This window comes from Onychomys torridus, unplaced genomic scaffold (genome assembly GCF_903995425.1).
Source record: "Onychomys torridus unplaced genomic scaffold, mOncTor1.1, whole genome shotgun sequence".
Lineage (NCBI taxonomy): Eukaryota > Metazoa > Chordata > Mammalia > Rodentia > Cricetidae > Onychomys > Onychomys torridus.
Genome location: NW_023411746.1, coordinates 192,718 through 264,806, shown reverse-complemented (window position 1 = coordinate 264,806; position 72,089 = coordinate 192,718). Strand labels below are relative to the sequence as shown.

The following is a 72,089-nucleotide window of genomic DNA, read 5'->3' as shown; positions in this document are numbered from 1 at the left end:
TATTTCAAGTATTAAACTTTTATCAGATGAGAATTTTTGTTTTTTTTTCATCTGATTTCTTGTGTTCAAAATGTATATTTTGGATATTATCTCGTTCCTGTTGAAAATATTTGTTTTATTTAATTTCTTTGGTTGATTTTTTTTTTTTTTTGGTTTTTTGAGACAGGGTTTCTCTGTGTAGCTTTGTGCCTTTTCTGGAACTCACTCTGTAGCCCCAGGTAGCCTCGAACTCACAGAGTTCTGCCTGACTCTACCTTCCAAATCCTGGGATTAAAGGCATGTGCCACCATAGCCTGACAAATGATTTTTAAAAGAAAATTTTACATATCTATGCTGAAGAAGACAAAAATATATTCTAAATACCATGGAATAAGAAAAAAGTCAAAATGATGTTAGTTGTTAATGTAGGACTCCATTTACAAAAACCCCAGACAATTAAAATATGGTCTAACCTCAGGAATGCTTCCCAATAAGTCTTTCTTTCAACAATGTAGCAGAGGTTTTTTTGGTTAATTAGTTAAAGGAAAATTTTGACAACATTAAAAGATTGTTTTGCTCTTTCTATTGTGTTTCAAGTAGTGCTTCAGTTTTAAAATTCCCTTAGATGTATTTTTATGATGTTTGCTTCATTAGTTGAAAAAGTACATGCTAAGGAAGGAAGGAAGGAAGCAAGAAACAAAAGAAGAATGTGAGTTTTGGTTAAGGTTGGTGGTTGTATGGGGCTGGTGTCTCTACATGATAATCAGAGAATCCTGGTTCCCAAACATGATCCCAGCAAACATCCTCCAATATTTTGGAATGCTGATATTGACAGAGGTGTGAGTTTATGGAGATGTTCCTTAGAACACTATAAAAATTGCTGGGCAGTGGTGACGCATGCCTTTAATCCCAGCACTTGGGAGGCAGAGGCAAGCAGATCACTGTGAGTTCGAAGCCAGCCTGGGAAAGAGAGTGAAATCCTGGAAAGGTGCAAAGCTACACAGACACAGAGAAACTCTGTCTCAAAAAGCAAATCGAAACAAACCAAAAAGAACACTACTATTTATGTTTTTGTTGCTTCAGCTGACAATAATATATACACAGGAAATATGATACCACAATAAATACCCAATATCTCTGGAAGATTTTTAAAGTTCTACCTACTTGGAATTGTTGTTCTTACTGAGAGGACAGTCATATTTCTGGAATGATGACAGTGGACCAATCCAGCCACATCTGTGAAGACAGAAACAATTTAAATTATTGGCAAAATACTTCATCCCAAAAACTGTTCTGACTTTTGAGACTCCTTGAATGACAGTTATTAAGAAATATATATGACACATGCTTGAGATTTGCATACTTGGGTTCCAACTGCATTCAGTGAAGTGAACTAAGAACAAATTTTAAAGAGAAGAAATTATGATCACCATCCACCACAGTGTGAGAGCACTGCTGAGTTCAGATCTGTGAGGTCCCTTTGCTCAGTTCTGGGAAAGGGGACTTGTTATCACAGCAATAGCATCAACACCCAAAGCTCTATTGTGGTTACACTGGTCACATGCACAGAAATCCAATATCCTCACTAGTTAATATACACTTTGTTTTATTTTGTTAAGACTTAAATGTATAATGGCAAGTATAATTTTCAAAAGATACAGTCTTATTGAATGTATACCAATCTGTATCATTCAAATCCTACAGCCTTTCTTAGCAGGTCATTTCTCGCTTTAAGGATGAACACAGACTAAAGACTAATACCAATGTTGAAGTCCCACTGATTCGATTCCTCCTTTAACAGTGATCACAGTCCTATTCCACTCAATGAACTGGACAACTAAGGCTCATATCAGGTGTCCAGTTCACTCAATCATGTCAGAATATTTTTTATCATCTTTCAGTTCCTTAATTCACTGATAGATATATCAATCAGAAATGAAAACAGGTCTCCAATAATACATAAAAGCCAGTCAGCAAGGGACTTATTTATCATATAATGACCCACAAGTGCACATTTTCTCTCAAAGAGAGTGGTAAGATGCACTCTTCAATTTCTCTGCTACCAAAGCTTTCACACTGATCACATCAGACCTGTTTTCTGTGACAACATGAGCCAGGTTATGAGAGATGCCTTCCTTCCTAGTTTGGAAGACTCCACAATATAGGGAGTTCAGATACAGGGTATTCTCTGATTTTTATAATTTCATGTGCTGGGCAATGATAAAGACCCCATATCTATACTGAATCCTAGATCTTTCCTTTCTATGGATTACAGCTCAGACTTCATGATTGTTTTCTACTACTTTATCTGTACTCTCTCCTTTTGCTTCCTACCCTTTAGAAGAAATAGCAGTGTACATTTTGATTAGGTAAGTGTATAAATGGTCAACAGCAGTAAAAATTTAAGAGTCAATGCTCACTGCTCTGATTGACACCTTCTTTAAGTTTTATAACTCTGATGTGGAGAGTAGCTCCACTTTGTCTGTTAAGACCTGAACTTAGGAACAGAAAGGGCACATGACTCTTACGTCTAAAATAAGTTTGTGTCAGCATGCATGCTGGAAGGTCTCAAACATGTCTGTTGTGTTGTAAACACAGAAACTTAATCCCTGATCACAAAGCCTCCAGACATTTTAAAACACACTGCAAAGACACATTTTCAAAAACACTTAACATGTTTTTGATATTTCATTGTATGCTTTTTTGTGTAAGAAGTAGTATTTGGGGGCACTAAAAAGATGACTCAGTCATAAAAAACACTTTGTTATTATTGTAGAGGACATGGGCTTGAAACCAGCACTCATGTGGTGGCTCACAACAGACTGTAATTCCAGTTCCTAGGGCTTCTCACAAATTCTTCTGGTCCCTAAAAGTACTGTAGTCTCAGAGTACACATATATGTGAGCAGGTAAAACATTCTTATACACAAATGTAAACTTAAAAAGTAAATAAATAAATATTTTTAAGCTGGGTTTTCCTTTTGAAAAAAGAAATGTTTTCCCCCCATAGGCAAATGCCAAGTGCAACTAAGGATTTGGAGATTTTAATAAAATGCAGTGTTCTAACTGTGGTCTACAGGGACAGCTGTCTTATCTCCGAGGTTGACTTCACAAGCACAAGATATCGCTGATGTTTATGATGCCACTGGAAATACACATTGTTTCCAATGAGGGGTAATGGCTAGAGTGGTAACTACAGGTGAATCACTGATACCATTACTCTGTGTAAAATTCAACTTCAGATACTAACGTATGCTGAAAGAGATTAAGAAGAAAATTAAATTTCTGAAATATTTACTTAAATTCTGTATGTATTTACTAATTTATATATTGATGAATCTATAATAAAATTTATAATATGTACACATAGAGATGGTTCCTGTGAGATGATAAGGCATTTGAAGAATGTGAGTATTTACAGTTTATCCAAACTAAAAAAAAAAAAAAAAAAACAACTAAGCGTGAATACAAACATAGCTGATGGATAGAATCCTGGCACCCCATGGGACATGGAACTTATTTGTCATGTCTAGTCATCTTTGCTTTACATCTATTATCCTCCTATGAGTGAGTACATACCATGTTTGTCCTTCTGAGTCTGGGTTACCTCACTCAGGATGATTTTTTCTAGATCCATCCATTTGCCTGCAAAGCTCATGATGTCATTGTTTTTCTCTGCTGAGTAGTACTCCATTGTGTATATGTACCATATTTCCTTTATCCATTCTTCAGTTGAAGGGCATCTAGGTTGTTTCCAGGTTCTGGCTATTATAAACAATGCTGATATGAACATAGCTGAGCAAATGCCCTTGTGGTATGATTGAGCATTCCTTGGGTATATGCCCAAATGTACTACTGCTGGGTCTTGGGGGAGATGGATTCCCAATTTTCTAAGGAAGCACCATATTGATTTTCAAAGTGGCTGTACAAGCTTGCATTCCCACCAGGAGTGGAGGAGAGTTCCCCTTGCTCCACATCCTCTCCAGCATAAGCTGTCTTCTGTGTTTTTGATCTTAGCCACTCTGACAGATGTAAGGTGGTATCTCAGAGTCGTTTTGATTTGGATTTCCTGGATAATTAGGGATGTTGAGCAATTCCTTAAATGTCTTTCAGCCATTTGAAATTATTCTGTTGAGAATTCTCTGTTTAGTTCTATAGCCCATTTCTTACTTGGAATGTTGGGCAATTTGATGTCTAACTTCTTGAGTTCTTTATATATTCTGGATATCAGCCCACTGTCTAATGTGGGGTTGGTGAAGACTTTTTCCTATTGTGTAGCCTGTTGCTTTGTCTTGTTGACCGTGTCCTTTGCTCTACAAAAGCTTCTCAGTTTCAATAGGTCCCATTGATTGATTGTTTCTCTCATGGTCTGTACTACAGGTGTTATATTTAGAAAGTGATCTCCAGTGCCAATGTGTTCAAGACTACTTCCTATGTTCTCTTCTATTAGGTTCAGAATAACTGGATTCATGTTGAGGTCTTTGATCCACTTGGACTTAAGCTTTTTGCACGGTGACAGATATGGATGTATTTGCAGCCTTCTACACATAGACATCCAGTTACGCCAGCACCATTTGTTGAAGGTGTTTTCATTTTTCCATTGTACATTTTTGGATTCTTTCTCAAAAATTATATATTCATAGGTGTGTGGGTTAATGTCAGGGTCTTCAATTCGATTCCATTGGTCCACATGTCAGTTTTTATGCCAGTACCAAGCTGTTTTTATTAAAATAGCTATATTGTAGAGCGTGAGGTCGAGGATTGTGATGCCTCTAGAGGTTGTTTTTTTTGTATAGGATTCTTTTGGCTATCCTGTTTTGATTTCCATATGAAGTTGAGTATTATTCCTTCCAGATCTGTGAAGAATTGTGTTGGTAATTTGATGGGGATTGTGTTGAATCTGATCTGCAGATCACCTTTTTTACTAGGTTAATCCTGCCTATCCATGAGCATGGGAGATCTTTCTATTTTCTGACATCTTCTTCTATTTCTTTTTCCAGGGACATAAAATTCTTGTCATATAGGTCCTTCACATGCTTAGTTAGAGTAATCCCAAGGTATTTTATATCATTTGTGGCTATTGTAAAGGGTGATGTATCTCTGATTCCCTTCTCAGCCTGTTTATATTTTGTATATAGGAAAGATATTGATTCTTTTTTGAGTTGATCTTGTATCTTGCTCTGCTGATGAAGGTTTTATTAGCCGTTTCAGTACCTAGGTTGAATTTTTGGGGTCACTCATGTATACTATCATGTCATCGGCAAATAGGGAAAGCTTGACTTCTTCCTTTCCAATTTGTATCCCCTTAATCTCCTTATGTTATCTTATAGCTCTGGCTAGAACTTCAAGTACTATATTGAATAAATATGGGGAGAGGGGACAGCCTTCCCTTGTTCCTGATTTTAGTGGTATTGCTTTGAGTTTCTCTCCATTTAAATTTATGGTGGCTGTTGGCTTACTGTACATTGCCTTTATTATGTTTAGGTAAGTTCCCTGTATTCTTGATCGCTCCAAGACATTTATCATGAAGGGGTGTTGGATTTTGTCAAATGCTTTTTCTGCATCTAGTGAGATGATCGTGTGGTTTTTATCTTTGAGTTTGTTTATATGGTGTATTACATTGACGGACTTTCATATGTTGAACCACCCTTGCATCCCTGGGATGAAGCCTACTTGATCTTGGTGGATAATTGTTTTGATGTGTTCTTAGAGTCTGTTTGCCAGAATTTTATTGAGTATTTTTGCATCAAAGATCATGAGGGAGATTGGTCTGTAAATCTCTTTCTTTGTTGCATCTTTGTATGGTTTAGGAAGCATGGTAATTGTAGCCTCATATAAGGAGTGTGGTAATACTCCTTCTGCTTCTAATGTGTGGAACAATTTAAAGAGTATTGGTATTAAGTCTTCTTTGATGTTCTGGTAGAATTCTGCAGTTTAAACCATCTGTCCCTGGGCTTTTTTTGGTTGGGAGACTTTTAATGACAGATTCTATTTCCTTAGGGTTTATTGGACTATGTAAATGATTTATCTGGTCTTGATTGAACTTAGGTATGTGGTACCTATCCAGAATAGTATCCATTTCTTTTATATGTTACCAGTTTTATGGAGTAGAGATTTTTGAAGGATGACCTGAGGATTCTCTGGATTTCCTCATTGTCTGTTGTTATGTCCCCCTTTTCATTTCTGATTTTGTTAATTTGGATGCTCTCTCTCTGTCTTTTGGTTAGTTTGGATAAGGGCTTGTCTATCTTGTTGATCTTCTCAAAGAAGCAACTCTTTGTTTCATTTATCCTTTGAATTGTTCTCTTTATTTCTATTTTATTGATTTCAGCACTCAATTTGATAATTTTCTGGCATGTGTTCCTCCTGGGTGATTTTGCTTCTTGTTGAGAGTTTTCAGGTGTGCTGTCAAGTCACTAGCGTGAGATTTCTCCAGCTTCTTTATATGAGCATTTAGTGCTATTAATTTCCTCTTAGCACTGCTTTCCTAGTATCCCATAAGTTTGGGTATGTGGTATATTCACTTTCCTTGATCTCTAGGAAGTCTTTAATTTCTTTCTTTATTTCTTCCTTAACCCATTGGTGATTCAGTTGAGCATTTTCCAGTTTCCATGAGATAGTAGGATTTCTGTAGTTTTTGTTGTTGTTGTTGTTGAAATCTAATTTTAAACCATGGTGGTCCTATGGAACATAGGAGGTTATTCCAATTGTTTTGTATCTGTTGAGATTACTTTGTTGCCAAGTATGTGGTCAATTTTAGAGAAGGTTCCATGGGGTACTGGGAAGGAGGTATATTCTTTTTTGTTCGGGTTGAATGTTCTATAGATATGGATTAAAGTCCGTTTGAGCCATAAGATCAGTTAAGACCATTATTTCTCTGTTAAGTTTCACTTTGGCCTATCTTTTCAGAGGTGAAAGCGGGGTGTTGAAGTCTCCCACTATTAATGTGTGGGTTTTTATATTGATTTAAGCTTTAATAATGTTTCTTTTATATATGTGGGCATAAATGTTCAGAATTAAGACTTCATCTTTGTGGATTTTTCCTGTGATGAATATGGAATGCCCTTCATCATCTCTTTTGATTGACTTTAGTTTGAAGTCTATTTTGCTGGATATTAGGATGGCTACACCAGCTTGCTTCTGAAGACCATTTGATTGCACACTCTTTTCCCAGCCTTTTATTCTTAGGAGGTGTTGACCTTTGAAGTGTGTTTCTTGTATGCAGCAGAAAGATGGTTCCTGTTTTCATATCCATTCTGTTAGTCTTTGTCCTTTCATAGGTGAATTACTTCCAATGATATTAAGGGATATTAATGACCAGTGATTGCTCCTTTATGTTACTATTTTTATTTTTTTTATTTTTTGGTGGTAGTGTGTGTGTACTTCTCTGCTGTGGTGTTATCTATTGCCTGTGTTTTCATGGGTGTATCTGCCTTCCTTAGGTTGGAATTTTCCTTCTAGTGCTTTCTGTAGGGCTGGGTTTGTGGATAAGTATTGTTTAAATCTGGTTTTGTCTTGGAAGGTCTTGTTCACTCCATCTATGATGATTGAAAGTTTTGCTGGGTATATTAGTCTAGGCTGGCATCCATGGTCTCTTAGTGTCTGTATTTTATCTCTCTAGGTCCTTCTGACTTTCAAAGTCTCCATTGAATAATTGTCTGTTATTCTGATGGGTTTTCCTTTATAAGTCACTTGGCCTTTTTCCTTTCCTGCACTTATTATTATTTCTTCATTCTGTACATTTAGTTGTTTAATTATTTTGTGGTGAGGGATCTTTATTGGGTGGTCTAGTCTGTGTGGTATTCTATAGCCTTCTTGTATCTTCATAGGCATATCTTTCTTTAAGTTGGGAATGTTTTCTTCTATGATATTGTTAAATATATTTTCTGTTCCTTCGAGTTGGTAGTCTTCTCCTTCCTCTATCCCTATTATTCATAGGTTTGGTCTTTTCATGGTTTCCCAAATTTCTTGGACATTTTGGGTCATGACCTTGTTGGTTTTAATGTTTTCTTTGACTGATGAATCTATTTCTTCTTACGAATCTTCAACACCAGAGATCCTCTCTTCCATCTTTTGCATTCTGTTCTTTATACTTGCATCTGTATTTCCTGTTTATTTACTCAGATTTTCTATTTCCAGCATTCCTTCTGCTAGTGTGTTCTCATTTTTTCTATTTCCCTCTTCAGTTCTTGGACCGATTCCCTTGTCTGTTTTGTTGCTTTTTCATGATTTTCTTTCAGGTTCTTACTGTTTTCTTCTGCTTTAATTGTCCTTTCCTCTAGCTTTTTATTGTATTCTTCCCATTTTTTGTTCGTCTGTTCCTCCACTTTATTTTTGATTTTGTCTATATAAGGCTCTTGCCTCTTCATGATTTTACTTATAAGTCTGTTTTCTTCTTCTTCTTCCATTCTGTGATGTTCAGGTCTAGCTGTTGGGGAAGGGCTAGGTTCTGGTGATGCTGTATTGCTCTTTATTTTGTTGTATGTACTTCTGCCTTGTTGTCTGCCCATCTCCTCATGGGTTCATTCTTGATCTTACCAGTGTACTTGTTCCAGACACAGCTGACAGGTTTATGGAGCCTCTCTCTGGTCCTGATAGAAATTCTGGGCCTGATGGGTACTCTGGTTCAGATGAGAGTGCTGGCTAAATAGGAGCTGGTGAGTTGGACTTGAGTCTCAGGATATCCCTGGGGTCTCCATATCTTGTCCAGATTGGAGCTCCTCTTGCCCAGATGGGAATTCCGGGACAGGATGGAAGCTCTGGTACAGATGGGAGTTTCAGGGCCTTTTATAGCCTTTTATCAAACTTAATAGCAAAAACATGACAAGAAAATGAGAAATTGGATTCTCCTCTATTGTAGGGCATGATGAAATCAGTGACTCTCTCTATGCAGTATTTCTGGTATGTTCTGAAGTCTTCTTTGCTGTTCTCATTGCCTTGTCCAGTGGTTCCATGCCTGTCTTTCTGTAGGGACAAAAGAAGGTGTTCAACACATCCTCAGTCCTCAGGTTTCCAGCAGCATTTCTCCTGAGACCAGAGCCACCCAGAACATGCTGGTCCTGGTGTCTACCTTTTTGTTTTTTTTTTTTATATACTTGTCCTCCATCTTATGAGGCTGCATTGCTCTTTTGCATAAACACAATTGGTGGCTGGTGAACATCACTCCACTCATTTCTCTGTGTTTTCCATATTGTGGACCCTTTGTTCTTATGAACCATTATTCCATTCTGTTTAGGCTTACTTTGATATGGATTAGGAATAAAAATAACAATATTATTCAAAGTACATAAATGATGATATTTTTGTGAGAAATCCACTTTTTACTTAAATATCACCCTCAGAATGTCAAGGCAGAAAGTTAAGTAGTTAGCATCTTCTCTTTCTAAGATTAACCAAAATGAGCATGAGAGTTTTGTCAGCTAGTTGAACTAGCAGCCTACATGAAACTCACAGCTACTAGATTATCACCAGCTAATAAATCCAATCAAATTGCACTTCTTGGGTCTTTCATCCTGTCAGGTCATCTTCACATGTTTCTAAGACACCTTGATTGACTTACACCCTAACTACAAGGAAGACTGAAACCATGGCTGTCCATAAGCTTGTGTTCTGAGAGACCCTGATCCATCCACAACTCCTTCTTCCTGCACGAGCAACAGAAAGCTTCTTCAGACTTATCTTCACCAATAGATTAGTTGCAGTTGTTCTACAGAAAGACCCTTTGAGTTGTTCTGAACATCCACAGAGTTTGGAAGATACCTTTCCTTCTTTGTTTGTTTTCCTTCACTAACTTGAGTAGTATTGATGTTACTTCTTAAACTTCTTTTCAGAATTCTGCTCTTGTTCCATGGGAATGTGAGTTTTTTTAGTTGAATCATTTATTTAATTACTACTGCAATCTATGTCATAAATTAAGTTGTTTTATTTTTATCAATTTATGTCCTGGTGCATACTTATCTTCTCTGGGTTTGAGTGTATGTTTATGTGCCAAAGTCTAAGGTGTTTTTTTTTTTATCACTTTGGCTCTGTGTGTAATTTGACATTGTTTTCTGATTTTCTAGATTTTATTTTACCCTTTAGGATTGTCTTAGCTTCTTGTGGTATTTTCTGGCTTTATACTAATAGTGATAATTTATTCTCTACCAGAAACTTTGATAGACATTGCATTAAATCAACAGGTTAACTTTTAAAAAAATTTCTTGTACTGAAAATAGATTTTTTTGTCACATAATATCTTTTGATTATGGATCCCCTTTCTCTACTTCACCCAGTTCTTTCTCACTGTCCCTGCCATCTGGACCTACTTATGTTCTGTCTCTCAATTACAATAAAAAATAAAAAAATAAAAACAAGCTTCTGTTGGGCAGTGGTGGTGCACACCTCTAATCCCAGCACTTGGTAGGGAGAGGTAGGCAGATCTCAGTGAGTTCCAGGCCAGGACAGTTTACAGGACATCCAGGACTGCTTAGAGAATCCCTGTCTCAAAACCAAAAAAGAAAGAAAGGACGAAAGAAAGAAAGAAAGAAAGAAAGAGAGGAAGGAAGGAAGAAAGAAAGAAAGAAAGAAAGAAAGAAAGAAAGGAAGAAAGAAAGGAAGGAAGAAAGGAGGGAAGAAAAACAAGCTTCTATAGCATAATAATAATATAAAATAAAACCAAACTAATACGCTGGTCATAGAGAAGAGGAACAAACAGAAGAAAAGCATTCAAAGAGAAGGCATAAGAATCAGAGATCCATTTGAACCTACACTCAGTTATCCCACAAAGCAAAAAACCAAAAACTATAAAATATACTCAGATACCTGGCTCAAACCCAGTCGGGTCATGTGCATTCTTTTGTGAGTTATTATGAGCTTTTATATTTGGAGGGTCCTCTATCTCCTGTGGCTCTTATACTCTTTTCCATCTCCTCTTTTGTAGGGTCCTGTGGCAGGAATCTTAAAGGTACTTGTTAATAAAACTGAAACCCGAGGCCAGTTATTGGGGTGAATGCTGGAAGATCAGAGAAGCAGAACAAGCCACAGCTATCTCACCTTGCTAGTTCCTCAGGTGATCCTGTTTCCTCAGGCTGGAAGCTTCTGAGTCCTCCTCCACATGAATCTCAGCTGAACTGTGTTGCTCCAAAGCTTAACTAATTACATGCTTTTTCTTCCTCAGTTCCTGGTCCTCACGCCTTATATACCTTTTTCTTTCTGCCCCCACTCCCTGGGATTAAAGGTGTGGGTCACCATGCTTAGCTGTTTCTAAAGTGGCCTTGAACTCAGAGATCCCAAGTGTTGGGATTAAAGGTGTGTACCACCACCGCCCAACTTCTGTTATGGCTTACTCTTCTCATTTTCTAGCCACCATTTCTGGCTCTGTTCTAGTGGGTGTCTGTTCTCTGACCCCAGATATGTTTATTTCAGGGAACACACAATATTTCAGGGAACACAATACCCACTACATTTCCCCTGTTTTTGTCTAAAATTAAAAAATGATTATAACTAATACAAGAAAAATCATATCCAATAAGTATATACAATATACACAGTCAAGATTACATTAATGATGTCTAGTCCATTAACATTTGACAGATTCAGGTGAAAAACTCCATTATATATAACAATGTCCAGTCCAGTAACATTTGATAAACTCAGACAAAAAAATTTTCTTTACTTATCCTGTTTAAAACAAGTAGTTCCATTTTAAAAGTATTTTTCTTTTCATAATAGATTCAGTAATCTACCTTTTGTCATTTTTATATCTTCTCCTTTTTCTTTTTATAGTAGATTCAGTGATCTACCCATTTATCCTATTATTTCTTCATCTTTTTTCTCAGAATAGATTCAGTGATCTACCTCATATCTATTTTCTCTTTTTCCTTTTCTTTTTTTAACAAAACCTCTGAATCTAATCTTCATGTTCAGCTTTTTTCCTGACCATTAACAATTAACAACTTGTAACCAATCATCATAAACAATGACAATATCCAAAACTCATTAAACGACCGAAAACCTCCCATCCCACTTTTTGGGGACGTGGGCGTCATCTTCTTAAAATTACTTCCATCTTTAGAGGATCCTGAAAAGAAAATTTTTGGGTTAATTGTCAAGTCCTGTATCATTTGTCCCACCGCTGCATAATGAGACAGTGCAGGGCTTGTTTCAAGTCCTTGTTCAAGTAGTCTGTCAGGCTGTATCATCTCAGCCAGTCATTTCGAAATTGTCCTGAGCAGTTTGTAGTCCAAAGTCAATCTTTCCGTGGCATTAATGCCTTTACCTTAGTCCATGTGGCATCATCATTGTGGAGTCCCATCATCCTTTTGAAGATTTCAAAGTCACTGTTAGGCATGATCATGGTTCCCTTTAGATTTTTTTTTTTGGTGCCTCCTCTGTGGTTTGGAGCAATCACAGTCTGATAAATGTCTGTCTCTGGGGACCATGAACATTCTTCCCTAGAAGAGAAAATCTTCACAGCAATTTCTTCCCAGCATTTGTCTTGCCAAACGTTTCCAAACTGACCTTTGCCGATGCTTTCTTGTAACATGCTCATCCTGGCAATTCTTCTCTGAAAAAGCAGCAGTAAATTCTTTGTTCCAGGTAGCAGCATCACCAAAGTCACCAACATGATGAGAAGCAGCCGGCAACTCAAAGCAGCAGTCACTGCCTCCATGGTCCACCGACACTGTTTGTGTCTAGGCCCCGGCCAAAGCTTCTCCTATGTCGGCCTCAACTCGGGATCCTCCTGCCTCTGCCTTCTTCAGTAAATCCTGCCAGCATGTGCCACCACAGCTGGCTGAGTGTAGCTCAGGCCTGAGCTAGGGTTCACAAGGCCACAGGCAAGAGGCTTTTTCATGAATTCATACCACAAACGTTGGGCGCCAGATGTGGCAGGAATTTTAAAGGTACTTGTTAATAAAACTGAAACCCGAGGCCAGTTATTGGGGTGAATGCTGGAAGATCAAAGAAGCAGAACAAGCCACAGCTATCTCACCTTGCTAGTTCCTCAGGTGATCCTGTTTCCTCAGGCTGGAAGCTTCTGAGTCCTCCTCCACATGAATCTCAGCTGAACTGTATTGCTCCAAAGCGTAACTAACTACGTGCTTTTTCCTCCTCAGTTCCTGGTCCTCACGCCTTATATACCTTTTTCTTTCTGCCCCCACTCCCTGGGATTAAAGGTGTGGGTCACCATGCTTAGCTGTTTCTAAAGTGGCCTTGAACTCAGAGATCCCAAGTGTTGGGATTAAAGGTGTGTACCACCACCGCCCAACTTCTGTTATGGCTTACTCTTCTCATTTTCTAGCCACCATTTCTGGCTCTGTTCTAGTGGTCCCATGAGTCTTGGCTAGAAATATCCCATTTAGGAGTGAATGATCCAGTCCCCGCCCCCCCCCCTCTCTCTCTCTCTCCTATACGTCTGGCAGTTGATCTCTGTATTTATTTCCCTTTGCTGCAGTAGAAAGCTACTCCTGATAGGTGAACAAGTCACTAAGCCATGATTATATTAGAAGGTCATTAGGAGACCCTCTTTTGCTAAGTTTCTTTGAACAAGTATTATTTGTTTTTACCCTATGGCCCCGGGCTATCTAGTTTCTGGTTTTGGTATTCCAACCAAAGCTGTATATGGGTTCCATCTCATAAAGTGGGCCTTAAATGAAATCTGATATTGCTTGGTTACTCTCCATGCTTTGTGCCACCATTGCCCTAGGATATTTGAAAGACAGAGCAGCAATGTTGACTGAAGAGTTTATAGATGGCTTGGTATTCCCCTTTCTCTTTTGGTAGCCTTCAGAGGAACTTCCTGTACCAATGAAGCTAGAACATAAGGGTGAAGTCTCTATGTAGGCAATAACTTAAAGTATCCATGTTCAAAATGATGTGGCCTTGCCCTAACTTTGTGGAGAAAAACCTATATTCTTGGCAACATCCTGGGTCGTTTAGAGATTCCTGTGGGATCCTTTAGCAAAAAACTCAAATATATATATAAACAAATAATAGTTTTGGACATTTCATTTGGTGAAAATCAATGTCCATTTGGTGCTCTTTCTCCCCCATTATTTGGAAATTTCAGTTATATCACTTTCATACACACATGTATATATATATAGTCTTTCTATGCAGTCCTGGCTATACTGGAGCCCATTATGTAGATCATACTTCCTCTCAAACTCAGACATCCTCCTGTCTCTTCCTTCTGATTGCTGAGGTAAAAAATGTATGTCACTAGATTTGTCATTTAATTTTTTTAAAGTTCATTTAGTGCATGTGTGTGATCATATGTGTAGGTCAAAACTCAACTCATTTCAGTCACTTCTCACTTTCTACTATTTAAAGAATTTGCATCATTAGTTTTGCCAGCAAAGTGCTTTAATGCACTGAGTTCTCTTCGCAGCTGCCTGTCATATGTGAGAGTAAGTCTGAGAAGACATTTGCATTTTGTTTGACATTTCAATTATACTCTTGAGATAAGGTCTCACACTGTAGCTTATTTTTCTCTTGTATGTAACTCAGACTGGCTTTAAATTGAAGACCATCATCTTCCTTCAACCTGTGAGTGCTAGGATTAAGTCATGTGTTATTATGCTTTTCTTGTTTTCCATGTCTTTCTTTAAACTAAAATAAAGAATTTTTTTTTTATTTTTAAATTATGTGTATTCTTGTTTTCCTGCATGTATGTATGTGCATTATGTTGATTCAGTGCCTAAGTAGTCCAAAAGAGGGCATCAGATCTTTGACAACTGGTTATGGAGGGGTTGTATCTTCCTGAGCACCTAGATTCTATTCCTAGCACCTACTTTAAGTTCAACAACCTCTCTTAAAGCAGGTGCTAGGAATTGAATCTAGGTGCTCAGGAAGATCAGACAGTGCTCTTAATTGCTGACCCAACTCTTTATATCCTTGCTTGAATTGCTTGATGAGTTTTGTGCAACTATGAAAGTGTTTGAAACTACCTGCTGATGGACAGAATTGGCTGAACCAGTAAGTTTCCTGTGAACCATAGTTTCCTTGTGGATTGTGACCACTTTCTAACTCTTTGAAAAACTCTATCTTTATTTGAGTTATACTAAAAATAATCACTTGTTTGTTTTTTTGAGACAGTTTTGTGTTCTTTACCTCACCCTGGCCTTGAACTTAACAATTTTTCTGCCTTTGGTTCCAGGCTGCTAGGATTACAAGCAATTACTACCAGCTTTGGTTCAATAAATAATCATATTTGGAAGACAGACAATTTGCCAAGAAAGAGAGAGAGAGATGGAGAGAGAGACAGAGAGAGAGAGAGAGAGAGAGAGAATTCAAACACCAAGTCTTTAGTTGCATCCTCACATTCAAGCTAGTTCCTACTGCTCAGTCATCCAAGATCCTTCCTCAAGTGTGTGTGTGTGTGTGTGTGTGTGTGTGTGTGTGTGTGCGCGCGCGCGCATGCGTATGCCCACGTACATGCACACATGCATATGTAGAAATCTGAGGTTGATGTCTAATGTCTTCCTAAAGCCATCTTCCCTGTATGTTTAGGACATGGTCGTTCTTTTACTGAACCAAAAGCTTGAATAGAAAAGCTGAGAGTGAGCCTCTAAGATCCTCTTTTAACTGACCACACAACATGAGGTAACAGATCTCCATTGTATGAAAATCTTTTGATGGGCTGTTGAGAATCCCTATTCAGGTTCTTCTGCTTTCCAGCAAGCCTTTTGTCAGCCATAACTCCTCCCCAGAGTATAAGTGAATTTTTCATGGCATCTATAGAAATTGTTACTTAATGTTTTTTGGGAGATACACTCTGCAGGAAGATTGAGTCAACCTGGAACCTCAACCTTGACTCTTAGTCCCTGTTCTCTAGAATACAAACCTTGTGTAGTCCCTTCCCAAGATTTTCTCAGCTCCTGACAACACAGGAGAAAAGAGGCACTTTTATACTCCCATTCTTCCCTCTTTGTGATGCTTACAACTCAGTTAAAAAATTACTTCCTTATTGATGTCAACAAGATTTTCTTAGTGCTGGTGTTGACACCCTCATCAGACAAACCATGATCCTGTCATGTGTCAGGAAGATGAGCTCTGAGAATATTCAATCTACATCATGGCAATCACTTTCAACTTCCTACTATATGAAGGTTGTAGGACCCAAATCAGCCACAGAGTCCCCAAGCAGCAGCCAGCATCACAGATGCATCCTACATACATAACTGTGTTGCTTCATTTCAGACACAACAATTTGCAAAGGACAGGACAGTCTCCAGTTGTCTGGGTGAGAACAGACTCTGAGCTGGCCTCTTACTCCCTGTAGGTAGTAACTGTCCATAACACTTTAATTGGTGTTTACTATTTTCTTTGGAGACAAGCAATCTCAATATTGTTTAACCCATGCCTTTTAACAGTGGTGAGACCTGAGGAAGCTGTAGAGCATCTGCATACAAGAAATCACCTGATTGTACTTTGATCATTAGACTCACTCAACAGGGATGTTGTGGTGTTTAACATCAGGTATTAACTATGGAACATTGTGAAAAGTGCTGACACGTATTAATGGAAATATAGAGTTTGGATTTCATCACAATGTCATGGTTAATTATCTGTAACTCAAACAACATTCATTGAGACTTAGGTAACATCTCTAGACAAAGAACATTTTATCATTACTTATTAACAGAAACTAGTAGCCACTGTGCAGCTCAGTAGTTGAAATGCTATGAAGAAAATAGTCCTGTGTGTCCACTGAGATTTCTCTGTGTCTTATTTGGAATGACCAATGTCCATGATAAGATGATGTCATCAAGACACTTGGTCATACAAATTCTCTCTCTGGACTGGTACTTCAGAAACTTAGCTGCAGAATCTCTATGACTCAGGGAAACAGAAATATATCTGAGAGGAATTTCAGTAAGTGTACAGTAGTGATGGTATAGTAGAAGTCAGAGGCCTTAAACCACACCAACAATTCATTACAATGGACATTTGCAAGTAAAGCAGAGTGGACAAAAGGGTATACCATGTGACACAGCACAGCTCCTAATACCACTAAGATGAATGAAGAGGTGTTGGAAAGGTTGAAAAAATGAAGGTAACATGTGGCTTTTTGTTGGTTTTGTTTTTAAATAATTTTTAAAATTTCTTATAGGGAGACACTATGTGAGTAAGGGGTGGATATGGAGGGACTGGAAAATGAATGATATTGGGTTGTATGATGTCAAGTTCCCAAAGAATTAACAAAAATATGTTTAAAATGTTTAACTATAAATTAAGGGGTGATGACCAGCTATACATTTTGACATGATCATTTTTCATGAATATATACTATTTGTCATATAGCTAGACTGCTTGACTCATTCTTGGCTGAAAGACATTTAGTTTTTAGATTATTTCAAATGTTTTTCTGATTATATAAGTATACTAAAAATACTACAGTGATATATGTACACATTGGATTCCTCCTTATGTTAATATTTAGAAGTAGATTATTGAATATAATAAATCTACATTTCATATTCTGTTAAAATATATCTACTTAGTATCCCAAACTTTACAGGGAATTCTGGAGAATTAACCCTTTCTTTGCTGCTTTATGCTTGGTGAATTCACCAGAATTAGAGTCAAGTTCATAGATATATTGTGAAATGCCCAACCTACCCTTACTTCATAATTCTTCTTTGTTAAGAAATTCTTTAGAAAATGACAGCTTGACAGATTTGAGGTTTTTGTTTTGTTTGTGCTCTCCACTTGTTATCCTGTCAATGATGCACTGGGCTTCTACCCGTTAGCTATTCCATCTGGCTTTTCAATGGTTTCTAGCAATCTGCATTCAGATCCTCTTGTTTGTGCAGCAAACAGTTTATCCATTGATCAGTACCCCCTGACACAGAATAGGATAATTAAATATAGTAACCCAGCAGGAATTTCTAAGAACCTGTATGTCATACCTACTTCATCTTGATTTGCCATGCTAGAACAACACATTTTTCTCATAAATTTCCAGATGTATCACTATAGCCACACGCAATTAATCTTGAGTGCAAATCTGAGGACATCACTGATACTTGATGAGATCATGAATCTATTTCACTCACCTTCAGCAAAAATCTCATTAAATTACCCAGCCAACATTTTTCTATTTTTAGCAATTTTACTAGGGACTCAAGTGATTTCAGTCAATACCTACATTATATTGGTTGTAGTGCAGTTAATGTTATTCATTAAAACATTTCCCTCTCTTCTTGTAGTACCTATGATCATTTTACAAAAAAAAGCACCTGGATTATTTGTTTGAGATACTTTTCCAAATATATTCTGCTATTTCATGGGATCCTTGGAACCTTCTCTGTGGTGTGACAATTTACTAGCAAGTCTACACATTTAAACATCTCCTCCAAATGCATGTTCCAACTGCCAGCTATTCTCCTGTGTTGGCCCTCTCCCATGATCATTCTCTAGATCTATTAATGTTGTTACCATTTCTACATTTTTACTTGATAATCTTCATCAGGGAATTTTTTTTTCTCATTCTATATTTTATTATTTTGAAAGGCTGTCTACACCATGAAGGCAGGAGGAAGGAGAAGTGAAGATATTTCTTTATGTATTTTACAGTCTCCAAGTGTGATTCTATAATGAAGCCTCTCTTCTTTATTCATTTACCTTTCCATAATTCTTACTGACTCTGTGAGTGTGAATCTGGATTCATTTCAATGCCATTCAGAAAATAGCCTGCCCCTGAATTGGTTTTCACTTCCGAATACTTTCCTCTGACAGCTTTGTCCTCAAATCAGACCAGTCATAAGTTAGCCCCTTCCATAAGTTCTGAGCCACCACTATCCCAGTGCATCATGTGAGCAGGACAAGGGTCAGGTTTTGTGGATGGGTTGGTGTCACAGTCCCAACTCTCTAATCCTAGCCTGGTTAGAGAATATGGTTGGTTCAGGATACATATCTTCCATTACAAGGAATGCTTGCTATTCACCCACATAGATTCCTATAATTTTATACTGCACTGTTTTAATATAGGCTCTCAATGGCCACCTCTTTTAGTCAACTCTTCATATACTCCCCCCTGGGGATATGTTTGACATTTTGCTTGTGCTTGAGCAGGATCAATAGCATGTAGCCACTGGCTCACACCAACAATCCCAAATCTATGGCATCATTCGATACCAGTAGGATTGCAATTATAAAATTAATTGCTAAATGATCTTATTACTCAAAAACCCAGAACCAGATATTGGAGTGATTACTGAATGAATAGAGAAGAAGAAAAAGCCACTGCCAACCTTGCCTGAACAACTCCTCAGCCAATCCAATTTCCATGAATCCTCAAACTGAAAGCCTCTGAGTACTCACCTAGATGTGAGGGATCACAGCTGAATTGATACTTAAAAGCCTCTAGTTCCCGATCCCAGCCTCAAGAGCATGAGTTCCTGTTTCCTCACATCTTATCCACCATTCTGTGTCCTGCCAAATTATTTCCTGTGATTAAAGTTGTGTGTCCTTCCCAAGCAAAGAAATATCTCAATTGTTGGGATTAAATTTGTGTACCACCAAGCCTGGCTCCCTTCTCAGTGTGGCCTTGAATTCATAGATATACAGACAGATCTCTGCCTAGTGAATGCTAGAATTAAAGGCATGTGCTACCACTGCCTAACATCTATGTGTACTATTGTGGCTGTTCTGTTCTCTGACCCCCAGACAAGTTTTTTGTGTGCACAATATATCAACCATATTGCAATAAGTGTACAGGTTAGTCTTCTAGGATTCAGAATAACTCAGTATCCAAAATCTTTTATCCCAGTAACATTTCTTCCATGTCATATGTCATTTGTGTGTACAGGAATGAATACATATACCAACAGCTATAGGGCCCTGCACAGGCCCAAGGAAGGGCCAATGATACTGGGGACTCTGACCTTGAGCTGTGCTCACTTGGACTTAGTTGTTAAGGCTGATGGTGAGGCCCTGAAAGCCCCTCAGCAGGCATGTGGAACTCTGGGATATGCCTCTGGCAACTCTATGAAAATACAAGTAAAGTTAATATGAAACATAATCTAGATAATAACTCTAACACCAGCAATTGTCTGTGAGATTCCTCTTCAGAGAACTATAATGATGACCAAGGTTAGGTGTTTGATAATCAGGTCTGTGGGCTTCACCCTGATTTCAGAGAAGTTAGCAATGTTATAACAAGAAATTAAGGCTGAGTTACCCAACATTCTCATCACATTCTGGGAAAGGAAGAAGATCCCAAAAGCCATGTCTCTAGTGGCCATTTTGTAAAGGCCCTGGGTCATTGACCAACAAATCCAGAGGAAATGTGTTATAGAAGCTGGACTATATTCTTCCTAGCTTGACCCTTAATATACTACATAGACACTATCATCTTACATTCATAAGACATCTTAAAATATGTCCTTCATGTAAGAAGATTGCTAGGTCTCAATGAATTCCTATTGTTTGAATTACAAATAAATAACTGGCACATTGTGGTAAAAGTTAAACTTTATGCTGTCATTAATAATCATTACCACTTTTCAATGTTTTACCATTTATAGCTGTTTTAAAATCCACAAGTGCATTGCTAAGATGGTTTAATAATCAAGTTATATTCAGATGAGTGTACTAGATCCTGACATAGCACAGGTTTCCAGGTTCCCATCAACTAGCAAAAGGAAATATCAGACATATCAGCAAGGAGACTGTGTAGCTCCACAGACAATAGTAACCACTAACTAAGATGCTACTGGCAACTGACAGCTAATAGGAAGAGTGAGTCAGCATCCTTTAAAAATGTGGTCATCAATAAGTCAACCATGCTCCAGAGGATGGTCGCACACCCAAGAGCATATGGGCAACATAGACTGTGATATATATGTTAAAAATTAAAGAGACACAATGATGGGTTTTTAGAGAAAGATGGTGTATCCGTGAGGTGAGGGGGAGGTATGAAAATGATCAAAATACATAACAAAATTTCTCAAACATAAAAAGTGAGAATATTTTTGGTTGTGAGCCTAGCCTTTAATGGCTGAGTCATCTCTCCAGCCCAGTCTGTGGTACCAAGATCTGTCCTTAGAGCATGAGCTGGCTATTTGGAAGCTTGGGCTTACACAAGGACACTTTGCTCAGTCTGGAAGGAGGTGACAGGACCTCCCTGTACTGAATCCACCAGGATTAAATGAATCCCAAGGGGTGCCTTGATCCAGGAGTACATGGGAATGGAGGGGAGGGGCTGGGAAGAAGGTGGGGGAGGGGGGAGGACAGGGGAATGCATAGCTAATGTATAAAATTTAAAACACATAATAATAAAGAAAAATATTACAAAAATTGAGAATAAACAATAAAGCATATTTAAAAACAATAAAAATTGAGAATGAAAAATTGTAATAAAAGATGAGAAAAGAAGCCATAAGCTACCATGAGAGAAAACATTTGAATTCTCCTTTGTCAGCACATTCAATTGTACTTGCAATTACATATTTACTTGTACATATATGTGCTAATATTTTATTTTATTTGTTTTCGACATAGCTTTAAATTTTTAATTTAGTGTATATTCTCTAAAATATAACTATCACATGTACTCATGTGTTAATAAATGGGATTAGCAAAAACTTTATCAATATCTTTGCACCCAGGTTAGCTCCTCTTTTTACTAAATTATGAATCCCTCTAAGAAGGATATTAACTTTGTACTTTGCCACTCTACACAGACCATTTGAATAAGGTAAATAATAATCCAAATCCACATAAATCCCCAGAGAGTAAAAGCAGAATTTGAGGTGGAAATATGCAGAGAACAGCAAATACTTCTCAAATTTCTGTTATAACCTACTGAAGTTTGAGAGAGTTTCACCAACCTATTAACAGAGTCTGATATTTCTCAAAGAAAAAATAGTGCAGTATCTGTTCTTCCCTTAGAGACAACCAACCATAATAGTCTTATAAGGCATGGCAACCAAGTCTAGTGAAACTGGTATTGAAGGATCTGTATTTTTGAGAACTGAGTTTTAATTCACTCATTCATTCATTCATTCATTCATTCATTCATTCATTTAGTCATTCATTCAGTCAGGCAGTCAGGCAGTCAGGCAGGCAGTCACTTAGGCACAGGCAGTCAGTCAGTTAGGCAATCATTCATTCAGTCAGTCAATCACAGTCATTCTTCCCTTCCTCCTCTTCTTAGTTCTGGTATCAAACTGTGTTCTAAACTTATACACTTAATAAACCTCTTAAATCATGATTCAAGCAAAAACTGTTCTTCAGGACTTATATCTCAGCTAACCACATCTTTATCAGTCTTTGTATAACACAATGCATCTCTACAACCTCCTTCTGTAAGGGCATCTATCTTCTTTTTAACAATGATCCCTTCTCAGTATGTGACCCCATAATATCACAAAGACATCATTCCAAATCCATATGCAACCATCTCCATGGCAAACAGACACTTTGGAAGTCTTGCTGACACCCAACACCAGTAGCCAGCAAAATCAAGGAGGAATCACTGATATGAAATGTGTGGGAATCCATGTTATTGGAATTCTCAAAATTATCTAGAAGCCCTAAATACCAAGATCATTAAAACTCAGGTGGCCGGGTAGTGGTGGCACACTCTTTAATCCCAGCACTTGGGAGGCAGAAGCAGGTGGATCTTTGTGAGTTAGAGGCCAGCCTGGTCTAGAGAGCAAGATCCAGGAAAGGTACAAAGATATACAGAGAAACACTGTCTCTAAAAATAAAAACAAAACAAACAAACAAACAAAAAAAAACAACTCAGGTGTATGCCTATGCTCAACTTCTTCAACTTCTTGTAGTACTCATGAAAGCCTCCCTGACCTCCTCAGGAATTATATAGGATTATTGTTTATTTTGTGATTATACCTCAGGAAATCGGTTCTGCATCTCCTGACTGGCATCATTATCATTTTCAGTAGTCGTTGGGGACTTGCACAGAGCACAGATTCCACTGTAGATAATCCCCAGTCCTCATACTGACATTGTCAGTTACCTTGTGAGAAAAATGATGAACAATTCCCACTGAGGGGGTGAAATCATTCAATAAAAAATATATATCAGAGACTTCATTCAACATCTGCCTAGGGAAACCAGTATGCACAGCCTGGCTAGCAAGCAATCAAAGGTAGGTATTTGGTGGGGATGGCAGTATGATACACCTTTTTTCTGGTAATTTTATCCAGTATCTTGTATAACTGGGTCATGGGAAATACAAAATTTAAGTTATATTATTCATTCACTGTGTATTGATAGATGAAGGTTTGGAATCCTCAGAGTTGAAGTTAGGGGGTGTGTTCAAGTCCTCTGAGTGTGTGTGTGTGTGTGTGTGTGTGTGTGTGTGTGTGTGTGTGTTTCATTCTATGTGTGAAGTGCTCTTTCACACTTGTTTTAATCTTTAAAATTCTCTCTCATCAGCTTCCACTTATGCAATAAAACACCATCTTCCCATCCTTCCTGGTTTTTGGAAAGTTTTATAATCTCTGATATTGTCTGTCTGCAGAACATGAACAGAACAACATACTTGACTGCCAAAAAAATTCATGAACTGTGCATGTCTCTGACAGCTGATGAAATTAATTCATAAAAATATCCCCTAGGACACATAGAATGAGGGCCATGACACCAATGCCAAAGATATGGAATGACTACATGTGAAATGTTACATAGAACCACTGGGAGATCATGACCACAGTAAATTACTTGCACTGAGTACTCAGCCTTCATAGACACCTTGTGCACACCATTCAGTAAAGGTTTGTTTTTGTTCAAGTGGGTACAAGAAGCTCTAATCACATAAACATAACTGTTAGTCTATGTGTCTTACAATATAATATGGTAAGTCTTTTGTGACGAGAAAGTAGTACTGTAGGCAGAACACAGAGGAAATGGTATGGAAAGAGAGACAGACAAACAGAGTAGGATGAAGGATGGAGAAAGAGATGCAGGATAGACATCTTTTACAAAATTCCTGTCCTATTACAAGCTACTGCTCTCTCTTAACCTGCTTCCTACACCTCTAAATTTATTTCTTCCTTTTGTAGTGAATGATCCATTGAATGGGAAAATTATCACTTTAGAAAGTAATTGTAGGTATGGATCCTGGACAATGCCAGCCATATATATCTCCTTATACACTCACGTATATTTTCCCCCTGACTTGATGAGTTTTACTTTTATGATTGGTGACAGTGGATTGGTGGTATTTGTTCTTCACAGACAGAAGCAGAGAGTCCGTCAAATTCCCCACTACAGCCCCTCTGATTGTTCCCACAAAGGCAAAGATACATGTAGAATTCTGATCCTAGAGAGCTTCATTAGTGCCTTCTATTCTGTCTACTTTAGATGATCCTTAGGATGATTCTTGCAGAGAAGAGTAGCCAGTGACTAGTGAACAGCTCTGTCCTTGTAACATTTGTTTTCTAGCATTCAGCCCCTGTGTGCTGGCACTCAGTGATATCAGGGTCTCTTGGATCAATATTTACTACAAGCCAGTAGATAAAACTTTTCCTAATTTATGTACTGTGGTAATAGTCTGTTCTAATCATTTATTTGAATTTAATATTACTGTCAAAGTATGTTATTATTTCAGCATTTATAATCTAATAACATGCACTGACCTAAAAATAAAACCAGCTTTTTCTCTAGTATTGCCTACCTCATAAGCAACATGAAATATTGTGTACACAAATAACTAAAGAGTTACTATGCTAGTGTTTAGAACTATTTTTTTTCTTGGAGAAAATTCTGGTCATTTTAATATTGCATTCCAGGAAATTTCTGAGTATGAAGCCTGGGTTTACCTTTTATTACAGATCTTCAGGAAATTAAAGAACAGTTTCTCTTATTTGATGCAGTTTATATTTAATTTATCTTCAATTTTTAAATTTATTTGAGTAATTATTAATGCACAAGTGGCTGTAACCTCTATCTCCTCATCTTCATTCTCCCAAATGGAGCTTCAGTATGTAGCTCTGAAGGTCTTCAAACTGGCTCTGTATATCAGGCTAGCCTTAAACTCAGATATCTATCTCACTATTTTAGCCTCCCAAGTGCAGTAATTAGTCATGTATCTCCATGACCCTTTTCTGTGTAACTTCTTTAATATTTATTTTATTTCATGTGCATTGGTGTTTTAGCATTCACTGGAGTTACAGAAAGTTGTAAGCTGCCATGTAGGTGCTGGGAATTGAACCCGGGTCTTCTGGAAGACCAATCATCTGGAAAACCAATCAGTGCTCTTAACTGCTGAGTCATCACTCCAGCCCTCTGTGTAACTTCTTGATAGGCTGGTGTTGTAATTAGTGGGGTTTGGAGCTGGGTAACATTGATGATGTCTTTTATCCCTTACCAGATTTCACAGCAACCTTTGATACAATGAAAGTTAACCAGAAAGGATGGACTTTCCACCTTAATTACACTATGTTCTTTGTATATTTATCCATGAATATGTAGCTAAATACCATATATAGAAATTTTTTTTTATAACAGCAATCACTTTTAGGAGATAAACGATATTTTTTCAGTATTTGTGTCCTTTAGCTGGCATAACAGTAGAAAATGCAACATTTTCCTCCACTTTCTCAATGTTTTACAGTGATTGTGTTTACATAATGAAATCTTGAGTGTTATGGTTCAAAATGAGCAATTAAATGTTTTATTTTAATCTTCAAGAATTTCCATGAATTCAAATCACCCTCTTTTCATTATATATATTAGAGTTGTGTTTTCAACATTCAAGCTCCTATTTGGATATAAGATGACAGTGTGTTTGGAGGTTGGTTCTCTCAGACTACCATGTGGTTCCCAGGAGATTGAACTCTACTACCATACCTGCTGAACAATCTTGCTGGCTCTAGAAATCTTTTTTTAATTCTTTTGCCCCTCATAAAAGAAGAACATTTAACATGATCCTATGGAGACTCATGACTGTATCTCTAAGGATATCACAGGTTTAGAAAGAGATCACCAATATGTTTCACTCACCATTGGCATGAGACTACAATTAAGTACCCAGCCCAGAGTTTTCTAGCTTTATCATTTTTCTAGACAAGTAAGTGCTTTGAATCAGTACCAACATTATATTAGTTGCTATGCTGTTAACGTTCTTCTTGAATAAATTTCCCTCTTTTTTCCTACCTTTGATCCTTTTGACAAAAAAGAAATTGAATCATTTGTTTGGGGTGTTTTTCATCACCCTGCTTTGACACAAAAGAAAATTATGAAGAAAGGAATCTGTTGGAAACAGATGGATCAGAAGGGGCTGCAAGGGAGGTTCTGAATCCACCCAGCATTGTAAAAGAAATGCAAATGTATACAGAAGATTATCTAGGCAATAGTAGTATGGGTATGACAATTTATGTAAAAGAATGCATACAGGGCATTGAAGAAGATAAAACACAATATTTTGGAAAAAAAAAAGCAAAATATGAAGAATGGATTCTTTTGGAAACAAATGGATCAGAAGGGGCTACAGGGGAGGTTCTGCACTCAGCAACATTTAAAAAAATGCAAATATATACAGAAAATTATCTAGACAATGGTAATATGCATATGACATCTTATGCAGAAGAATGTATATAGGGCACTGAAGAAGACAACAAGCAATGTTTTTGATGCACATGAAAAATACAAAGGATGGAGTCTGTTATAAGACAATGGAGCAGAGAGGGCTCTAGAGGATATTTTGCATACACCAAACATTGTAAAAATGCAAAAATATGCAGAAGATTTTCTACACGACAGTAACATGCATATGACAATTTTTTTTGAAGAATGCATACAGGGCATTGAAAAATACAACTAGCAACATTTTGACAAAAAGGCCAATTGTGAAGAATGGAGTCTACTGTTTAGGGGCTGAAAGCTAGAAAACAAGATGCCAAAAGGACAGAGTTGTTCACTACTCAATGGCCATGATTTTCAGCAAGAATCATTCTAAGGGCCAAACAAATGTAAGTAGAATAGAAGGCAGTAAAAAAAGCCCATAAGAATTAGATTTCAACATATATCTCTGTCCTTGTGGGAACCAATAGAGTAGAGGCTGGGGCTTTGAATGTGCTGGTTTCTTTGTTGTATCTGTGAAGCACAATGACCACCAATATGCTGGTCCAGGTCATGAAATAACATATATCTCACTGCCATTTCCACTAAATACTTACCTTTGAGTGCTTGATATCAAGGTAGCACATGCTGGGCTGCTGCATGCAGATGTGTAATGGAGCCTTGGGTGTATGTTTGGAATTGAATAATCTCACCTCCTCAGTGGTAAGTAATCATAATTTCCTTACTAGTTCAATGACAGTGTCTGTATGGGCACTAGAGATTATCTGCAGAGGAGTCTGTGTACTATGCAAGTCCCTAAGTGCTATTGAAAATGATCAATAGTGATGCCAGTCAGCAGATGCAGAACTACATTCCTGAGAATATCAAACCTGAAAATAATCCCACAGAATATTTGAAGATCTCAGTGAGTAACTCATGAGTGCTACATGAATTATTGTAGAGCACTATTCTGGAGTATTAACTGTCTTGGCACCAGGGGCTTCCAGCTAATTTTGAGAATTCCAAAAAGATGGTGTCTGTCTTCAGCTTCCTGGTGTAACAATCTATCCATGATTCCTAATACATTTCAGTGGCTAGTGAAGCCTCATATAGTCAGGGAGTCTTCTGTCTGCCTTGGCAGATGGTTGGATATGGTTTCAGAATGATGCCTTTAAGTCATCATAGGATCCTATATTTTGAGAAGGGAACATTGTTGAGTGGAATATGGAAAACCTTGAAGCTGTTGTACACATGATTTATGTGAAACAAATATTGATAAAGCTGTGGTTTCCTGAGACATGAGCATTGAAGTGCAACTAGAATGGAATCATGACTGAAAAAAAGATATAAAAAGATGGGAAAGTAGAGGAACAAGCAGCAGGAGTAGCAGAAGAAGAGGAAGCAGAGGAAAAAGAGGAAGGAAGAGGAAGAAGAGGAAGTGGAATAGGAAGAAGAAGAAGAAGAAGAAGAAGAAGAAGAAAAAAACAAAAGATAATTCTGTTCTTAAGGATACAGGTGTTCCAACACTACTTTCACTAGACTTGGCACCTCATGCCTCACAAGACTATAAGGATTTGGTTTCTGTTAGAGAAAACACACACTTGTCACAACATAGTTCCATTTAAAATCCTCAGGTGCACAGTCTTCCAGATTCTAGGCACAGTATAGAATCTGGTCATCAGGGACCAATCACAGAATATAATGGTGATGATCACCTCAGTGGTAACTGGGTAAACAAGTTTTCTGAGTCCATCCCAGGACAGATACTCTTTTAAATACTAAAGAATATTTGTCCCTAAAACACACTCAGAACTCTTTTCTTCTGATGTGTGTTATTAGCAGTATGAACTTCTGGACAAGATAGTATTTGGCTTGCAGTCATTGAAACTCTCATGTCCAAATTAATAGATTTGAGATGTAGCATCCCTGGGCTACAGTGCTCATGGAACATTATTTTCAATATAATTCTGTACTGATCCTTTGCAAATTTCACATCATGCATCCCAACAATATTCTTTTCCTAAGCCATCTGTCTTTTCTCTTCACCCTTGTAGCATATCTATAAAGGAAAACTTTTAAAAATATTAAAGAACTAATGAGAATCACAAAAAAAAACCAAAACAAATGTGTGCAAAGAAAACAAGCAAACAAAAAAACAACTTTGATCCTCCATGTTTCCTGCCTTTCCATTGCCTCTTCCCTCATCTTAATGGCATTGGGATCTGTAGTGCATCAAGCAGTATACTCTTTTTTTCAAAATGCTTTCCTTGCAAATAGTCATTGTGTAGTGTTGGTTAGGTTCAAAGTCTCCGGCTTCTGGTACACTATCAGTGCTGGAACTTTACCAAATCTCCTCTCGGATATACTGCTTTTGCACTAAGTCAAGGAGATTCTGCATCTGTGGTTCACCAGGGCCAGTTCCTTCAGGTACTCCAACAGGTCATAAATGGAGTAGATGTTTCTCATTGCCAGTTCAAAGAGCAGGATGTATGCCTGGGTGGTAGCTGAGTTGGTCAGTATGAACTTCTGGGACCACCTTTTTTAGATGAGAGGTAGAGCCAACTTTCCAAAGTACAAAGGCCAACTCTTCTATTAGGTTCAGGACCAGCAGTGGCAAAATCAGCTCTCCTTTGATGGAGGGTGCTCTCCCTAGGGCAATGAGGGATAGGGCCTCAGGCTCATTCTTAAACACATGAATAAACAGTTGTTACACCAGAGACCCAGTGGTAACATGGACTGTAGATATCCACACAGACTCCAGCTACATCAGGACCACAGACTCAGACATGGCCATCAGCAGTACCTTGAGAATTTGTCACCATGGCCCAAGATGAGAGGATAGGCCTCTAAGAATGGAATGAGTCAAACAGTAACCTGGATTCTAGGCTCCAACATGGCCTCAGATGGTTGCTCAGACCCCAGGCAGCTACAAAGCCTTAGATGATAACAGCAGCCAGGGACATCAATACCTACCCTAACTGTTGTAGGGCCACAGATCCAGACATGGCTTCCAACCGCAGCTTGAGCCTGGACGTAACTATAGCCCTGATTGGCAGTTCAGGCCACCCCAATCCACAGGGCCCTGGTTGGAGCTTGAACCTCAGTCACCCACATGGGCATCTACATAGCCTTTGGTGGTTACAGGAGCCATAGACATCAATGTAGACCCTGGCTGCAATATAGCCAGACATGGCAATGGCAGCATCTGGGTCCTGATGACACTCTGACCACAGTTGGCAATATAGACCACACAAATCAGCACAACCCCCAAAGCAGCATGTCCCTCAGAATCCGTCATGGGCACAGGCAGCAGGTCAGAACTCAAGCATCCTTGTGGCCATTGGTAGCCACATGAACCATAGGCATCAACACACTTCTGAACTACAGAAAGACTAGGACTCAGACAGGGTACCTGACAGCATCCCAGGCCTGTATGTCTCCATGGCCCCAGGTGGCAGTGCTGGTCACCCATATCTGCATGGCCTGGCTGTATGGTGGCCCTCAGACTACAGGTAGCCTCATAGTGGAACTCAGCACTGAGCATCTCCATTGCTCTCTATGTCAACTAGAACCATGGATGTCAGTGTGGATCCTGACTGGGGTAAGTTCATAGACCCAGTCATGTCCAGCCTGCTACAGCTAAGCCTGGATGGCATTCATAGCCCTGGGTGCCAGTGAAGACCACTCAGTATAGGGTGGCCCCTTTACTGGCCTGTCTCTCAGGCATCAGTATGGCACATGAAGAAGTATTTCTAATTTAGAGAGGGAAAGCCTGCCTGGTGAGAGAAGCCTAGCCATTTACCAGGAACAATTGAGCTTATGGTTCTTAGAGGAGAATATGCTATTGCTACTATACTAAAGCATCATGTTTCCTAACCACCTTCTAAACACTTTTTCTTCAACTGACAGATAAGTATAGGTCTCATGTCTAATCAGAGAAAGGTGGCTTGCAACAGATGTAGACACAGTGTAATATAACAAATCAAAATGCTAAGAGAAAGAGGGTGTACCTAAACCTCAGGATTATATTTGGAAAGATTGCAAGAGCCAGAGTAAGAGAAAGTTTCCAGTGAGAATGCATCTCTAAAATTTTCAGAGAGGCTACACCCATGGGGTACCATCAATACAGCTGCCTAAACAAGTCCTGAACAAGGATGATATTGATAGACTTGAAAAAATGGAAGGGGTTAATCTCATGAAGCCTTAACCACAGATAAAGAACAACAGACAAGCAAAAAGCATTAAAATTGGGAGAAAGTATTCCCCTGGGAAAGCCTCTCTATTGCTCATCCAATACAAGTAATCAGCACAGATATATTATACGTCAAAGAAACAGTGTATGGACTAAGAAGACTATATTTATACTTTTAAGACCATACATGTATACATATGTGTGTGTGTGTGTGTGTGTGTGTGTGTGTGTGTGTGTGTGTAGGTGTAGGTGTGTGGTAACAACAATTAAGAAACAGACACCATGAATTTGAGAAAGATTGAAGAGTGCCCATGTTAAGGGGTAGTGGAAGGACAGAGAAAAGGGAACTTATGTTTCTAGTTTTATTTCAAAAGTAAAAATATTTTTTAAAATTAAAAATATTTATTTTATGATATGGTCCATATTTTTTCATTTTTCCAAGAATATTTTTAAGTCATCATTATAAGTTTTCTTTCATTTTTTTCTTTTTTTCATTTTTCTTAATTAAGAAATTTTCTACTCTCTCCACAGACCTCCTCTTTTCCATACTCCCACACCCTAGCCCTCCTTCCCAACTCACCCCAGATCCCCACATCCCCAAAATTGAGGTCTCCCATGGGGAGTCAGCAGAGCCCAGCACACTGAGACTAGGCAGGTTCAGACCCCTTCCCACTGCACCAAGGTTGTGCAAGGTGTCACATTACAGGCACCAGATTCCAGAAGCCTGCACAAAGACCAGGGACAGATACTGATCCCCTTGCCTGGGTGGCCCCCAAACAGTTCAAGCCAAATAACCATCTTCCATGACCAGAGGGCCTAGTCCAGAACCATGGGAGATACACAGTCATCAGTCCCACAGTTCATGGGCTTCCACTAGGTTGGCTGGTCATCTCTGCATGTCCTCCCATCATATTTTCAATGTCTCTCCTCTGCAATATCTCTCTTCTATCTCATCAATTGGATTATTGGAGCTCAGGCTGGTTCCCGGATGTGGATCTCTGTATCTGCCTCCATCTATCACTGAACAAAGGCTTTATGATGACAGCTAGGTTTTCTGCTAGGCTGGTCACCAGAGTAGACCAGTCTAGGCACCCTCTGTACCACTGCCAGCAGAACAAGGTTGGGGCAACCTTCTGGATTCCTGAGAGCCTCCCCAGCACCCTGGCTCTTCCTATTCCCATGATGTCCTCATCTATCATGGTATCTTCCTCCCTGACCTTCCACTCTGTCCCTGTTTCAGCTTAATCCTCCCAATTCCAAATGTTCTCATCCCCCCACTCTTTGCTCTCTGCCACCCACCACAGCCAGTCCATTCATGTATATCTCATCCATTTATACTTCACAGGGTAATCCATGTGTCCCTCCTGGGGTCTTTATCTGTTAGCTAGCCTCTCTAGAGTTGCGGGTTGCAGTCTGGCCATCCCTTCCCTCCAATTAAGTATCCACTAATGAGTGAGTACATACTATGTTTGTCCTTCTGAATCTGGGTTACCTCACTCAAGATGATATTTTCTGGATCCCTCAATTTGCCTGAAATTTTCATGATATCATTGTTTTTTACTGGTGAGTAGTGATCCAATGAGTATATGTTCCATATTTTCTTTCTCCACTTTTCATTTGAGTGGCATCTAGGTTGTTTATAGGTTCTTGCTACTACAAATAATGCTGATACGAACATAGTTGAGCATGTGTCCTTGTGGTAAGATTGATCATTCCAAGAGTAGTATAACTAGGATTTGAGGAAGACTTATTCCCCATTTTCTGAGAAACCGCCATATTGATTTCCAGAGTGGCTGTACAAGTTTGGATTCCCACAAACAGTGGAGGAGTGTCCCCCTTTCTCCACATCCTCTCCAACATAAGCTGTCTTCAGTGTTTTTAATCTTAGCCATTCTGACAGTTGTAAGAAGGTATCGTAGAGTTGTTTTGATTACCATTTCCCTGATGACTAAGGATGTTGAGCAATTCCTTAAATGCTTTCAGCCATTTGAGTTTCTTGTATTGAAAATTATCTGTTAAACTCTGTAGCCCATTTTTTAATTGGAATGTTCAGTATTTTGATGTCTAGCTTTTTGAGTTCTTTATATATTTTGGAGATCAGCCCTCTGTCAGATGTGGGGTTGGTGAAGATATTTTCCCATTCTGTAGGCTGTCATTTGGTCTTATTGACAATGTCCTTTGCTCTCAAAAAGCTTCTCAGTTTCAAGAGGTCCTGTTTATTAATTGTTGCTCTCAGTGTCTGTGCTAATAGTATAATTTTTAAAAATAGGTCTCCTGTGCCAATTCTTTCCAGACTACTTCCTACTTTCTCTTCTATCGAGTTCACTTTAGAAGGAATTATATTGAGGTCTTTGATTCACTTGGACTTGAGTTTTGTGTGTGATGACAGATATGGATCTATTTGCATTCTTCTGCATGTTGACATCCAGTTCTGCCAGTACCATTTGTTGAATATGCTGAATTCATATGTTGAATTATTTATTCCCACGGTATTATTTTGGCTTCTTTGTCAAAAATCATTTGTTGGGATGTTCAGGTCTTGCTGATGTAGGTTTTGATGGAGCCATATTGTTTTTTATATTGTTGACAGTATTTTTGCACTGGTGTCTACCCATCTCTTTTTCCACTTGGTGCAAGTGGTGTCTGTGTATGAGGGAGCCTCTTTGGGTCAGATTGACACTCTTGATCCAGTGGCAGCTCTTGGTCTAGTTGATGCTGATGGACTTTTTGTCTTAGGGAGCAGCTCTTAGTCCAAATGGCACTAGTGGGCTCTGTCTCAGGGAGTAGCTGCAGTCTTACCATATGGTAGATTGTGGTAGTCTGACCTGTCTGCAGGAGGTGTATCTTCCAAATGGCATCTTAGTACAGTTGGGTGCTTACAGGATCTGTCTCAGGGAGCAGTTCAGATCTCTAATTCTTGTTCCACTATTTGGACAAATTTCCTCCTTTTGGTTTGTCTTTTCCAATATTAATGTGATAGTTTTTTTAAGCTCATTTTATTTTAAATCATTATATAAAAATGGATGGATGAGGAGCTGTGTGAATGAATGAACAAATGAAAACCATTCCACTAACATAATCCTTATCTGTAACATTAGTCTTAAGAGGTCTTATTAATAAAAACAAACCTAGGTCCAGGTATTGGGGTAAATGTTGAAAGATCAGAGAAACAGGACAAGCCACATCCAACCTCATCTCGTGAGTTATTCAGATGATCTTGTTTCCTCAGAGTGAAAACCTCTGATTCCTCATCTGAATGGATCTCAGCTGAGCTGCTGCTAAAAGCTAAAAACTTAAAAAAATCTCTAGTCCCCAGTTCTCTCACCTTATATAGCTTTCTGCTTCCTGCCATCACTTCCTGGGACTAAAGACATTTATCACCATGCCTGGCTGTTTCCAGTGTGGATTTGAACTCACAGAGATCCAGATGGATCTCTGCCTCTGGAATGTTAGGATTAAAGGCATTTGCTAACAATGCCTAAACCTATGATTAATATAGTGGTTGTTCTATTATATGACACCCAGATAAGTTTATTTGGGGGACAACATATCAAGGGACAAAATTATCAGCACACTTATCAACTAAACTGCTTTTATAACCTGTTGGGATGGGGAAATTCACTTTTCTCCTTTGGACTGACAGTGTGTATATCAACCACTGTAGGGTAGCCCTTATGCTCAGGAGATGTTATCAACATGTAATGAAATCCACAAGATTTTGTATCTGGAATTTTCTTTGGTTACAGTTCAGTAGGTTTTTTATGTTGTTGTTGTTGTTGTTGGCATATTATTTTGTTATCTTGTTTAGGGGGTGGTTTTTTTTTGTTTGTTTGTTTTATTTTTTGTTTTTTTTAACTGAGGTTGAATTTAATTTGTTCGGTAGGGAAGAGAGCATCTGGAAGGACTTGTTGGAGGGGAAGAATATGAACAAAATATATTTGAATTTAAAATTTAAATTATGCACTATGAAAATAAAATATCATGCAGAAATTAACTCCATTCCATATTCATCTATCTTCTTTCATCTGTCTATCTGTCTTTAACTCTCTGTCATTCTCTGTCTATCTGTCTGTTTGTCTCTCTCTCTCTCTCTCTCTCTCCATTTGTTTGTATCACATCTACCAAAAAATATTGGTGACAAGTCCTTCAGTGACATTCCAATGCTGTTTGAATTATCAGTCTATAAACAGTTTAAATAAACTCACATCTTTCATAAATATATCAGCAGTTCAGGCATTTCATTGCTGCAATGGAATTTTGCAAATGCGTTAATGTGTGGATCCAAAGAGAGAGAGGTATGTCCTTCAGGAAAACAATTGTTTGTTATTTGCTTTATGTACTCCTCTCTTATTCATGAGAATTTAAAGATATGAAGTTTATGAAAGCAAAGAGTATTATTTATTTCTTTGTTTTAGAGAGATTTCAGGGCATCATGTGAAAGAGCAAATATTAATAGGTCTGGTGAGTAGGCAAATGATAATTTATAACATCCACTACAACACATTTGAAGATGAGAGTACAGAAAATGCAATGTATTAATCTGAATTCTTTAAAGAAAGAGAACATAGATCATGAGTACATACATTTGTATATTTATTGGATTTTTGGGATAGGTTTCCATGGTATCTTCCAGACACTTCAGCATGGATATTTCACACTGGAGTGACTAAATATCCAGTAGTTCAGTTTAGGAGGCTGCATGTCTCAGCAGTCCAAAGCTGGTGTTGGCAACTTTGAAGATTCCTATAGAGATGCTTATTGCAATTTTGTGTTGAAATCATAAAAAACTGCAACAAATATCTGTGAACTAATTCCAGAACAGCAGTAGAGACTGATGTGGTACATGAGTGAGAACATGTCTCTGAAAATTGAAAGTTTTTTGCCCTGTACCCTTTGTCTGGTCTATTACAAGAAGCTGATGCCCACCTTTATGGTAGGTCTTCCTACTCCCAGTAATCTTATGAAGAACATGTTACAGGCACTCCTAATAGTTTTTCACATTATTCAATATGGAGTCTAGTAGTAAACAGAGCCCAACCATCAAAAGTCCATTCTTTCTCAACATGACACACAACCCAATCTCTTTCTGTCTTGCTTAATTCTTTATGAAAATAATAACCAAGTCACATGTTCCAACTAATGATACATCAGTTTCACATACAGCATCAAATGCATCATTATACATTTTAAAATAGATGGTGAGGTCCATTGAGGAATGTTTAGTCTTTATTCTCATAGCATTCATGACCATGAATATGTATATGTATGTATGTGTGTGTATATATATATATATATATATATATATATATATATATATTAGACATAGATAGATAGATAGATAGATAGATATAGATATATGTGTGCATGTATATATCAATGTTATGAATTATGGGAAATAATGACACATTATTTAATCACAAATACTGACATATATGCATAATTTGAATCAAAAGGTGTTCATAACAAAACATGTCTTCATTTCTCCAACACTTTGTGTAGGTTTAGCTGGTATACCTAAGTTATTCTTCTCCAGTTCATTATGTATTTCCCCCTAAAATAACCAAGCACCTAAGAAGGTCTTGTTTGTTTTCCTGTCGGTGAGATGTCCAACTTTGTTCTGAATGTCATGGGCTCTGTATCATCCTGCATGGATTGGTTTTACATTCAGTTTCCCACTGGCATTAATCACAGGACATTGTAACACAAACCATAGTACTAAAAAAATCTGCTGTAATCCAGATATTATCTTCTATACTTTTATTATAGAAAAACAACTACAATTTTCTCAGGAGTGTAGACCAATCACATCTCCTAGCACTTTTAATCCTATGGTAGTCTGCTCACATAAAGACATTGAAAGCTCAAACTGACCAGGATGAAATACAAGGTTCTAATTTGAAGAAATAATTGTGGTGCCTCCAGGCAGTAGCACTCTAGCTCCCATAACCACACTTCTAGGACAGTGAACCATAAAGTCCTGGCAGTGAGAAGCATTATTTCCTGTATCACTAGAGGTGATAATGAGTGGAAACATTCCAATTTCCAAACTGTAACTCCTTGACCCATAAATGGTGTCTAAAAAGGAAAGCATACAATCTACTTGATTCTGATTAAAATCATACACCACCTCCTGGAGAGCACTGTCACAGGCCTTCTGTACAAACACCACATGAACGGTAATCTACTTTGGAGATGCCATTTCACTAATACACTCTGGCTGAAAAATAAGGTGGAGACCATATTAAGCCTAGTGGATTCCTTGAATATTGGCCTAAAGTTTTAATTCTCTGCCAATGAAGAGAATATGTGGGTAAGAAATAATGCTCTGTTGTGTTCCAATTCCTCCTTTGAAATTCTTGCCTGCTTACAGGAGATGGCTGGTTTAGGCTCCATACTCTCTATTGCTTAAAGTATTAGTTAGGGACACTCTTGTTGATTCCTGAGAGTTTTCATTGCTCTAGGTTTCCAGATCATCACAGAGATGCCCCAGATTCCAGTTGTCTCTCTCAGTACTGTTCTGCATGGGACTGATCTAATTCATCTGCATACATGTTACAGTTGTGTAGCTTAGTCTTCTTGTGGGACTACTAACAGTGGGTTGAGGGACTTTCTCTGATTCTGTTGCCTGATTTTAGGAACCATTACTCCTACTGGTTTGCCTCCTCTGTCCTTAATAGAAGAGTAAATGCTCAGTCTTACTGCAAATTTATATACCATGGCTGGCTGGTATCTATGGGAGGCCCACATGTATCTGAATGGAAGCAGAGAAGGTGTTCTGGAAGGGTGTGTTGGGGAGTAGGAGGATCAGAGGATCTGGGAAGAGGGGAGAGAGGGGAAACTGATTTGGATTTAAAAACAAAAAGAAACACACACACATTCACAATAATGTTGTGTTGAATACCATGGTGGTGTATAAGGTATTAATTAAAGTACTGGATGTTAGTATTGACATGTGCATTATGTCCAGATAGGCAAATCCATTAAAATATTAATGATCCAGTGCATTAAGATGAAAGCATTTTGATTTTTTCTTTTTAATTTTCCAACTTTTATTGAAAACAATTTCTTTACTCATATAATATATCCTGATCATAGTTTTCCATCCCTCCACTCATTCCAGTTCCACCAATCTTCGCTCATATTCACTTGATATCTTTCTCTCATTAGAAAAGAATGAAATTCTAAGATGTAACAACAAAACATAAAGTAAAATACTATAAGCTAAACCAAAACCCAGCACATCATAGGACCTAAGTGATAAGTCCAAAGAGTGTTGTGCCTAACTAGCACATCTCTTACAGGACAATACACAGCATCCACATATCCTGTTTAGTTTTCTCAGTTCATTTTTCTTTCTATGTTCTTGATGCACAAGTTATATTTTCCTATGCATAAGCAAGGGAGGGATTTCCTACTTTCACTGCCAACTGAATTATTTCAGATATTTCAGCCTGCCTTCTACTGCATATGACTCAGAAAGAAATAGTAAGTTTATCAATTTTCAGACTATTGTCTGTGGGCTTTTATTCACTCCACTCTTTTATCCTTTCCTCAAGGAGCTTATATATGGGTTATAGCAAACATTCATTACTGTAACATAATACAAAGCACTTTCACTGCATTACCTTATGCTGTGAAAAAGGAAATAGAGCAATGTGCATCACAGCTTTATTAGGTATACTAGATGAAGGATGCATTTAGAGGCTTTTAAATTATTATGCTTTATACAGAAAAGAAATGTTCTGTCACCCTCATATTCTCATAACAGGGTAAGTAGCTTGTAAACCCACTAGGTATGGAATAGAACACCTTATCTACTCAGTGGTTTACTGAGGTTTAACTAGGACAGCAGTGGGGCAGTAGCTCAAAGCCCAGAATGTGAACAGGAAATTTTCATTTCTCAATTAATTAGCTCATTTGAAACTAAATAATTTAGCAGGACCATTAGTTTTTTTCAACATTAGAAATAAATGGATTGTATTGGGTGTGGACATTACATTGATCTTCATATTTAGATGTATCATGGAAGCAAGGAAACTCTGAGACACAGACACTAAACAAGGACGAATCCACTTGTTTCCTTTGGTTTTGAAAAATCACAATATCTCAATCATTCTGTTTAGTTTTGTCCAGCATGGAAGTTTGCCCCCTTCTCTTTCCCATTATCCTTAGAATGTCATCCTCTAAGAAAGCCTGTTTACAACAACCTCAGTTGTTTTCATATGAAAATTTTTGTGCTTCATTCTTGTGATCAAATTAGGCAAAGAGGACTTCATCCCTGAGCTCATACTGCTTGTTGTTTTAGTTTAATTCATGGTGCCTACAGGTACAGAAGAAAATCTATAAACATATTTTTCAGCTTGTTTTTCACCTGAATATAGGGCCTCAGATGTAGAGCCCAAGGGAAGAAAGTTCCAGAATTCTCTATGGAAGTAGAGTGGGTATGAGAAAGTGCTCAGAGTGATTACTGTGACAACCTCACTCATCAACAAAGTTAGAATTGCACATAGTCACAAACACTGGAGCTAAGTATAAACACACTGGACACTGAGAGGTCTGGATCCATCAGACTTATGTCTGAGCAGACATGTGTGTTAATAAGATGTTTTATTTTGGTTATTATCACCAGTATCTTCTGTAACCAGTCATGTATATGCCTTTAGCTCCACTGAGTGTTATTTCAGAATCAAAGAAGATTTTCACCATGAATGCGATGTGGTCATTGGTGTATTTTTCCCTGTTCATACTTTCTACACAGGTAACAAAATTCCACATCCTTATTTGCCATACTTTTTCACTGACATTCACATACAGTAAGTGTTGTTTTTCATTTATCCTGATTCAGATTTCATGTTACATATGATTCAGGTGATATATGTATTAAAACCTCTCAACTTCCTATTTTTATGAGGAAAAACCCTTCTCTTATCCAAAGTCATAATTTAATTATATGTTAGTCTTCTTGTTTTCTTTCCTCAAAGATGATACAATAAGTTTACTTGTTTATTAAATTATTATTTCCAAATATCATAATTGTATTCTTGTGATCTTACATGGCCATGCCTTTACAGCCACATACTTTTCAAGTTATGTATTCAGAGGAAAGATAGTGTTGTTAAAGTTTGATCTGCCTCTTTAGAGCACTCCAGAATTTTAGATGTACTGCTGTGATAAGAGGTGATGCCCCCAAAAGCAGTTTCCACAGAAGGATGAGGTGGTAGAGTCACTAGTTGGCATGTGCTAGATGCCACTGTTTTAGGGGTAAGAGAGTCAGAAGTTGGGAACATTTCTTTGTGTTTAAACATTCTGCCTGTCTGCAAGGATTTTTTTATTAAATTATTGCCAGTCTTTTACTCTCAGACATGTTTGCCTTTTTGCATGTTTGTTCCATTCGTTTGGCTATTTCTCCCTGTGCTTTTTGCAATCTTGGATTCAACAAATCACGACCTTGCATACCCTCCTCTTTCTCGACAGTTGGACAACTGAAGCTCCACCTAGGGCCTGGCTGAGGATTTCTGCATCACTTCCATCAGTTATTGGATGAGAGTTCCAAGACGACTGTTAGGGTGTTCAGGCATCTGATCAACAGACTAGGTCAGATCTGGCTTTCTCTCAACCATTGCCAGCAGTCTACAGAGGATGTATCTTTGTGGATTTTTTGGGAACTCTCGAGCACTCTGCCTATTCCTGTTCTCATGTGGTCTTCATTTATCATGGTCTGTTATTCCTCGATCATTTTTAATATGTTTTAAATCTCATTTTGATAGGTTTGTTCATAAGACACATTGACATGACTATGGCCATGTAAGACTGTTTTGTATTAAGTCATGAATAAAATCAAACTAAATTTGTGGTAGTGTAATATTTTTGTTACTATAAAAGATTAATATATTTGTCTTTCCTTTTTTTCTTTTCTCCTTCAAAATCTACCATTGTATAACTACTTCCCTAAAATTTTTCCCACAATTTGGGGTACAAGAAGTGTACGTATCTCATCATTTTATAGGACTTCTGATTGCATCCTTTATTACAGTTTGAGAGTCCATATATATTTTCAAAGATGGAAGGTGTCATCTCTCTCTGGGCCTCTATCTCTTCGTCTCTTTTCAATTGTTTCAGAATTTTTACATGCTTAGAAATACCCATCTTAGTTATCAAGATTAAAAAACTCATAAAATATGGGCGGGAATTTCACTCCACTACATTGATTTCTGTGTGTTTAAAATTACTAAATGGATTTCACTTTAAGGCTATCATAACTGTTCATATAATATGATATATGAACATTAAAATTTAAACCGATTTTCAGATTCATGTAAGTTATCTTTTCTAGGGAACATGACTTAGCCTATTGGAATTCACATGGTACAGATTTTTCAAATCATTTTTTACTACAATTTTAGTGTGTGTCCATGCACACTCATGCCTCAGGTCTCATATGCAGGTGAGAGATCATCTGTGGAAGGACAACTTCACCTCTGCCCATGTGTGTGTTGACATCAAGCTAATACCATACTCAGTGCTAGGATTTTGCCCTGGGTGAGCCAAATTTTCTCTCATATGACAAATCCTGTTATTTAGTGGCTGTTATACTTCCAAATTAAAATTGGTATTATCTCTAGGTATGTATTAGATAAAAAACCTGTGCCTCCCATTTACTTAAAAATGTGTTTGACTTGATATGTTAAAGTACATTTAGCCCAAATTACAATTATTTCTTATGTTAGTAATGTGATATAAATTTGGGTATCATATGAATAGTATGTTTCACAATTTGGATGCTAAGATATTTTTCTCTTCTACTATAAACATATACCCTTTTGTGTGAAGTTTCATGTAACTTATCCAAAAGTATGTTCTTGCAACATATTCTAAAATATCTTGCATTGGGATTCTTGTTTTAATTTTTTATTACTGCATCTATTTTTGAAATTATAATATAGTTGGAACATTTCTCTTTTCCTTCCTTACCTCCAAACCATCTCACATAACTCTGCTTCCTCCCTTTCAAATTCATGGGCTGTTTAAGAAACTGTTATTAACAGCAACAGTTGTTGACTACCCAAGGAGGTCTTACTCTCTGTGAAAAGTGTATGGGGGTGGGATGGGAGTAGGTGGGGGAGCAGGAGAAGAAGAGGAAGTAGAAACAAGGGTTTGTATGTAAAAGGAAAGAACACATTTTAATAAAAAGTTATATATTAAAATCTATAGAAAAATCAACATATGAATTTCAAGATTAATCAAAAAAAGAAAAAATAAAACGTTACATGCATATATATATGTATATATATATACACATATATATATACATATATATACATATATATATATATATATATATAAAGTTCATAAATACAGACAAGTCAGAATGTATAAAGCTACTGCACTGTATATTTTTGAGGGCATTAATGTGATATTTGATGTTTGATTGGTTCGCTATTCCCTGTAGAAGACTATTTCTCTGACTCTTCACACTCCTTCATTGTCTATAGAACTTTGTTTAGGATTAAGTCCTTCTGATGTTTCTCCCAGCCACTTTGATATGTCTAATACTCTCCTCTTCATTCATATCATATTTAGGCAGTTGGGTTCATGAAACTTTCAAGATACAATGTTAATTATAAAATGTCAAAAATTTTAAACATATTGCCTCACTTGGACTTACAAGGATTTGTCAACATTACTTTTTAATAGTATGAATATACAGTATTATTATTTTTTAGAGGACAAATAGTGGAGCAAAATACTACATACATATACAATTATGTGTATTGGGTTTTATTCCAGAATAATAAACTATGAACTTTCTGAAGCATAGCTCATATAGTAAAAGTCCATTTACATGTTTTTCCTTACATATCCTCCTTCTGTGTATTAGCAGTGAAAGTGGCTCTACACCTAACTCCATCATGATTCTGAGCTCTTCCTTCCATTATCACTTGTTTCTGGCGACCAGGTGACCAAGACACAAGGCATGAATGGAATTGTCACCTCTGTATTTCTATCTAAAAAAGAAACCCCAACATGCTTCATTTCTCTAATACAACCAAACACATAAAATAGATATCAGCAAGTCATGGTTAAGATAGGATAAAGTCTGCTGGTCTGCAGCAACACTAGCTAATACCTTCCATGTTACTATCTTCCTCAATTTCAGTGCAGCCTTGGAGGAGTGGGGTTTGGAACATGAACTTGTGTTCATACTCACAGTGAAAAACACAAGATTCAGGAAGAGGTATAAGTGCAGGAAATGGAAGAGCCTGGGGACCTATGAAACCTTATTGTTAATGAGGCCATAGTTCATTGGAGAGCAGCATCTGTTGCTTCCAGTTTCTTTATCTGGGTGTGATGGTCCTATGGTGTTAGAGCACCTACCCTCGCCACAAGAAGAGTGGAGAGAATCACCTTGTAGGGCCCTTTCTGGGTTAGTTCCAGTGTCCTTTTGGCTGCTCACTTGAGACAGAAGATCGCATTCTTGTTAAGCTAGGTGAAATTCGTTGCGGACTTAGAGGTTGGCTGGGTCTCTCAGATAATTCAGTATGGAGAAATGGAGGGCCCTAAGTGACTTGATAGAAGAATGGTTAAAATGAACAGTTATGGCAGAACTGTTTGTGGAGGTTGTTCTCTGTCTTGCAATCATAACATTAATATTCTAACATTTTCACACACAGTGGAGCACACACATACACATACAAGCACTCACATAAATGGTATAAAATATCAACTCACACAAATATAATATTGTCAAAGTATCACAAATATTTACAAAGATGAATCACACTATTTCAGTAGCACTCTTTAAGATACTATCTTGAAAAGCTGGGTGTCTTAATGGCAGATCATATGTTTTCCTGTAATTGTAGAAGACAAACATTAAAGAACAATAAAGCAGGAGAAAAAGTATTTTGTAAGGGACTTTTTTCAAACTAATGAGTAAAATTTTAGTGTACCAAATACAATAGAAAGTACAGTGAACAGTCATGAGACTGCCAATTATCACGTCATACCTATAGGAACTTATTAAATCCTAACAAGGTAACACAGTAATTTGAACTCCAGGCATTTAGTGGAGAAATTTAATTGTGTATTTTATATAAACACTAATATTTGAACTAGAAAATAAATGCACAAAATCTGCATTTCTGTGTGGTCTCTAAGTTCCTCAGGTATAATTTTCTTCAATATTTGCAGGTATAATTTTAAAATATATGACTTGGTTCTGTCACTGGTATTTGCCATTGAGAAGATCAACAGGAACCCTCACATTTTACCCAACGTATCTCTGGGTTTTGATTTTTATAATGTCCCATACAGTGAGAAATTCATTCTTATGAATCCTCTTATTTGGCTCACAGGCCTTAAGTATCACTTCTGTAATTATAACTGTGTAAAGAAAGAAAGTCAGCTGCTGCACTAACAGGACCATCATGGGCAAAATCTGCCCATATTGGGAAACTGCTTCAGCTCTACAAATTTCCACAGGTGAGGAGTTGTATGAAATAAAGATGCAGACCTCCTTTGCTGACATTTCATGTATTCAAAGGTCAAAGTGGGACATTAGGATTAGTTAACTATTGATGACAAGTGTCTAGACAATTGGAGTTGGACCTCTATTTCAGTCACTTGGAAAGGGGAAAAAAGGGGAGGATGGAGTAGACAGGGAGGATTAATAAGAATTGACGACAGGCCAGTAATTTTCTGAAAAATTCTGTCAGATAAACTTGCCTTTAATTTCAGGATGAATCCATCATTATGCTATTCATTTCTATCTGTTTCTGCAGAATAAGGATTGTGCATAATGCCATTGTTCTTTCTCTTGCTCCCAATTGTTTTTTCTTAAGCTCACTGTTGGTCCTTTTGATTCTATCTTGAGTGACAGAGTTCAGTTTACTTCTCTCTATCAGTTGGCCCCCAAAGGCACATCTCTGTCTCTTGCCATGGTCTCTTTGATGCTTCATTTTGGATGGACCTGGAATGGTATGCTTATCCCAGATGACCACAGAGGGACACAGTTCCTGTCAGATATCAGAGAAAAGATGCAGAATAATTGAGTCTGCATAGCTTTTGTTCAAATGATCCAAAGCACCTGGAATTCATTTCTATACCAATACTGGAAAAGTCTTGGCACGGTCAAGGAGTCATTGGCCAATATCATCATCATTTATGGTGACAATGATTCACTACAAGGGTTAATGAGAAATCTAGGGCAACAGATTTTGACAAGGAAAGTCTGGGTTATGACCTCTCAATGGGACATTAATAATATCACTGTTTTTTTCTTGCTAGATTCCTTCCATGGAAGTTTCATTTTTCACACCACCATGAGCAGGTTATTAAATTTAAATATTTCATCCAAAAAGTTAATCCTTATAAGTACCCAGAAGACAATTACCTTCCTAAATTGTGGTTTTTGTTCTTCAAGTGCTCATTTTCAGAGCTGTATTGTCATCTATTCGAGAATTGCCAATACAATAGTCCTTTGGAATTCTTACCTAGACATATTTTTGATACAGCAATGAATGAAGACAGCTACAATACATACAATGCTGTTTATACTCTGGCCTACAGTCTCCATGAGATGAGACTTCAGCAAGTACAAATGCAACCATTAGGAAATAGGGAAAGCATGGTGTTCTTCCCCTGGCAGGTAATATCCCTTTCGTTGTATGAGAGCATCAACAATGTGATGTATTGAGAGGATTCAGAGGTATAAAACTGGGTATTACATATTTCAACATTTTATATTTTACATCCACAGGAAAGTCTTCATTTGTTATCTTATATTTCAGGTCAGTGCAGATCGTTGTGTGCATGTTGCTGAGGAATAGGTTGTTAGTGGTAAGAAGAAAATGATTTTAGGCAATATAAATTTTGTCACTAATATCCTCACATTCTTCTTGTGGAAATAGATTACATTAGAAAACTAAGAATTCACTCAGTAAATGAAATGATGACATCTCATTACCACAAGGTGTCAGTATGTAAATGATTTTGTTTAACTACCATTTAGTCATTTGTACCAACATTTTACAAACTGAACTTTTAGATACACACTTAATGTAAATGGACATAGTTTATTTTAAAAAATTGAAATTTGCTTTAATCAGTTCTAACTGATTCCTTTTCTGAGTTTGTTTAGAAGATTTTCTTTCAGATGACTGTCATTCACAGGTAGAACAGCATTCTCAACCATTGCTCACCCTCAGTGGAACTACAAAACTATTGCATCTTTCTCCAGAGATTATGAACAGTGATAGTCTACAATTCATTTCTTGTCAACCTCTCAGAACCATGTATACTATGTTCTTGCCTCACTTTCAGCTTCATCCTTTCTTGAGGAATGTGCATGAGGGAGTCAATATGGCCTTAGAGTGGAAACAAAATTTACATGATAATAAGTACGATATTCTAAACTTCTGGAATTTTCCAAAGGGTCTTGGACAAAAAGTGAAAGTAGGAACATTTTTGCCCAATGCTCCCAATGGTCAACAGTTGTCTTTATCTGAGCAGATGATACAATGGCCAAAAAGTATACTCAGAGGTGGGTTATGTATTCTCACAATGCATTCAACATACCACAATAACACAAATATATCCCCCAGTATAATAACTCCAGGTTTGAAATTAAAGCCCATTGTCATAAAACTCTGAGTAGAGAGGGATAAAACATGACTAATATAGGCATTGTTTTATCATTCCCTCATTCTTGAAAATGGAAGTTCTTAGCTATAAATGATCATTAATGTTCAGTGATGCATGGGTTAGTTTTTCTCAAGTTGACACAAATTAAGTACACCTGAGAAGTGGTATACGCAATTCTCATAATGTCTCCCAGGACACTCTGATATAGAAAATCTCTACATTCACAACAGAAAACTGAATAAGTTATGTTTGTGTGCTATGATCAAGCAATATCACCAAAGTAATTTTGGAAACAAGAGTTTATCTGGCTTATGCTTCTAGGGGTTCAAGAGTCCTTTATGGTCTGGAAGCATGCCAGTGTGTGGCATTGATGGAGAAATTTCAGGAACCAGAAACAAAGTGTCTCAGTTCACACACTGGAAGCAGAGAGTGAATATTGAATTAGCAGGGTCTGAATTAGCAGGGTCATAAATGTTCAAAATTCCCACCTTTGAAATAATTTTGCCAATAATCTGCAACTAGTAAGTATCAATAGCTCTCAAGATAGCACCACCATTGACATAATATCCCTGTTTATAATTGCCACTTTTTATTCAAACCAATACACTGTCTCTATTAGCATTCATTCACTGTATCTAAAGTTTGAGCTGTTCATTTTGATTCCATTTTTAAAAATTACAGACCACAATCCATTATCATTTTTCTTTTATCCACTGCTTAAATGGAAAAACATTTTAGTGAGCATTTTATCTCCTGTTCTACTGCAGCAAATACATGCATACCCAAATTAACTTAAGACAGTGTGAAAATGCAGCCATTGTCTTTGGAAATTCATTCCTCTGGGAGCATGAGGTTTCTGATGACATCATATCCTCAGTCAATAGAAAAAAAGTAAATACCACAGATCCCCTTTTTCTAGTTGTCATTCATTCTGAGACAACAACCTATAGAATGAACCCTTTAAACTTCTCTTTAACAATACTCACAGAAATGCCCAACAATTTCTCTATATGGTGACTATGAGCCCTGTCAAGTTCACTAGCAAGACCCATTATCATGGTGAAAATAAAAGTTTTTCAGCACATTAAAAAGTAACTATAGAAGCCATGACCTACCAGCATCATAATTTCCCCTACCTCATTATACTCCAATTAGTGTAACAGTGTGATAATCCTCAGAACTTTCTTATGTAGATCACAAAAGTTCAAAATCTTCTTCTACATTTATTGGAGTAAAATTTGGAAATAAATTATGTGGTATTAAAGACAATATTATTCAAGTATTTTTTTTAATTTATTATATTTGTGTTTTAATTTTACACATCAGCCATGGGTTCCCCGGTCCTACCCCATAGCACCCCCACCCCCACGTTCCCCCCAGCCCCTCCCTTCTATTCCTATCTCCTCCAGGGCCAAGACTCCCCAGGGGATTCATTTAAACCTGGTGGATTCAGTACAGGTTTGCTTTTAAAAGTCACTTGACATTTTTTCTATGCTGCCCTTAATATTCTTTCTTTATTCTGTACATTTATTTGTTTAATTATTATGTGTTGAGGAGACTTCCTTTTTTTTGGGGGGGGGGTCTAGTCTGTTTGTGTCCTATAGGCTTCTTGTATCTTCATAGGCATTTCCTTCTTTAAGTTGGGAAAATTTTCTTCTATGATCTTGTTGAATATATTTTCTGTGAATTTGAGTTTGTTTTTTCTTATTCTTCTATTCCTATTATTTGTAGTTTTGGTATTCCCATGATTTCTTGCACATTTTTTGTTATAATTTTTTTGCATTAGTATTTTCTTTGAATGATGAATCCATTTCCTCTATTATATCTTCTACACCAGAGTTCCTCTCTTCCATCTCTTGAATCCTGTTGGTTATGCTTGCATCTGTGTTTCCTATTCATTTATTCAGATTTTCTATTTCCAGCATTCCCTCTGTTTTTGTATTCTTCATTGTTTCTATTTCCTTTTTCAGGTCTTGGACTGTTTCCATCACCTGTTTCATTGCTTTTTCAAGGTATTCTTTAAGAGATTTATCATTTTTTTCTGCTTTATTTGTCTTTTCCTCTAGTTTTTTTTTAAGAGTTCTTCCCAATTTTAATTTTTTTCTCATTTTCTTTATTGAGTTCCTCCACTTTTTTGTTTATATTTTTCCTGAAGCTCATTTTTTATTTTTTTCTTTATATGTGCCTAGCACCTTCATGATGCAATTCTTAAGGTTGTTTTCTTCTGCTTCTTCCAATTTGAGATGTTCAAACCTTGCTGTTGGAGGAGGGATAGATTCTGGTGATGCTGTATTGCTCTTTATGTTGTATGTACTTCTGCCTTGATGTCTGCCCATCTCCTCCTGGATTTATTCTTTGTCTTATCTGGACTCTTGGTGTAGTCAGAGCTGACAGATTTGACATTTCTGGAAGCCTCTCTTTGTCCAATGAGAGGTGGTGGATTCTAATTCTCATAAAGCCACTTTTTGTCTAATCAGGGCTGGCAAAGTCCTGTCTCCTGAGTTTACTCTTGGTCCAATGATGGCTCTTTGTCCAATGAGAGCTCTGACTTTCTCTGTGCCAGATGGGAGTTCTGAGGGCTTGATGAGAGCTCTGGGCCAGATGGGAGCTGGGGGCTGGTCTCTAAGTCTCATGAAGTGGAGGAGTCTTGGGTAGATGTATGTGGGGGCAGGGTGTGTAGATTGTAGGGTCTGCTGCAGTGTCTAGGGAAAGGGAAACCTTCCCAAGAGTGCCCTGCCTGCTGTCTGGCAACTTGGGCAAAGTTGGGCAGGTTTTCCCTGGGAAAGGCTGGAGCCCCGGGATGTGACCTAGGGAAAGGCCTCCTGGGGTATGAACCCATTCTCTCACCTCTGGTCTGAGTGGGAGCTGTGGTCCAGAGGGGATCTGGGGGCTGGTCTCGAAGTCTCAGGAAATAGCAGCGGTCTCAGGCAGATGGGTGTGGGGACAGGGCATGTAGATTGCATTAATCAATTTTTAATTTATTATTATTATTATTAATTATTATTATTATTATGTGTTTTTGTTTTATACATCAGACATGGGTTCCCCTGTCCTACCCACTCCCGTCACCACCCCCAACTTTCTCCCAGCTGCTCCCTTCCATTTCCATGTCCTCCAGGACCAAGATACCCCTGGGGACACATCTAAACCTGGTGGATTCAGTACAGGCAGGTCCTTTCCCCTCGCTCCATGTCAAGTATGTGTCCCTGTGTAGGCCCAAGGTTCCAAACAGTTACCTCATGCACCATGGACAGGACCAAATCCCACATCCTGGTTGCCTCCCAAACAGTTCAACCTATTCAAATGTCTCACTTATCCAGAGGGCCCGATGCAGCTGGGGGCTCCACAGATGTTGGCTCACAATTTGTGTGCTTCCATTTGATTGGCTATTTGTCCCTGTGCTTTTTGCAATCTTGGATTCAAGAATTCACGCTCTAGCAGTCCCTCCTCCTTCTCGACAGTTGGACACCTGGAGCTCAAACTGGGGCCTGCATCCACTTCCATCAGTTATTAGATGAGAGTTTCAGCATGACTCTTAGGGTGTTTAGTCATCTGGTCACCAGACTAGGTCAGATCAGGCTTTCTCTGGACCATTGCCCTCAGTCTACAGAGGATATATCATTTTGGATTTCTGGGGACCTCTCGAGCACTCTGCCTAATCCTGTTCTCATGTGGTCTTCATTTATAATGGTCTGTTATTCATTGTTTTCCCTTTCTGTTCTTGATCCAGCTGGGATCTCCTGCTCCCCTAAGCTTTCTTTCCCTCAAATCTTGCCCTTCATTACTCCCACTGTCGTCCAGGTTGTTTATGTAGATCTCATCATTTCTCTGTCATTGGGTGATCCCTGTGTCTTTCCTAGGGTTCCATTTTCTAGGTAGCCTCCCTGGAGTTTTATAGCAGTCTAGTCATCTTTGTTTTACATCTAATATCCTCCTATGAGTGAGTACATTCCAAGTTTGTCCATCTGAGTCTGGGTTACCTCACTTAGGTTGATTTTTTTCTAGATCCATCCATTTGCCTGCAAACCTCATGATGTCATTATTTTTCTCTGTGGAGTAGTACTCTATTGTGTATATATACCATATCTTCTTTATCCATTCTTCAGTTGAAGGGCATCTAGTTTGTTTCTAGGTTCTGTCTGTTTCAAACAATGCTGATATGAACATAGGTGAGCAAATGCCCTTGTGGTATGATTGAGCATTCCTTGGTATATGCCCAAGAGTGCTACAGCTGGGTCTTGGGGGAGATGGATTCCCAATTTTCTAAAGAAGCATCATATTGATTTCCAAAGTGGCTGTACAAGCTTGCATTCCCACCAGCAGTGGAGGAGAGTTCCCCTTGCTCCACATCCTCTCCAGCATAAGCAGTCTTCTGTGCTTTTGATCTTAACTATTCTGACAGGTGTAATGTGGTATCTCAGAGTCATTTTGATTTGCATTTCCCGGATAATTAGGGATGTTGATCAAATCCTTAAATGTCTTTCACCCATTTGAACTTCCTCTGTGGAGAATTGTCCTTTTAGTTCTATAGCCAATTTCTTAATTGGACTGTTGTGCATATTGATCTCTAATTTCTTGAGTTCTTTATATATTTAGCCCTCTGTCAGATGTGGAGTTGGTGAAGATCTTTTCCCATTCTGTAGGCTGTCGCTTTGTCTTGTTGACCGTGTCCTTTGCTCTACAAAAGATTCTCAGTATCAACAGATCCCATGGATTGATTGTTTCTCTCACTGTCTGTGCTACTGGTGTTATATTTACAATGTGATCTCTAGTGCCAATGTGTTCAAGAATACTTCCTACTTTCTCTTCTATCAGGTTCAGAGTAAATGGATTTATTTTGAGGTCTTTGATCTACTTGTACTTAAGCTTTGTGCACGGTGACAGATATGGATCTATTTGCAGCCTTCTACACATTGACATCCAGTTATGCCAGCACCATTTCTTGAAGATGCATTTTTTTCCATTGTACATTTTTGGCTTCTTTGTTAAAAATTATATGTTCATACGTGTGCAGGTTAATGTCAGGGTCTTCAATTCGATTCCATTTGTCCACATGTTGGTTTTTATGCCAGTACCAAGATGTTTTTATTATGGTAGCTCTATAGTGGAGCTTGAGGTCAGGGATCATGTTGCCTCCAGAGGTTGTTTTATTGTACAGGATTCATTTGGCTGTCCTGGGTTTTTGTTTTTCCATATGAAGTTGAGTATTATTCTTTCCAGATCTGTGAAGAACTGTGTTGGTAATTTGAAGGGGATTGTGTTGAATCTGTAGATTGCTTTTCGTAAGATCACCATTTTTACTATGTTAATCCTGCCTATCCATGAGCTTGGGAGGTCTTTCCACTTTCTGACATCTTCATCAATTTATATTTTCAGGTAATTAAAGTTCTTTTCATATATGTCCTTCACAAGATTTGTTAGAGTAACCCCAATGTATTTTATATCATTTATGGCTATTGTAAAGGGTGATGTGTTTCTGATTTCATTCTCAGCCTGTTTGTCTATTGTATATAGGAGGGCTACTGATTTTTTTTTTGAGTTGATCTTGTATCCCACTATGTTGCAGAAGGTTTTTATTAGCTGTATCAGTTCCTTTGTTGAATTTTTGGGGTCACTCATGTATACTAACACGTCATCTGCAAATAGGGAGAGCTTGACTTCTTCCTTTCCAATTTGTATCCTCTTCATCTCTTTATGTTGTCTTATAGCTCTGGCTAGAACTACAAGTACTATATTGAATAAGTATGGGGAGAGGGGACAGCCTTGCCTTGTTCCTGAATTTGGTGGTATTGCTTTGAGTTTCTCCCCATGTAATGTGATGTTGGCTGTTGGATTGCTGTAGATTGCCTTTATTATGTTTAGGTATGTTCCCTGTATTACTGATCACTCTAAGACATTTATCATGAAGGGGTGTTGGATTTTGTCAAATGCCTTTTCTGAATCTAATGAGATAATCATGTGGTTTGTTTCCCTGAGTTTGTTTATATGGTGTATTACATTGATGTACTTTCATATGTTGAAGCACACTTGCATCCCAGGGATGAAGCCTACTAGATCATTGTGGATAACTTTTTTGATGTGTTCTTGGAGTCTGTTCACCAGAATTTTATTGAGTATTTTTGCATCAATATTCATAAGTGAGATCAGTCTGTAGTTTTCTTTCTTTGTTGCATCTTTGTTTGATTTAGGAACCAGGGTATTTGTAGCCTGATAAAAGGAGTTTGGTAATATACTTTCTGCATCTATTGTGTGGAACAATATAAAGAGTATTGGTATTAAGTGTTCTATGAAGATCTGGTACAATTCTGCAGTGAAACCATCTGGTACAGGGCTTTTTTTGATTGGGAGAATTTTAATGACTGATTCTATTTCCTTAGGGGTTTTAGGACTATATAAACGGTTTATCTGGTCTTGATTTAACTTAGGTATGTGGTACCTATCCAGAAAATTATCCAATTCTTGTAGATTTTCAATTTTTGTGGAGTATAGGTTTTAAAGTGTGACCTGATGATTCTCTGGATTTCCTTATTGTCTGTTGTTATGTCCCCCTTTTCATTTCTGATTTGCTTAATTTGGATGCTCTCACTCTGTCTTTTGGTTAGTTTGGATAAGGGCTTGTCTATCTTGTTGATCTTCTCAAAGAACCAAATCTTTATTTCATTAATCCTTTGTATTTTTCTCTGTATTTCTATTTTATTAATTTCAGCTCTCAATTAGATTATTTCCTGGCATCTGTTCTCCTGGGAGACTTTCCTTCTTCCTGTTTAAGGTATTTCATTTGTGCTATCAAGTCACTAGCATGAGATTTCTCCAGTTTCTTTATGTCGGCATTCAGTGCTATGAATTTCCCTCTTAGCACTGTTTTCATAGTATCCCATAAGTTTGTGTATGTGGTATATTCATTTTCATTGATCTCTAGGAAGTCTTTAATTTCTTCCTTATTCCATTGGTGATTCATTTGAGCATTATTTAGTTTCCATGAGATTGTAAGATTTCTGTAGTTTTTTTTTTCTGTTGTTGAAATCTAACTTTAAACCATGGTGGTCCAATAGAAAACAGGAGGTTATACCAATTGTTTTGTATCTGTTGAGGTTTGCTTTGTGGCCAAGTATGTGGTCAATTTTAGAGAAGGTTCCATGGGGTGCTGAGAAGAAGGTATATTCTTTTTTGTTTGGGTGGAATGGTCTATAGATATTGATTAATTCCATTTGAGCCATAACATCAGTTAAGCCCATTATGTCTCTGTTAAGTTTCAATTTCGTCAATCTCTCCAGAGGTGAAAGTGGAGTGTTGAAGTCTCCCACTATTAATGTGTACGGTTTTATATGTGATTTAAGCTTTAGTAATGTTTCTTTTACATATGTGGATGCCCATGTGTTTGGGGCATAAATGTTCAGAATTGAGACTTCATCTTGTTGGATCTTTCCTGTGATTAGTATGTAATGTCCTTCATCATCTCTTTTGATTGATTTTAGTTTGAAGTCTATTTTGCTGGATATTAGGATGGCTACACCAGCTTGATTCTTAAGGCCATTTGATTGGAAAATCTTTTCCCAGCCTTTTATTCTTAGGAGGTGTCTGTCTTTGAATTTGAGGTGTGTTTCTTGAATGCAGCAGAAAGATCAGTCCTGTTTTCATATCCATTCTGTTAGTCTGTGTCTTTTTATAGGTGAATTAAGTCCATTGATATTAAGGGATATTAATGACCAGTGATTGTTTGTTCCTGTTGTTATTTTATTTTTTGGTGGTAGAGTGTGTGTACTTATTTTCTTTGGTGTTTCCTACAGTGGTGTTATCTATTGCCTGTGTTTTCATGGGTGTATCTGACTTCCTTAGGTTAGAATTCTCCTTCTAGTGCTTTCTATAGGGCTGGCTTTGTGGATAAGTAATGTTTAAATCTGGTTTTGTCTTGGAAGGTCTTATTCACTCCATCTATGATGATTGAAAGTTTTTCTGGGTATATTAGTATAGGCTGGCATCCATGGTCTCTTTGTGTCTGCATTCTATCTTTCCAGGTCCTTCTGGCTTTCAAAGTCTCCATTGTGAAGTCAGGTGTTATTCTGATGGGTTTTCCTTTATAATTCACTTGGCCATTTTCCTTTGCTGTCCTTAATATTCTTTCTTTATTCTGTAATTTTAGTTGTTTAATTATTATATGGTGAGGGGACTTTTTTGGGGGATCTAGTATGTTTGTTGTTCTATAGGCTTCTTGTATCTTCTTAAGCATTTCCTTCTTTAAGTTGGGAAAGTTTTCTTCTATGATATTGTTAAATATATTTTCTGTGCCTTTGAGTTGGTAGTCTTCTCCTTCCTCTATACCTATTATTCATAGGGTTGGTCTTTTCATGGTGTCCCAAATTTCTTGGATATTTCGGGTAAGGACTTCGTTGGTTTTAGTGTTTACTTTGACTGATGAATCTATTTCTTCTAACGTATCTTCAACACCAGAGATCCTCTCTTCCATCTCTTTCATTCTATTGATTATACTTGCCTCTGAATTTCCTGTTTGTTTACTCAGATTTTCTATTTCCAGCATTCCTTCTGCTAGTGTCTTCTTCATTTTTTCTATTTCCCTCTTCAGGTCTTGGACTGTCTCCCTTGCCTTTTCTTGATTTTAGTTCAAGGACTTATTGGTTTCTTCTGCTTTAATTGTCCTTTCCTCTAGTTTTTTTTTTTTTTTTTATAGCATTCTTCCCATTTTTTTGTTTGGCTGTTCCTCCACTTTATTTTTGATTTCTTCTATATAAGGCTCTAGCCTCTTCATGATGTTACTTATAAGGTTGTTTTCTTCTATTTCTTCCAGTCTGTGATGTTCAGTTCTAGCTGCTGGAGAAGTGCTAGGTTCTGGTGATGCTGTATTGCTCTTTATTTTGTTGTATGTACTTCTGCCTTGACGTCTGCCCATCTCCTCTTGGCTTCTTTCTTGGTCTTATCATTGTACTTGTTCCAGAGAGAGCTGATAGATGTAGGGAGCCTCTCTCTGGTCCAGATGGAAGCTCTGGCCTAGATGGGAGTGATGTTTCAGATGAGAGTTCTAGTCGGATAGGAGCTGGGTGACTGGACTCTGAGTCTCGGGAAGTCCCTGAGGTCTCCTTATTTTTTCCAGATGGGAGCTCCTCTTGTCCAGATGGGAGTTCCTCTTGTCTCTGGTCCAGATGGGAGGTCCATTGCAGGATGGAAGTTGGGGGCTGGTCTCTGATTCTCAGGAAGTGGGTGGGGTTTCCACCAGATGGGTGTGGGGGCAAAGTGTGGAAACTGCAGGGTCTGCTTGCTGTCATGGAAAAGGGGTGCCTTCCTGCAGAGCCCACCAATTGGCCAGAAACTGGGGCCAAGTTGGACAGGTCCTCCTGGGATGGCCTGTGTCCAGCGGTGGCACCCAGGTGCAGTTGCCTCTCTGGCTATAACACCAGGAACTCACGTCTGGTCCAAATGGGAGTTCTGGGGCAGACAGGAGCTGAGGGTTGGTCTCTGATTCTTAGGAAGTGGCTGGGGTCTCAACCAAATGGGTGTAGGGGCAGGGTGTGGAGACTGCAGTGTCTAGCTGCAGTCTTGGAAAAGGGGAGCCTTCCTGCAGGGCCCACCTATTGGCCAGAAACTGTGGCCATGTAGGGCAGGTCCTCCCGGGATGGCCTGTGTCCAGTCGTGGGACCCAGGGGCAGTTGCCTCTCTGGCTATAACCCCAGGCACTCAACTCTGGTCCAGATGGGATGCATGAATCAATTTTTATTACCTCTAATATATGATGAATTTTGCAAATTTTCAAGAGCAGAATATTATCGGACTATTTTAGTTCATACTCCAAAATAGTTCTGAACTTCCCCCAGTGTTAATGACCACAGGTCACTAGTAAATTATTCCATACTCTAAAAATATAGTAATGCCTATAGAGTCAAACTAGAAAACAAAGAATTTTATAGTACTAAGAAATTTGAGAACCTATGTTTAATTACAGGATTTTATGAAAATAATTTCAAAGTTTATTCTCCTCCTTTTGCAATATTCAAATTCATGATGTGGTTGTAACTTATGATGTGGTATCAGACATAAAGTAGGTTTACATATTGTAACTCAGTATTCTAAAGACTTCCAAAAGAGATACACAAATAGCAAAAGAGGAACTGAAAGTATGTAAGAAAGAAAAGGTGTATTTAATTTATAAATCTATGATGAAGAGGGGTTATAAGAGAAGCTACTGGTAATTCATAACTACTTACAAAAAAGAGACATCATTTTTATTTAAGGTTGTGGATTCTGAAAATGTTACCCATATTCCAGTATATTACTAAGGCATGAGGGCCAGGAACTAAGGAGAAAAAGCATGTAGTTAGTTAAGCATTGCTTGGTTAAGTGTTCAGGCTTTGGAGCAACACAGTTCAGCTGAGATTCATGTGGAGGAGGACTCAGAAGCTTCCAGCCTGAGAAAACAGGATCACCTGAGGAACTAGCAAGGTGAGATAGCTGTGGCTTGTTCTGCTTCTCTGATCTTCCAGCAATTACCCCAATAACTGGCCTCGGGTTTGTTATTATTAATAAGAACGCTTTAAGATACCTGTTGCAGATTACCCTCTATGTTATAAATACTAGCATCATTGAATAGGCTCACTGAGTATTAAAATGTAAAAAGAAGACAGAGAGTACAGTAACTTGGGAAACAAGAGATGGAGAAAGTGAAAAATGGAGCATGATGAAAGAGGGCTGAGTTGGAGCCACACAGTTTATATACGCATATAAATAATAACTGAAATATCTAATAAGAAAGATGGGTGATATGAATATGAAATTATTCACTACAGAATTCTTGCCTCTTTTTCCCCGAGAAAAAGGAAACTGGTGTAGATAACAGTCCTGTTAACAGGTACAGACAAATGGGTTAGAGTTACAGGGATAAATTCAGCTTGAACTAAAACATCACTTTAATTTTTTATCAGATATGGTAAAGTGCATCGAGTGTCCAGACAGTCATTATGCAAACACAAAGAAGAAACACTGTCTCCAGAACGTCGTGAGTTTTCTTGACCATAAGGACCCCTTGGGGATGTCTCTCACAACCATAGCTTTGTGCTTCTTTGTCCTCACAGCTGTGGTTCTTAGACTCTTTGTGAAGCACAGAGACACTCCAATTGTCAAGGCTAATAATAGGACACTCAGTTACATGTTGCTCATCTCACTCAAGGTCTGTTTCCTATGTTCCTTGCTCTTCATTGGCCATCCCAACACTACCACCTGTATCCTGCAGCAGATCGTATTTGGAGGTGCTTTCACTGTGGCTCTCGCCACTGTGTTGGCCAAAGCTATCACTGTGGTTATTGCCTTTAAGGTTACCTTTCCAAGGAGGGTGGTGAGGTGGTTAATAATATCAAAGGCTCCAAACCTTATAATCCCTGTATGTTCTCTGGTCCACCTCGTCTTCTGTGGAATCTGGCTAGGAACATCTCCTCCCTTCCTTGACAAAGATGCTCATGCTCAACATGAACATATCATCCTTGTATGTAATAAGGGCTCAGATTTTGCCTTCCATGTTATATTGGGATACCTCTGTTCCTTGGCACTTGGAAGTTACATTATGGCTTTTTTGTCTCGAGATCTTCCAGACACATTCAATGAAGCCAAGTTTCTATCATTCAGCATGCTGGTGTTCTTCTGTGTCTGGGTTACATTCCTCCCTGTCTACCACAGCACCAAGGGGAAGGTCATAGTGGCTATGGAAGTCTTCTCTATCTTGGCTTCAAGTGTAGCCCTCCTTGGTTTCATTTTTGGCCACAAGTGTTACATTATATTAATAAGGCCAGATAAGAATTCAATTTATCATATCAGGAATAGGCCATATTCTAAAAGGAAAAACCCTCTCAAAACGTAGTTTAATGCTAAACATCGTTCTTATGTTAAGGGATGAATTTCAAAGATGAAGTCCAGTTGCTGTCTCATGTAAATTGTGTCACACCATTATTGTATGGCTTTGATTCATTGAGGTATTATTTTACATCAAATTATATTATAGCCTCTTTATACTGGAACCAGTGAAGTTATCCATGATTGAAATCCAAGTTGTATTTTCATATAAGCAGGACCTCAGTATATAACTCTGCTTGTCTGAAATTTTCTGTGAATATGATGACATTTTTGACACATAGAGATCTGCCTACATCTGCCTCTGTTCTTCTGAGATTGCAGATAGCCAATCACATTACCACTTTATATTCTTTTCTAATATAGACTGTTAATATTCATGGTATAGATTTAAATTTCTTCAGAGCTTCAACCATATTTTCTTATCCAATAATATTAATCACATGTTTTAAATTTTAAAACTGGATCCTAGTAAATTTTTATCGTGCCTTCCAATCATTGCGTTAAAATATGTAGATTATAATTTTATTTTTTATTTAACTTTCAATAGACCAGGCGTTATAAGAGCATCAGTCTGTTTCTTAATTCCTCTGGGTCCTTTAGTAAATTATCATGCTTTCATTTGGGTTTGTGTGATATTTCTAAAAAAAATAATCATAGGATTTTCAAAATGTAATCGTTGGTGAACATAATACTTCATCTGTCATTTCATACCATATTGCATGCTAAGTTATCATTTAGATTAAGGAAGAATTATATTACTCAATGTCAAATGACAGTCACTCAGTATATGTAACTAAGTCTAACTACATGGACTTCTTCCTTATTTACACTCTGATGACATATGTAAGATTTCCAAATGTTGTAAGTCTAGATGAACACCCTCACTTCTCTTTAAATCTGGATATTTACACATAATTTACCAGAATGCTTCTGCCAGTTCACTGTTTGCTGTTCCATGAATTGGTATATATACTTAATCTAAATCATGAATAGGTTACCATGTGCAATTTTATTATTACACATTTCTCCAGAATTAATCACCAATTCATAGAAATACATACAGTGTTTTAAGTAAAAAATTTCTATTTCTACAACATTAAATAAAAATAAAATTCTATGATATTGTTATACCTTTACTACTGTGAGTTGTATCTAGTTGTGGTGACTTCTTTGCTCTTACGTCTATATACTAGGCTAAGAGGTTTCACAAATGCTGTTATTAGCTGTAAATGAACAGGTTTCCTGCTGGTCAGGAGGGAAATCATGCCTAGTTACAGAAACAAAACCAACTACCAAGAGCTAGTGAAGTCTTGGATCTTAGAGGAGAAACTGTTACTGCCCCTTCACTAAAGCAGCAAAGCCCCTAAAGATTGAAAATACTTGTTCCTACACATACATTTAAATTCTGTTCCTCACATCTCTTTAAAGACATGTCATTGAAACAGATGCATACAATGACATAAATTCACAACCAATTAAATGAAGTATTGTGGATCTCAGTTCCACATTTACAATAAATACTTTTGCCACTCATGAGGTTTATGTTTCACTGAGGGAGATGGAATAGAAAAAAAGTAAGAGTCTAAGGACCTGGGAGTTTGCTGTGAGATTATGTCTCTTTGGAATGTCATGCATTGTCCATAAAGACACATAAAGTCTGATAAACATGACTTCCTAAATATGACCTGAACTGGGACCACAACTTTTGGCATCCTGGTGTGAATGGGAAAATCTAATAGGATCTCAACCATAAAGAACTACAGAGAACAAAGTAATGCTGACAGGAAGAAAAGGTCTACCATGGGACAAAGCAAACTACATAATTTTAAGACCTAATGATATTCATACATAATTTAGGATTATATATGTATAGGTACATATATATGGATCACATATATTATTTCAATTAAATGCATAGGTTATTTGTGCATATGTATTATTTTTATGTAGTTATTATATACATCTATATGTATATATGTAATAACAATTATACAAAACAATTTATGAGTTTGAAAGAGAGAAAGAATTTTTATACAGGAGCTTTTAGTAGAGAAAAGAGAATGCTTAAATGACATGATTTCATTATAACCTCAAAAATAAAAATGCTTTTCCAGTCATTGGCATTTAACATTGATATAATTCATCTATGTTTTAAATTTTGTTTTTCTTTTTTTAACCTTTTTTTTAATCAACATGTCTTTTCTTACCCTTTTTTAGGATTTATTTATTATGTATACAGAAGAGGGTGCCAGATCTCACTACAGACGGTTGCCTACCACCATGTTGGTGCTGGGAATTGAACTTGGGACTTCTGGAAGAGCAATTGGTGTTCTTAACCTCTGAGCCATCTCTCCAGCCCAGTTTTCAGCTTTTCTTACTGTGGTAATTAGATATGTTCTGAAATTACCCTGAAATTTACATTGACCCTATCTTTAAAGAGTTATACTCAAATAAAAATTAGGAAATAAATTAATTTATACTTGAATGACAATAAATGCATGGAGATATTTCTTTTTACTATCAGGTTTGATCTAATAGTAGATATTGAGACAAAATTTCCTCACAGTATAGACATTTTATGTTTTAGAAACATGGAGAGAATAATAATTTATTGACTTTACTATGGCACGGGTCAACCTAACCTTCTTCTAACACTCTAGTGCTTTTCCACAAGGAGCATCTACAAAGGAAGTGCTTTCCTTCAAGCTAAAATAACTTAAAATAATAAAATCCATGTTCTCAAAAAGGAAAGTACCATAAAAAGTAGTAAAATAGCTTTGTTGCTAAAAGTCATTCCCAAGGGAAGCCATAAGTTACATCTACCCCTTCTTCTAAGTTACATTAAGAACCACAGGATCAGTTCCTCTATAATCCATGCTGTGGACCCAGTGCATCTACTGGGCTTCTTTACAGAATATAGACAAGGAGATTTTAACACTGGTGTGGGGACTCCAACCCAACTGCCTGCACCTGAAGTTCAATTTCAGAAGGGATTAGGGCTCTTAGACACTTAGATGAACCTCCTGTCTAGTTTCCTCAATGCTCTTTCTTTCCCTCTCCCTCCCTCCCTCCCTCCTCTCTCTCTTTCCATCTGTGTCTGTCTCTGTCTCTGTCTCTCTGTCTCTGTCTCTGTCTCTGTCTCTCTCTCTCTCTGTCTCTCTGTGTGTGTGTGTGTGTGTGTGTGTGTGTGTGTGTGTGTGTGTGTGTTTCCTTTGCTAGGACACATGCAGACTTGACAGCTTATAATGGTAAACATGCTCAGCCTCGATGATTTTTGCAAGAGAACTCAGGAAAATTACCAAGGAGGTAGTTTGTTGACATGATATTTCTCTTGTTTGAGCTGGATTTGAGACTAATTAGAGATGTGTTGGTTACTGCCAAGATAATTCTTTCACGCTAGCACTCACTGTGTCACTGTGCAATGTAGGGCATTGATAAGATTCTCTACCTTACACAAGTAACTACAGACAAATGAGCAAAGCTAGGGAGGGAGCACTCTCCAGGTATACAAAGTGTTTGCTCAGTGCCAAATGCTTAGTCCTGTAAATATGCATACATGTAAGGTAACATATCCTCAGTATGTAGTTTATTCAAATCCAAATACATATGTGCATGTGATAACAATCCATCAAAAAAGACACTTTGAATTAGAAGATCAGAGGGTGATATAAAGACATTATTAAAGAAATACAGGAGGAAAGAAAGAATATTTCTTTCCTCATTTCTTTCTTTCTTCTTTATTTTATATCCAGGTTGCAGTATCTCTTTCCTCCTTCCTTGAACATCCTTCCTTCCACCCGCTCTCTTTTCCCCAAGCCAAATCCACTCTGCCTCCTTTTCTGTTCAGGAAAGGGCAGATCTCCTATGGATGTCAACAGACCATGGCATATTAAGTTACAATAAATATAAGCATCTCCTTCTGTATTAGGGCTGGACATGGCAACCCAATGTGAGGAGTAAGGTCCCATAATTCAGGAAAAAAAGCCCTTTTGTGGAGAAATATTCTAATTTACATACTGCCTCAAAAATAACAACAAAAGGAAGGCAGTTATTTGAATTAGGGGTTAGTTACCCCAGACTGTTGTATAAATTGGATGCTGTATTATCCTTCACTGTTAAGCTGAAAATTACATAAGGACATTGTCTCCCCAAGGAGTAGTTTAGCAGGTTACCATTCTTAGTTATGTTTGAAAGAATTAGCACAGGGAGCAGGGCAGAAAAGCTCATTCATTAGTTTCACAATATTTTCTTTTCTTTTGTTCTTTCAAACTTCACTATTTTAGGTGAGAGGAAATGGAACCTCTCACTGTGTGGAACTGTCACAGATGCCTGGTAGATATCTAATATTTGGTAAGAACACTACAGGTTAAAATCAGAATGAGTGAATGATAAGGTGGGAAATCAATGTTTTGAGCATGGTGTACTGGAGCAGAGGCTGCAGAGTCAGCTCTGTACAACCATAGGCATAAGGAAGTAATCTAGCAAAGGTATTTTTTGGAGAAAAAGATAAGCACAATGTGAGTTCCCATAGAGGTAAACAATTTGTGTATATTAGCAATACTTACTTCTTTACTGTAGGGTAGATAAGAAGTGGAAATACCTTCACAGTTTGGTGTGATAATAATTTTGATGAACACTAGTAATGGTAGCAATTCGCATTCACTCAAATGTCTAAACTCTAAAATGCTCCATCATCCTCAGAATCCCACCACAAATGGGGGTGATGACTAAAGTGCAAAAATAACAGCATAGATCAGGACAGACACTGACCTGGAATCTGAGGGATATTTGTGCATCATCTAGTCTCCACCTGGGTAACCCCACACTTTCACATTACTACAGAACCAGGTATCCATTGCCAGTATCCATTCTTATGTACACACTTCTTCACATTATGTCTCTCCACATGTCATGTCCTCTTGGTGCCCCCTTGAAGGCAATCTGAGTTTACCACACAGTTCCATACAGAGTAACTTTCTAAATTTGATAAAAGCTTCCTGTGGCTGCGCTCTGTGGCTTCTCTTGTGCTTGCCAAATACATCCATGTGGAAAATGTTGCAACATTCTGCCCCTGCTCAAGCTACAGTCTGGCAATCTTTACAGCATTTTCTGTGAGTGCTTGGTACTGATCTGTAGATGTATTTACTTAGTTAGATATTTCCTAGCATGTAACTCGCTGATCATCATTTAGCCCTGTCCCACCCATCTCCAAGGACATTGCATTTTCATATTATTGAAACTTCTCTGTGTGATAGCCATCAAGAGATATTTCTGCTTAATCCTATGGAAAACACATGTATTTTATTTTGTGGTGTTAATTTCTGTCAGAGTTACAAATGATGTGGCAGAAACTTGGTTTGCAACTGTGAAATTCCTCACTTTCTTTTTAGCCAATCTCCTACTTTCATATAATTCATTTTAATTCGTATATTTCTCTGTTGTCCTGAATCAGGACAGTGATCAGCTTGCATCACATGTCTACTATTTTATATCTTCATATTTCATTTCTTTTTTTATTCGGTGTTACTAAGTTTCTCATGACAAGGGCAGAATGTAGAAACAATTCTTTTATAATGTAACATGATGGACACAGGAATGTTCCTTTGTTGAGGTCTTGGCTGTGATGGTCTAGAATCAAAGTTACTCTCAGAGGTATTTCATAAGCTGGTAAAAACACACCCCTTTTCCTAGAAAGGACAATGAATTTCTTATAAGCAAACTCACAATTCAATTCATATTGCTAAGTACAGTTGAACGAGGAGTCACCTCTTTTTTTTCTAGAAAAGAAAATGCACTTCTTCTACCTGTGAAGATTCACTAGGCTCTTTCTCTTTAGCTTTCCCTGAATTTTGGATGTGTGTATTCAACTGACATTGCGGATATACAACACATATCAAGACCAAAGTTAATACCGGTTCGCTTCATTCCTTCAATGCTCGCTCTGCTAGTAGCAACCCAAAATATTCACTGATTGTGTCAACCCTGCTCCATTTCTCCCAACATGTCTCCATCTTGCATTCTGAAAACAAGGCTAACATCTTGCCATTGATTAGGCACTTTTTCTTGTATATTCTGTTTGGGGTTCTACAAAACCATAACTGCTTCCTTACATTGATCTTCAAGGTGATGTATGTAATGCAGAGTCTCTAATAGAAATAGTCATTTTTTTCTTACCACCATCAGGACTGCCAAAAACACATACCCTATGATCCTCGCATATCCTGCTAATCCTAGCTCACTCTTCTAAATTATTCACAAACAGATCTCACTGCACTTTTGGGAACGAGATTCTCTTCTCTTATCACTTTCTATTGTGCACTCTTCATAGTCCTATGTCATGTACCCAAGTGCATCTCTTCTAGTGACTCAAGGCTCAGTGAGAGCACCTGACTCAAAACTAATCTGAATAGCTCTGCACCACTGTTTATGATGAGGGTACCAAGAGAGCATGCCCTGCCATTTGACAATCATTTTTGACAAAAATTTTACATTCACTTAGGAACTAAAATGAATCCACATCTCCCACTCTGTACATGCACCAATTCAAAATGAGATAGCAGTTTCACTCAAAACTTGCAACACTGAAATCTGGGAAGGAAATATAGAGAACACACTTAAAATTGCATATATAGGAAGAACTCTATGCAATTCAACAGCATGGGAAATTGTTTCAAGAATCAGCAAATGAGAGTATATGAAATTATTCTTTGTCACATCAAAGGAAATTGTATTTCAGAGACAAAACAACCTATACAATGAGCAAAAGTCATCACAAACTGTACAGCATACAAGTTTTAATACATAAAATATGTACATAAAATGAATAGAAAAAATGAGAAATACAAATTTGCCAGTCATTAAATATTCTAAAGAAATGAATGGAGAGTTCTGAAAAGAAGAAATACAAAAGGCTAGTAAATATAACTATCAGGAAAATCTGAATTAAGATCAGTTGCAGATTTTATTTTTCTCAGACACAAATGGTTATATCAAAAAAATAAATGAGAAGAAAGGTGAGGCTCAGAGGAATGAGGAATGATTGGCCACTCCTCATGTAGGAATAATAGGTACAGTCACTATAGGAATCTGGTGAAAGATTTTCTTTTGTTAAGTTTAAAAATATGGAATCAGAGCCAAAGGAATTATGTGCATATACTCAAAAAATGCCTTTGAAAATTTCAGAAATAGTTGTCCATCCAAATTTATTGCCCATCTATTTGCAATATCAAGGTACGGGAACCAATCTAGATATACATCAAAATAAGAGTGCATAATGAAAATGAAATGTATAGACAAAAACATTTTTGTTAAAGTGTGAAAAAATAATTTATGGAATTTGCAAAAGGATAAATGGAACTGGAAAGGCACATTTCTTTAACTTGAAATATGTGTTGCATTTATTTAAATATGTAAATCATTGTGCTGTTTTTGTTGCCTTTTTATGGCACAAGATTGTTCTAATAAGAGGCTGAAGAACCAATACTAAGAGGAGCTATAGTCAGGTCTTCTGGGAAGGAAGAGTACATAGAAGGAGCATTTAGGCTTGAAGATGAAAGAAGAGACATGGCAAGGGGATGAACAGACAAACATGGAGGAAGCAGGAAAGTAAGGCATGCACAATTGGAGAAAAGTTAAAAGCACAGAATCAAAATGTAAATGAGTATACTGGTTAAATTCAGTTATAAGTGCTACTGGTACAAGCCAAAACTAAGGCCAAGCATTCATAATTAATAATAAGTCTGTGTATCTTTAATTTGGCAGCCCAAAGAAATTTTCAACTACAAATGGCATCCATTGTGGGGCATGAATTCCCACATAGGGCCTGAAAAAAGAGAGACAGTAAAAGATAGACATGCTTTAAGAGTCACTGCTGTGTAGCAGAGCACTTGAGCACCCCACAGGCTAAGTAGAAACACAATCTAAGTAAAAATAACTGCCATAGTGTTGGCACCAACTTCCTGGAGACAATGCAATAAAATTTAGTTAAATACAGCTCCTAGTTAAATGTAGCTCTCATCCAGGTCCACAGGCTTAGGATTCACTTCTTACAAAACCAGGGAAGGGGTCATGCCAACTGTTTGAATCTCATGGTGGAGAGCCTAGGACCTACCTAGCTGTTTAAGATTCAGCTCACACAGTCATAATGCCACAGGTGCACAAAAAAAATAGGACCAGGGTAAAAAAAATAAATAAAGAGGTGTTCATAGTGCGTAAGTGCCTAAGAAAGAAAAGAAAATGGACATAGATAATCATAGAAAAAAATAATAGTTTAGAAATAATCAAGTAAAGTCTTTAAAGAAAGAGTAAAGTAACATACAGTGAATAAGTCATATAAAGATTGGAAATAAGGCCAGCTCCCATTGGAACAAGAGTCCTGCCCTTAGGTCCAGGCCCTGGGATACACCCACCAAACTCTGCCCTAGTATCCAGCCAGCAGAGAAAACTACTGCAGGAAGCACCCCTCAAAGGACCCAGCAATTTACAAGTCCTGCCCTAATACCCATCTGTCTGAGACACCAGTAACTTTATGAGGTAAGGAAACCAAACTGCCAGCTCTCAATGGACCAAGAATAACATCCTGAGACAGAATCTGTCAGCTCTGACTGGACCAAGAGCCCTAATAAGAGCAAAAGTGGTTCTGTGAGTCTCAGAATCAACTAGCTTGGGTTGAGCCAAGCACAGCTCCGTGAGATACAGAATCCCCCAGCTCAAATTAGACTAATAGGTAAGTTTGGACCCAGAGGGGCCCCCTGAGACACAGACACAGCAAGCACAGAGAAGACCAACAGCAACTCGCTGAGACACTCTCACTTCTTATACCTATTAGAATAAGAAATCGGCAGACATCAATGCAAAAAATACATACAACAACATAAAGTATGATACAGAATCACCAGAACTGAGCCCTACTCCAACATCAAGACCTAAACATCACAATGCAGAAGAAGCAGAAGAAAGAGACTATAATAATTGCCTAATGAAGATGCTAGAAGCCTTTCAAGAAAAATTTTAAAACTCCATTAATGAATTGGAGGAAAAGGCAAACAAAAATTGGAAGAAATCAATAAAGAAATAGAGGAAAAGACAAACAAAAATGGGAAGAAATCAATAAATACCTTAAGGAAAGCCAACAAAACCATAAAAAAGCAATTAAACATGTGAGGGAAACAGTTCAAAACCTTAAAAGGGAAATAGAAAAAATGAAGAAGACAAAAGAAGAAGGAATGCTGGGAATAGAAAATCTGAGTATATGAACAGGAAAGACAGATGCAGGAAAAACCAACAGAATTCAAGAAATGGAAGAGGGAATATCTGGTGCACAGGATACAATAGAGGAAGTAGATTTGTCACACAAAAAATACCAAAGCCAAAAGAGTCATAATGCAAAATGTCCAGGAAATCTGGGACACCATGAAAAGGCCAAACCGATGAATACTAGAGATAGAAGAAGGAGAAGAAGGCATCTGTGCCATCTCAAAGGCAATGAAAACATATTCAAAAAGATCATTGAGGAAAACTTTCCCAACTTAAAGAAGGAAATACCTATGAAGATACAAGAAGCCTATAGAACACCAAACAGACTAGACCCCCAGAAAAGTCCACTCACCACATAATGATTAAACAACTAAAAATAAAGAATAAAGAAATAATATTAAGAGCAGGAAAGGAAAAAGGACAAGTGACTTAGAATGGTAAACCCATCAAAATAACCCTCCACTTCTCAATGGAGACTTTGAAAGCCAGAATGACCAGGACAGATGTAATTCAACAATAGATGCTACCTCAGAATAAAAGGCTTAGAAAGGTCTTTCCAATCAAATGGTCTTAATTGTAGAGGACTAATGTCAGCCTGCAAAAGGAAAAGAAATCAAAACAAGAATTTTACAAAGTAGAATCTGTGGGAATGTAAGTATCGGATTTCCAGGTCAACAAGATGAATATTTACAAACCTCTACTTTGTATATGAATATGTTTAAGATGAGGAATATATTATCAGTTGAAAAGTCAAATGAATAAATAAACACAAATAAATCCTGTCTGAAAACCAAAGTGACTAACTGAGGAGATAAAAAGGATTCCCATTGGGACCAGAGGTGAGTGCATGGGGTCATATCCAGAGAAGCCTGCCCCTAGTTCCCATTCCTGGGCACCAGCCATTGCAGGAAGACCTACCCAACTTGGCCCCAGTTTCTGGCAATCAGGCAGGACCCCTGACCCCACAGAAGATTCATCTTCTTGAAGACCCCAGCAGACCCTGCAATATCCTTGTCATACCAACACACCCATCTGCTCAAGACCACTGCCACTTCCTTAGACTCACGGACCAGCCCCCAACTGCCATCCAGCCAGCAGTCCCATTGGACCAAACCCCACCCACTTCCTGAGACTTTTACACCAGCCCCCAGTTCCCATCTCACCCCAGAGCTCCCATCTGGACCAGAGAGTTTCCATCTGGCCCATAGAGATGCTTGCTCAATATGGCAGCTCTGTCTGGACCAAGAGCACTAATAAGACCAAGAAGGAATCCACAAGGAGATGGGCAGACATCAAGGCAGAATTACATACAACAAAATGGAGCAATATAGTATCATCAGAAACTAGCCCTCCTCCAACAGCTAGACCTGAACATCACAAAGATGAAGAAGCAAAAGAAAACAACCTTATGAATAACATCATGAAGAGACTAGAGGCTTATAAAGAAGAAATCAAAAATGAAATGGAGGAACAAACAAACAAAAAATGGGAAGAATGCTATGAACAACTAGAGGAAAGGACAAATAAAGCAGAAGAAAACAATGAATCTCTGAAAGAAAACCATGAAAAAGCAATGAAACAGAAGAGGGAGACAGTCCAAGACCTGAAAAAGGAACTAGAAAAAATGAAGAAGACAAAAACAGAGGGAATGCTGGAAGTAGAAAATCTGAGCAAGAAATTTGGGACATCATGAAAAGACCAAACCTACAAATAATAGGCATAGAGGAAGCAACTCAAAGGCACAGAAAATATATTCAACAAGATCATAGAAGAAAACTTTCCCAACTTAAAGAAGGAAATGCCTATGAAGATACAAGAAGCCTATAGGACACACAACAGAGTAGAGCCTCAAAAAAAGCCCCCTTGCCACAAAATAATTAAACAACTAAACGTACAGAATAAAGAAAGAATATTAGGAGCAGCAAAGGAAAATGCCAAGTGACATATAAAGACAAACTCATCAGAATCACACCCGATTTCTCAATGGAGACTTTGAAAGCTAGAAGGACCTGTATAGATATTATGCAGACACTAAAAGACCATGAATGCCAGCCTAGATTAATATATCCAACAAAATTTTCAATCATCATAGACGGAGTGAACAAGACATTCCAAGACAAAGCAAGATTTAAACAATACTTATACACAAACCCAGCCCTATAGCAAGCACTAGAAGGAAAATTATAACCTAAAGAATTAAGATACACCCTTGAAAGCACAGGCAATAGATAACAGCATAGCAGTAAACCCTAAAGAATAGAATTACAAATACACACTACCACCAAAAAAAAAAAGTAAAAAAAGGAATGAACAATCACTGGACATTAATATCACCTAATAACAAGGGACTTAATTTACCTTAAAAAAATAATCACAGGCTAACTAAATGGATACAAAAGCAGGATGCAACTTTCTGCTGCATGCAAGAAACACACCTCAAATTTAAAGATAGACATTATCTAAGAATAAAAGGCTGGGAAAAGACTTTCCAATGAAATGATTTTAAGAAGCAAGCAAGCATATCCATCCTAAAATCCAGTAAAATAGATTTCAAACTAAAATCAATCAAAAAAGATAAAGAAGGGCATTACATATGTATGCATCACAGTAAAGATTCACCAAAATGAAGTTTCATTTCAGTTCACAACATTTATGTTCTAAACACAAGTGCACCCAGATATGTAAAAGAAACATTACTAAAGCTTAAATTATATATAAAACCCCACACATTAATAGTGGGAGACTTCAAAACCCCACATTCACCACTGGACAGATCTGTCAAATTGAAAGTTAACAGAGAAATAAAGGACTTAAATGAAGAAATGACTCAAATGGACTTAATATCTACAGAATATTCCATCCTAACAACAAAGAATTTACCTTATTCTCAGCACCCCATGGTACCTTTTCGAAAATCGAACTCATACTTGGCCACAAAGCAAATCTCAACAAATACAAAACAAATAGAATAAGAAAGGAATTAAAGACTTCCTAGAGATCAATGAAAATGAATACACCACTTACCTAAACTTATGGAACACTATGAAAGCAGTGATAAGAGGGAAATTCATAGCACTAAATGCTCACAAAAAGAAGTTGGAGAATCTCCCACTAGTGACTTAACAGCACACATGGAAGCTCAAGAACAAGAAAAACCAAAGTCTCCCAGGAGGAGTAAATGTCAGGGAATCATCAAATTGAGAGCTGAAATCAATAAAATAGAAACACACAACAATAAAAATAATTAATGAAACAAAAAGTTGGTTCTTTGAGAAAATCAACAAGATAGACAAGCCCTTATCCAAACTAATTAAAGGACACTGAGAGAGCATCCAAATTAGTAAAATCAGAAATGGAAAGGGGGACAAAACAACAGACAATGAGGAAATCCAGAGAATCATCAGGTAATACTTCAAAAATCTCTACTCCACAAAATTGGAAAATCTAAAAGAAATGGATAATTTTCTGGAGAGCTAGCACATACCTAAGTTAAATCAAGATCAGATAAACCATTTAAACAGTCCAATAACCCCTAAGGATATAGAGTCAGTCATTAGAGTCATCCAACCAAAACACCACAGGACCAGATGGTTTCAGTGCAGAATTCTACCAGATCTTCCAAGAAGAGTTAATAACAATACTCTTTAAATTGCTCCACACAATAGAAGCAGAAGGAACATTATTAAACTACTTCAATGTGGCTACAAGTACCCTAATTCCTAAACCAAACAAAGATGCTACAAAGAAAGCAAACTACAGACCAATCTCTCTCATGAACATTGATGTAAAAGTACTCAATAAAATACTGTCAAACAGACTCCAAGAACACATCAAAACAATTATCCCCCATGAGTAAGTAGGCTTCATTCCAGGGATGCAAGTGTGGTTCAATATATGAAAGTCCATCAATGTATTACACCATATAAACAAACTAAAAACAAACAAACAAACAAAAAAACCCACATGATCATCTCACTAGATGCTGAAAAGGCATTTGACAAAATCTAACACCCCTTTATGATAAAGGTATTAGAGTGATCAGGAATACAGGGAACATGCCTAAACATAATAAAGGCAATTTACAGCAAGCCAACAGCCCACATCAAAATAAATGAAAGAAACTCAAAGTGATTCCACTAAAATCAGGAACAAGGCAAGGCTGTCTGCTCTCCCCATACTAATTGAATTTAGTACTTGAAGTTCTAGCTAGAGCAATAAGACAACATAAGGAAATTAAGGGGATACAAATTGGAAAGGAAGAATTCAAGCTTTCCCTATTTGCAGATGACATGATAGTATACATGAGTGACCCCAAAAATTCAACCAAGGAACTGATACAGCTTATAAACACCTTCAGCAACATAGCTGAATACAAGATCAACTCAAAAAAAAAAAATCAGTAGCCCTCCTATGTACAACTGACAAACAGGCTGAGAAGGAAAACAGAGATATATCACCCTTTACAATAGCCACAACTGATATAAAATACCTTGTGGTAACACTAACTAAGCAAGTGAAGGACCTATATGACAAGAACTTTAAGTCCCTGAAAAAAGAAATTGAAGAAGATTTCAGAAAATGGAAAGATTTTCCATACTCATGGATAGGCAGGATTAACATAGTAAAAATGGCAATCTTACCAAAAGCAATGTACATAT

General features: G+C 37.6%; 1 pseudogene; it reads left to right on the top strand.

The window, feature by feature from the left end:
• Positions 1 to 30,065: 30,065 nt before the first annotated feature.
• LOC118575335 lies at positions 30,066 to 58,183 on the top strand (annotated as a pseudogene).
• The last annotated feature ends 13,906 nt before the right edge of the window (positions 58,184 to 72,089 follow it).